Below are 72,089 nucleotides of genomic sequence, written 5' to 3'. Positions count from 1 at the left end.
TCCTGAAGGGGTAGATTTGCGTCGGGCACGCCGTCTGCGGCGTCGGCAGTATACATGCAGGGGTCCGAAAGCATTATGGCATGTGGACTCCTATGACAAACTAAAGCCTTATGGAATTGCAATAAACGGCTGCATCGATGGATTTAGTCGTCACGTAATGTGGATGGAAGCATATACCACCAACGGCGACCTCAAAGTTATTGCTGATTATTACATCAACACAGTGACGCGGGTTGGAGGATGCCCTCAGCGCCTGCGAGCTGATCCTGGGACAGAAAATGCGCATATCAGAGAAATGCAAATGTTCCTCCGCAGACATCATGCGGACCATCACGCCGGACAACAAAGCTTCATTCTATGGTTCCAGCACCGCCAATCAACGAATTGAATCATGGTGGAGGATCCTTCGGAAGCAGTGTGCTCAGTTTTGGATGGACATTTTTCAAACCCTCAAAGATGATGGTCAATTTACGGGCGACCCCTTGGACAAGAATCTGTTGCTGTTCTGCTTCCTCAATTTAATTCAGGTATTAATGAGATATATCTTTAACACCTTTCTCATCTTTCCCTGACAATAACTTGTTTTAGATAACACTTTAGATGAGGAGTAGTTTGAGCTAAAACCAGCAATTTTACAAATGAATTTGGAGTACAAAATATGACATGAAGCTATATCTCCTGTATATGTTTCTACTAGGTTCCTAATATTACATGAAGTCATATTTAAATAAACATTTTTAGCTGAATCTAAAGGTTATTATTATTAATATTTTCAGATTTAACAATGTAAAATGTGTAAATGACTTTGTCTTTTCAGGAAGAATTGGGGGAGGTTGTGAGAACGTGGAATTTGCACCAGCTAATGACCAGGCCTTCACAGAGTTTACTCAGAGGGCGCCCCATCCTTCTCTACTCCATGCCACAACTCTATGGCGCAGAAGACAAGCTCCAGCTGGTGAACACAGATGACATTGCTGTGTGTAAGGAAGAATGCACACCAAAACGACAATACCCTTGTGATGAAACGATCTTTGAACTCTGCATACAACTGGAATGCTCCTGAAGATGCCTACAGTGCTGTGGAACTGTATTCCCACCTAAGAAATGAAATACTTGATCATCTTTAATTAAGTCTTTATGTCAGACATATTTACGTTTCAGATTCTTAAAATATATGACTTAATTCCAACAAAGCAAAGTAATAGTTCCACCAATGCAATTTAATGTTCTGTTTAACGATGTAAAGTTCTGTTTGTCTAAAAAGATTAGTAAATGTTACACTAAGTCCTAAAGCCAACTCTTTTACCTCGAAGATTTTGTTATGAGCCGGGTGACGGTCAAAAAATGTATTTTATATATATATATATTTTTTTTGTTTTTGTATAAAAAATTGTAAGCTTCCCTGTAGCAAGTGAAAGTCTTGAATTTGAATTATTGTGGGGGCTAGAAGGAGCTCAGCAGAATACCCCCAGAGATGACTTAACATACGCTTACAATAAAAGACAAAGCTCTACTGCTGTATGTACAGGCAATTTTATTGTTAAACTTTACAAGAACTTTTTCATGTAAATAAATTACATAACAAAGTAAAATGAAGAACATGTGCTTTTTCTCAAAACTTTAAGACACTTCCCAGGTGACTGTACTTGTCTCCTTCAGGATGCAGAATGAGACCAAAAAATACTCATAACAGTCATGAGTTTTGCAGGCACACAATACATTTTGATTGCAGTAATATTAGATGTTTTGGTTCTCTTAAAATAACAAAAATAAACTTCCTCACATGTTTTGATAAGCTTTCTTTCCTTGTATGAACAGGTAAAGTAAAATTCTATAAAAGTAGAAATGTTTTTAAAATAAACATAAAATTACAAGAGAGCAGTCTGAATTTTTATTTTTTTAACTTCAAGAACAATATTTGAAAACAGTCAAAAATGTTAATTTTACAGCTGCCAGAATACTGAGATGTAACTTTACTTTTGTCAAAGCTATGTGGGATGATTTGTTTGAAACACCAGGTCTGATTACACAATATCCATTATCCAGATGTTGCTCTCGAGAATTCAGTTAAATTCACTCTGAAAGTCAGGAAAATGGTCATAGTTGTCAGAGAGTTCCAGGACCATCCCACAGGTATGTGCAATCGGCCTTCTTGTGTAAGTAGTTTGACTGGTAAAATCAACTTTGATATTGTTTCTACATAACACATCTGAGCCAGTGCAAAATCTTAAGAACATGCCAAGCTTTTCTTCATTCAGCTCTCTGATATATCTTTTCAGGTGTTGTGCCACCTCTGTTTGTTTTTGGTGTCATCACAGAAGCGAAGTTTAAGAGGGCAACAACTTTTTTTGCCGTTGGTTGGAGCTCCTTGTATGTTTTGGTCAACTCCCCAGGGCTTAGGTTCACATGTGCTTTTGTGACCTCTTGCCAGCAGTCTATGACAAACATGGGTTTCTGGACAAGTTCCTTGTGTGAAATTTCATCCAAAATTCCTGCTATATTAATTGCAGTGACCATTTTTCTGCATTCATACGTGCTCAAGACTTCCATTAGTTCATCAGTATCAGCAGATGAAAAATCATGCAATGCATTCCTTAGAATTTCCTGTTCTTGTGTGCTTACAAATTGCAGAAATGTTTTTTTTAAGTCACTGTACACCTCCCCATACAGCATTTGTTCTAAAAATGGTGGGGCAAGTCGGATTGGCAAATACTGACAGTCTCAAAATCCTTTCAGAAAAATTCTTCCGATTGCTTTCCATTTAGCTTCACAGAAGTCATGCCTGAGGAAAGGAACTTTCAGAGTTGTTCCTAGGGTGCACCGTTCATAAAACTCTGTCCAAAAACTACTGTAGACATCCCTGACTACACCTGAGCCAGTTGCTTTTTCAACTGAATTGTCAGGGAGCAAACGTCAGATGTTTAAGTTTTTGTGCAGGATGTTTGTGTCAGTAAAAGCCCCAATCATTTCATTGAAGCTGTTTGCATGGTGTAGAACCAAGGTTACTTCAGGTATTACAGCCTGAGGGTTTTGCAAGATGTCATCTGGATCAAAGATAATTTTGTCACTGAGAGAAGTAAAATCAATCTCTGATGAATGCTGTGCACCTATTATTATTTCAGGGTCAGAAGTCTGAGATTCATTGACTTCAGTGAGATCCACTAGAACTGCAAAGCTTGGTAAAAAATGTGACATTTTGGATTTCATTGTCAAATGTGCTTGATTGTGAATGATCGTGGTTCGAAGAAGAGTGAAAACTGCTTCTTGTAGAAACATTGCGCAAATCTTGCATAGAGGTTCGATGTAGTTCTGCAAAATGTGACTTCTCATCTGTGTTCATGTTTAAATTTCGACTAGAACTTTCCTCTGAAGTAAGTGATTCAACATCACTGGGATCTCCATCACAACTATTTGCATCTTTGCTATTGTCATCAATATCATCATCATTTTCAAGTTCTTTAAATTGAGTTGCAATGTAGAAACGCAAGACTGGTAGCTTCACAGTGTTATATATCTTTTCAATTGACACATCTCTGGGGAAGCAATTTTGTCCAAAATCCCAAACATCAAATTCAAATTCGGATTCCAGCCCTTTGCTAGATTTCCCCCCTGGAAAAAATATTGCCTTTCCTTCTTTTAGTATATCATGAAAACCTGCTTTAATGTTTACTTTCACCTTCCTTGTCCCTCCACCTCGTTTTGTCCTAATCTGCTTTGAAACTCCATTTTCACTGTGAATCCATCCAATTTCAGTGTTTCTCATGACCTGTTTTGATCAACTTACTGACTGGTTGACTGTTTCTGGCATTTCTTGGGACTGGTCCCTTTCCCTTCTAAGTTTCAGGTTTTGTCTTAATTTCTCAAAAAGACCATGTTTTCTTTTTGATGATGTCGTTTGACGCCTGCAAAAGTTAACTAAAGCAACTCGATCTCCATATGATGGTAGATGATCTGCAAGCTGAGCCTCCTCCATGAGCAGCACAACTTCTCTGTCAATCTGTGAAAATAAAAGACAATAATTTAGCAAGGTCAAGATACTAATTTAGGACTTCAAGGCTACTTCAGGATTCCATCAGCACTTGAGTCACTTTCCTTAAATCTGTGATTAGCTTCACCAGTCAACAGCAGTTATCAATCTCCCAAAAAAAAAAAGACACCAGTTTCATGATAGAGGGCTTTTCACCAAAGACTGTGTGTTTAGAGCAGTGTTTTTCAACCTTTTTTGAGCCACGGCACACTTTAACCTTGACAAAAACCCCGCGGCACACTAGCATCTCTGTACCGGCACGGTCTGTATTGATCGACAGCCCCCCCCCCCCCCCCCCCCCCCGCAATCTCACGTGCATTTTGTGATAATTGTGGCCGAAAAAGCAGGAAGTTGCGCTGTTTTTTCTAAGACATGAAATAAAAGTTAAATTAGAAAATTTAGAAACTGTTTGTTTGTTCGTTGAAGTTTCTAGACATTTCACGCGGATTACTCATTGTGCGCTGGGACACTGGCCCTTTAAGCCAATGCATCATGGGAGATGTAGTGTGAAAACTGCCCAAAAAGGGCAGAAAGACTTGCGTCTCTAAGCTTCATAGTTTTGTTCACGGTCTGACACCGGACTCTGTGGAAAGCTACACCGCTAAAGACGAGCTTTAGCTGGTATTTTTGTTGGAACTGAGAGACTTTATGCGCAGAATTAAGAACAAGGAAGTGAAGACTTTAACCACTTCTGATTGGTCAGACTGATGACATGTGATTAAGCCTTCAACAATCATTGGCGGAGACAGTTAAAGGGGCGGGACTTTTCCGCAAACCGCTATAGCTGCAGGTAAATCGTGGTACCGTAATTCTTATCAAAATGTCTTTAATAGAATCAAATAAACACAAAGAAAAAGTTATTTTAAGATCTTTTATATTCGTAACTACTCAGTGTTTTATCAGGGCCTGTTTGGATGAACAAAGAGCTGATTTCCTGGAGATGGAAAATGTTTTTAGATCAGTTAATGATTAATGAGGGCAATTTCCCACGGCACACTTGACCATCTCCCACGGCACACTAGTGTGCCGCGGCACACTGGTTGAAAAACACTGGTTTAGAGAAGACAACTGGCAGCTGGTTACCCTCATTATAATCCACAGGACCTATTGGCAAAGCTGAGGCTTTATGGAAAGATTCTCAAAGGTCTTTCCCAACTTTTGTGTCTTTTCTTCTAATGGAAATATATTTAATTTCAATAGGCATATTTTCTAAACTTAAACATGTTAACTACATAAAACATTCTAAAGATTCGTCTTCATTAAACGTACAATAACTTACCTTTTGTTCTTCAAAGAAAGAAATGGTTTCTTCTGAGACACCTCAAGTTTTCAAAGAATTTAGGAAGTCTGATGATTTGGCTGCCATCATGCATCTAGAGAAAACAGCTATATATTCTGTGGGCCCATATTGTCAGCAATATGGGCCCACAGACACCTTATTCTCAAAATAGGAATTTGAACCTGCGTCCTTACTCAATATGTTATGGCAGATTTAGAATGTATGTTTCAATGTGTGTTCATATATTGTGTTTTACGGTAATCCGATGACAGCGAGGAGCCTGGTGCTGCTGCTGAGCTGTGCATGTGCAATTTTTGTAAACAAATATGGCGGACTCCCTGATCCGAGGAGTAGGCATCGGAATTATTCTGTTATGAAGAAATGTGCCGACTATGCATGCACAAAAGTAAAGTGGCTCTGAATAACTCCATCACGCTAAGAGGACACAGATGTCATGATCTGATCACGTGACGAACCCAGATGCTGAAACCCGGAAGGATGAGGCAGGTTAATAATAATAATAATAATAATGAATTTTATTTATATGGCGCCTTTCTAGACACCCAAGGTCGCCTTACAGATAGAGAACAATAAAATACAGTTAAAAGAAAGACACATTAGTTAAAAACAAACAAGACATTGTAATCATAAAATTAATTAGGGTGGGTATGCTTTTCTGAAGAGGTGGGTTTTCAGATTTTTAGCAAACTGTGGGAGTGAGTTCATGTTCCGCAAACCTGAGGGAAGTGAGTTCCAGAGCTGGGGGGCAGAGCGGCTGAATGCTCTGCCCCCCATAGTGACGAGCCGAGCGGTGGGTGTAGCAAGCTGGAGTGAAGAGGCAGACCTAAGGGAGCGGGTGGGAATGGCAACATGGATAAGGTCAGACAGATATGGGGGGGCGAGGTTATGGAGGGCTTTGTAGGTCAAGGTAAGGATTTTATAGTTAATCCGGAAAGACACTGGTAGCCAGTGAAGTTTGATAGAAGGTAGGTAATCAGTTTTATTTTGTAGGAGCCAGCGGATCTTGCAGCGTGAGATGGCAGGAAGCTTGACAGAGCGGAGCCGGACCGTAATGACAGCAGCGGAGCTGGGATTACTTCGGCGCCAGCGAAAACAGAGATCTTATCTGCAGCGAGGCTGGAGTTCTTGGCTGTTGCGGCGATGAGATGAGTGGTCACAGCTGTGAGTCAGGAGCAGAGCTGGTGGGGGAGGAGTCTGACAGGCCACCCTGACAGTACCCGCCCCTCAACGACCGCCTCCAGGCGGTCCAGGACGCCGATCCCGGTGGGCACGGTAAAAGTCAGTGATGAGGAAGGGGTCGAGGATGAGAGAGCGGGAGACCCACGAGCGCTCCTCAGGACCGTACCCCTGGACTGAGGGTGGTAACCTGAGGACAGGCTCACCGTGGCTCCCAGCGCAGAACAGAAAGCCCTCCACACTTGGGATACAAATTGGGGCCCCCGGTCGGAAACGATGTCTGCGGGGATGCCATGGTGTGGGAACACCTGATTGACGAGAATCTTGGCGGTCTCGGTGGCAGATGTAAGCTGGGGAAGGGGAATGAAATGCACTGCCTTAGAGAATCGATCAATGACCGTGTGGATCACCGTATTGCCTTGGGATGGCGGCAGCCCAGTAACTAAATCCACTGCAAGGTGGGACCAAGGACGGTGCGGAGTAGGCAGGGGGTGGAGCAACCCAGCGGGTGGAGTGTTGCCGGACTTGGAACGAGCACAAACGGAACAAGCAGCAATAAACTCACGAACATCCTTGTCCATGTGAGGCCAGAAAAATAATTTACGGAGGAGGGAAAGAGTCCTGTGAACTCCTCCGTGGCAGGCGATCCGGGAACTGTGCTCCCAGGCGATGACATCGGATCTGAGGGACGTAGGGACAAAGAGAGTTCCATCAGGACAGGGTGTATTACAGGCTTCCTCATCTTGGGCATTCCTGATGCGAGTTTTGATGTTCCAAGTAAGGTTGCCCACGATGCAGGTAGCAGGAATGATGGTGGCCGAAGGTGAAGCGTCATCAGGGCTATATTTTCTGGAGAGGGCATCAGGCTTGGTATTGCGGCTTCCTGGTCTGTAGGTGATAGTAAAGTTGAACCGGTCAAAGAAAAGACACCACCGAGCTTGTCTAGAGTTGAGCCTCTTAGCTGTGCGTAAATAGGCTAGGTTTTTGTGGTCGGTCCAAACTATGAACGGGTGAGTAGCTCCCTCCAGCCAGTCGCGCCACTCCTCAAGAGCCAACTTGATGGCGAGTAGTTCGCGGTTACCAACATCGTAGTTGCGTTCGGCCTGGGATAGCTTGCGAGAATAGTAAGCGCAAGGTTTCATTTTACCGGAGGATTCCTCTCTTTGGGAGAGGACGGCACCGACACCTGTGTCGGAGGCGTCAACTTCGATGATGAATTGTTTCGTGATGTCAGGTTGAATGAGGATGGGGGCAGAGATGAAAAGAGATTTTAGGTGGTCGAAGGCTTCCTGGGCTTTAGGATTCCATGAAAAGGGCTTGGAGATGGAGGTGAGCTGAGTGAGAGGAGCGGCTATGGTGCTATAGTTGCGAATGAACCGTCGGTAGAAGTTAGCGAACCCCAGAAATTGTTGAAGCTTCTTGCGAGAGTTAGAAGGATCCCACTGGGGGACGGCTTCGAGTTTGGCAGGATCAGGACGAATCTCATCGGCCTCGATAATATAACCCAAAAACTGGATGGACGAAGTGTGGAATTGGCATTTTTCAGCCTTGACGTATTATTGATTTTCCAGCAATCTGGATAAAACAAGACGGACATGGTTTTCGTGTTGTATGGGGTCACGAGAAAATATGAGAATGTCGTCAAGGTAAACGAACACGAAACGGTTCAAGAAGTCCCAAAGGACGTTATTGACTAGTCTCTGAAACACCACGGGAGCGTTGGTCAGGCCGAACGGCATAACTAGGTATTCATAGTAACCCAGGGGTGTATTAAAAGCCGTCTTCCACTCATCGCCTTCCTTGATGCGCACAAAGTGGTAAGCGTTGTGCAGGTCTAATTTAGAAAAAAATCTGGGCACCCGAGACAGAGTCAAAGACTGAACTGAGGAGGGGGAGAGAGTACTTGTCTTTTACGGTAATTTGGTTGAGCTCACGATAATCGATACAGGGGCGAACAGACTTATCTTTCTTCTCAACAAAGAAGAAACCGGCGCCAACGGGGGAAGAAGAGGGACGAATGTGACCGGAGGCAAGAGCATCATGGATATAAGTTTCCATGGCTGTTTTTTCAGGGCCCGAGAGATTATATAAGTGACCCTTAGGGAGCGTGGCGCCTGGAAGAAGTTCAATGGCACAGTCATAAGGGCGGTGCTGGGGTAGAGACCCCGCTTTACTCTTACGAAAGACAGCTTTGAACTCATGGTAACAAGGCGGAACGGACGAGATATCGATGTCCTCAAGCATGGGAGTACTAGAAGGTGAGACGGGTGGAATAGCGGACTGCAGACAATTAGCCAAGCAGAACCCACTGCAATTAGTTATACGTTGTTTGGCCCAGTCAAACTGGGGGTTATGGGTTTGGAGCCAAGAATAACCCAGGACCACAGGACTATGGGGTGAAGAGGTGACGTGAAAACGAACGTATTCGTGATGGTTACCTGACGTGATGAGTAACAATGGTTTAGTGTGCTGGGTGATGAATGAGAGATGTTGACCCCCCCAAGCCGGCAGCTTTGATGGGGTTCTCGAGCGATTCTACAGGGAGAGAGAGACGTAGGACCAGGGAACGATCAATGAGACTCTGTTCAGCGCCAGAGTCAACCAGAGCTAGAGGGTCAGAAAATTTAGATTTAAAACATAGTTTGACAAGAACATAACAGAAGTCATAGTGAACAGAGACAACTGACTTACCCACCCGTCGCCTCTCTTCTAACGGGGGGTTCGGGAGTTTAAACGACGAGGACATTGTGAAACTTGATGATCATCATCCCCGCAGTAGAAACAAAGACCTTCCTCTCTACGCTTTTGCGTTCCTCTGCGGAGAGGCGAGAGTGACCTATCTGCATAGGTTCGTCAGGGGTTTTACGTGGGGAAAACTGCGGTGGAATGCCCTGAGACATAGGTCGGGTCACCATGGCTGGGGTGGTCTTCCATGCAGGAAGCGGGCGTTCACGTTGACGTTCTTTGAGTCGGATTTCTGCACGTAAGGCTGCTGCTTCTAGTTCATCAAAAGAGGAGGCTTCGGGTTGTGAGCATAAATGGTCTTTTATAGACTCATTAAGCGATTGATAAAAGACGCCTCGCAGGGGGGGTCCATCCGTCCATCCGGCTTCTACTGCCAGGAAACGAAAGTCTACCACGTGATCGCTGAACGATCGGTTGTTCTGTTTAAGTTTTAGAAGCCGGCGGGTGGCGTCCTCCTGTTTACGAGGTAGATCGAACACAAGTCGGAACTCACCGATGAAACGTTCAAACGGCAAGTGGCTGATGGGGCTGGCAGACAAAAAGGCTTGGGCCCACTGTAGAGCCTTACTTCTCAGAGGGTTAACTGCCATGGTAATTTTGCTATGGTCTGTGTGGTAGTATCTGGGAGCTTGCTGGAATAATAGCCGACATTGAAGGAGAAAACCCCCACAATTTTCCACATCATAAAAAACGGCTCTGGCTGAAGGCGATAGTTTTCGTGATTAGAGGTGGGAATGGGGGGTCCCAGGTCTCCGGAAGGTGGAGGGGAAGCGGGAGATGCGGATCCAGAAAATTGTCCAGTTAGTTCCAATAAAGTCTGTGTCATACCGTCAAGGCGGCGGAAAAGTTCATTCTGAGCAGAAGCCATTTGGGAAAGAGTGTCAGCTTGGCGTCCTAGCATTATGCACTGTTGATTGACAGCAAGGCAGAGCCCTTCCGGGTCAGCTGGGTCGGGGTTTTGGCCAGTCCGTTCTGTCATGATCTGATCACGTGACGAACCCAGAAAGACCTGAGGCACAGCAAAACAAGGTAAGTAGAGACACTTGGGCAAGGATGGCCAGACGTAGCTAGAGGTGAGGTTAAGCACCATCAGTGTTAACGGACTGGCGAAGACTGCTTGCCGTGAGTCTCCTTAAGTAACAGGTGCGGCGATGAGATGAGTGGTCACAGCTGCAAGTCAGGAGCAGAGCTGGGGGGGGGGGAGTCTCACAGGCCACCATGACAACAGACGCCTTACCCTTCTCTCCATCTCTCTTAACCTCAGTCATTCACTACTATTTTAGCTCTGCCACGGCCACTGCTGAGTTCATTTAAATAAATAAAAAAGCCAAATAAATAAATAAAGTGGTAGCATGTACATACTGAGCTGTCGTTTTCGTGTCAACAATGTTTTAGTTTGTCACAGTATCAAAACAAATGTATCGCAGCAACATATCAAAAGTGACGCGAGTGACATGCGTTAGTACCAACCAGTTTCGGCCTGCAGCCCACGGCTTGGAGAGCGCTGGTGAATAGGGTGGGATAAGGGGGGATAAATGCACCTTCCTCTTGCCAAAGCTCTGCAGTTTGTGCTCTAGCAACTGTTAACAGGCATTTAATACATGATCCATGGATCATAATTTGCAGCCACTCATCAATTAATGAAGCATTAATAAACCGTATATCCAACAAAAAAGCTTCAAAATACGTGCAACGTTCTATAAACATTCAGCCTACGTGAGAAGTCGGTCTGCTGCTGCACATGGCGTTCGCATGCTGGACTGTATATTTCTTCGATTTAAATCTCGTAGATTTACGAGAAATTATCTCGTAGATTTACGAGAAATTATCTCGTAGATTTACGAGAAATTATCTCGTAGATTTACGACAAAAAAACTCGTAAATCTACAAGATTTTTACGCGTAAATTTACGACTTAAAATCTCATAATTTAATTTTTTTTTTTTTGGTGGCCCTAGTTAACATCACTCAGTGAGGGTCCTTAGGCAAGGCCCTTAACGCTACCGCCTTCCGAGCGCAGTTCAGTTGCAGCTCACCGCTCCCCCAGGGGATGGGTCAAATGCGGAGAAGAATTTCCCCATTGAGGAGGGGGGGGGGCACTATTGGTACGGGGCAGGGGGGGTTGACGGGTCGGGGTCTCCGCTGAGGCCATCGGCGGTTTCCCCGGCCGGTTGGCTGCCTCGGTCCCGTCGAGGCCTGACCAGAGCTCTTCTAGGGCCGGCGTTTGGGGGTGGGGGCCTGGGCTTGCTCCGCGGGGGGCCGGCGCTTTCTGGCTCCCCTCTCTCTGTGTGGGGGTGGTGGTGCTGGGCCTGGGGTGTCTGCGCCTCCGGGGGTGGGGCCCCGGGGCGGGGTGGGCCTGGCCCCCTTGCTGGGGGGGGGGGGGGGGCCGGGGACGGCTGTTTGACCACCGGGGGACAGTCTATCATCTGTCCCCAACTTACCCCCTTCCTCATATAACCTCATAATAGGGTGAGGGGGTGGGGGGCTTAGCCTGCGATGAGCCTTGGGGGGGGGGGGGGGTTTACTAAGCAGTGGCCCCCCTCCTGTGGTTGCCGTATGGAGTGGGCCCCCCCTCTTTGGGTTTTATTTGCACCTTAGACATGTAGGGCCCTTGGTAAGGGGGGGTGCTTGGACATCACTGCCAGCAAGCAGCGGATGTCCTCCTAGAACCCTACCCGCCAATTTTAACCGCACCTTAGACATTTAGGGCCCCTTGGTGGGGAGGGTGAGGGGACGTCACTGTGAGTAATCAGGAGATCCCCTTAGTGCCCTACCCGCCAATTTTAACCGCACCCCCCTTAGTACACACACCCCTCCCCCCTCAATATATACATCCCAACATAAAAACACACACATGCACACACACACTCTCTCAAACACATACACGCACACACATTTTGCAAGGAAGGTGGGACCTAGGACCATCTGTCCCCTGCCTCTTCCCTGGTGGGGGGTACGGGCCCCTTTGCAACGGCGGCTGTGTCCCCGGGGTGCCGGCTTCCTGGGCCCGGCGGTGCTCTCTCCGCGCGGTGGGGGGGTTCACATTACATCTGAGCCGGAGGTGTTCGTGTCCCTGGGGGGTGGGTTCTGGTCCTTGCTCCTGAGTGCTGGGCCCCGCCAAATTTCCAACTGTGGCCGAGCCTGGTCGGGCCATATTTACAACACCCCTTGTGGGCCCTCTTTTTTCCCCGGGGTTCCCCCCTCCTGGGCGGGGGCGGCGGGCCCCTGCCTCACTCCTCCCTGGACCAACCGTGGGCCGGGCGGATGGCTGCCTGGAGTGCGGAGTGGGTCTCCCTTGGGGGGTCCTGGCTCGTACCTGGGGTTGGGGCGGGGGGATGCCCGGAACTCCTGGGTGGTGGTGGGGTGCTCGTCTGGGGCTGTGGGCGTCCTTCTCCGGTGGGGCCCTGCGTTGGGTTCTCCCGGCGCGGCGGGGGGGCTGCTCTCCTGGTTGGCCTTGCGGTGGCCCTGCTGGCCCTGGCCTGGGTGGCGGGCTTGGTCGCCCGGGCGGCGGTTGTTCCCTGCCGGTTCCCGTGTGGCGTTGGGGGGATTCCGGCTGCTGGTGCGGTGGGGGTCTTGGGGTGGGGATGGCTGGGCACTCTCCCTCCTTCTTTTCACGTTCCACCATCCATTTTAGAAGAACATAAACACTCACCTGAGCACAGGTGTTAGCTCAACAGACTGAATGACTGAAATATTTCACACTAGTTGGTTTTAAGGCATAAGTATGCGTGTGAACACTATCTGTTTTGTGTACATGTCGACAGGTGGACATTTTTGCAACTAACAGGTGTGTTTAAAACATTTGAGTGTGTGTGTGGACAGGCTCCGCCCTTTTTTTTTTTTTTTTACATTTAAACCTTACCATAATGATTAACAACCAGTAAACTTGTTGCTTTATGCTGCTTCATGGTCTTATCCCCCTTCCCCTCCTATTATCACCCCCTACCCCCCCTCTCTCTAACGTCCCTCTCTCTTCTTCCCCTCTTTCCTTTTCCGTCCGGTCCAACACCAAAGATTTTCAGACATGTTTGAAATTAATAAAGTTTGGCCTCAATTACAAAAGGGGTTTATTCAGACATACCTTTGGTTTGTCTGAAGATTAATAACCCCTCTTGTTAAAGTAAAATATGTCCAACCCAAGAGGCCGTCAGCTCTCATCTGACTGCCCAGCTGTTGGACAGGACAAGTTAAAAAAAAAAAAAAAAAAAAGAATTTCCCCATTGAGGGATAAATAAAGTATACGAAAAAAAAAAAAAAAAAATAATAATACTCCGTCGTAGTTAAGAACGGTTTACTGTGTTCAAGTGGCTTTTTCATTTTAGCTTGAGTTGTTTAAGTTGTATCCTATAAAATGGTTATTACCGGCACTGTCATTATGTTTCCTTTTTTTTGTATGGCTCAGTAAATTGCTGGTTCACGTTCGCTACCGTCAACAGCAGAAATATGTAAAGGTGGATGACGCTGAACAGTTTGATTTCATTGCAATTTAATAAATAAAAAAAGGTTTTTAAAATTTTGAGTTTAAGTTTGCCGCTTGTGAACAAAGGTGTCTATTTTTTTATTTTTGGAATTTATTTTTTGTCCTAAACTTTACGGATTGCTCGTTGTACTCTTTATCTAAATGGTCTGACTCTAGCTTTGGTTGTAATTGCATCAACTAAACCTCTAGATCAGTGTTTTTCAACCTTTTTTGAGCCGTGGCACACTTTAACCTTGACAAAAATCCTGCAGCACACCAGCATAAAAAAAAAAAAGGGAGAAACTCATAGTCTGTATGGATCTACAGCCCCTCCACAATCTCAAATGCATTTTTGTGAAAATTGTGGCAGAAAAAGCTGGAAGTTGCAGCTGTTTTTTCTAAAAGATGTAATAACAGTTAAGTTAGAAGATTTAAAAACGGTTTGACGTGTGTTCGTTGTGGTTTCAAGACGTTTAACAACAGATCTCATTGTGCTCTGAGACGCTGTAAATTTAACCCAATGCATCATGGGAGATGTAGTGCGCAAACGGCCGGAGATCGCTTCTCTGAGCTTCATTATTTTGTGCCCTGTTCCACGGTCTGACACCGGATTCTGTGGAAAGCTACACCGCTAATGACGAGCTTTAGCTAGTATTTTTGTTGGAACTGAGAGACTTTACGAGCAGAACAGAACCAGGAAGTGAGGACTTTAACCACATCTGATTGGTCAGACTGATGACATGTGATTAAGCCTACAAGAATAATTGGTGGAGACAGTTAAAGGGGCGGTACTTTTCCAAAAAACAGCTGAAGCTGCAGCTAAATCGTGGTACCGTCATTCTTATCAAAGTGTCTTTAATAAAATAACATAAACACAAAGAAAAAAGTATTTTATGATCTTTCATATTCCAAACTACTCAGTGTTTTATCAGGACCTGTTTGGATGAACACAGAGCTGATATCCGGGAGATGGTAAATGATTTTAGATCAGTTAATGAGGGCAATTTCCCATGGCACACTTGACCATCTCCCACGGCACACTAGTGTGCCGCGGCACACTGGTTGAAAAACACTGCTCTAGATGACATCCCAAAGAAAAAAATCAAGAGTTGAAGGAACAATCAACGCAGTTTCTGCAAAAAAGGTTGCAACAAAGCTCAATTATCTTTAACTGTTAACATTTGTTATTTCCCGCTTAATTACAATTTTTGTTGATCAAAGCCGTACTTGGAACCAGTTCAGGTGGTGAGGAGGTCTTTGAAGAATATCACACATCACAAGCTCTTATAGATGCTACCAGAAGATAGCTGGTCAATATGATAGTGGCCCACATGATTGAAAAACACAGGTAAATTTTCCCAATTTGTGTACACTACAAAAAAAAGAATCGTTGGAATTGTTTAGCTATTACATTGGTAATCCCAATTGAATCTGTTCCCAGACATCTCCCCACCAAAGCTTTTAGAGAAGAATGTTTTTGGGATCGTGACACTGTTTCCATTTCTTAAAGAACCATATTCTGTGAAAGGCTATGTATGTATAATCATTATCGTAATATTTGTTGAGATTGTTGGATTCTGGGTGGACATTTTAATTTCTGAGATTCAGACAATGCATTAAGTGTTAATGTATTTCCATTTCAGGAACACTTCCGTGATGCTGCAAGCAATACAGGATACATTTCTCGGCGTCGTAGGACAATCCAGAGAAAGATTCAACAAGAATCTACACCTTCAAATAGCCTCACTGGCCTTTTTTCAAGGAGGAGGTAATACATCTGCAAACTGGTTACCATAAGAGCTAGTGTAGAAAATGAGAACAAAGAGAGGTTTAGGTTTGGATGCTGTCACCTCTTTCACAAAAGTAGTTTGTATGTCTGACATAAAGAAACAACCTTCCACTGACTAGATTTGTTAAATATTTTATTGGACTTACTGTAATGATATTATTATTTTTCATTTTTCTATCTGATCAGCAACTAGGGCTTAATTTCTTTAAAGTGTGTGTTCTTTTATTTAGGGGGCCCTAAATTCCAGAGATCTGTTGTAGTTGAGGAGCAGCTGGATGGAGATGCTTGTCAGGAGTCAATGTATTTGCTCAACCATGTGTGATGAGTAGGACACGCCCACTAATTATAAGGCTGCATACGACACACCTGAATTAATCGGGAGATGGTGCTTTAAACGCCCTCATACTCCCCTTTTTGATAAGAACTCTTGTTGTTGCCGTACATCGAGTCATCAGGAAGTGGGAATGGGCATTGGCAGGAAAGTAAGCCAGGCTACCTGCCAGGCTTTCATGCGTAGGTAAGCTTTGCAGGTAGCCTGGCTTACCTGGCTGCCAACTGATTGGGACAGGGTTCTTATGAGTAGACTTGTTCACAGTTGCCCGAACACGAGCAGTCGGGTTTTGGCAGATCTGCGGCGTGGCGACTGTAGCCTGCAAGCGTGACGTGGACTTTTGCATCTAGATTCGCCCTTACACTCAGTGACTGGTATGTTGTCAAGGTGGCCTTCCTGCACTTAACAATCAACACTCCTGCAACTTATTAATTTCTTTTCTGCAGAAACGTATTTTGGCTGCACGCTTTCCTTGTCTCCCCAGAAATAGTGGATTAAAGTTGCTGCTTTGCCTTTGCTGTTTTAAATTTGTGATTTCTTTACAGGTCCCCATGAGACCTCTTTTTGCTGGGGCCTCTCAAAGGACTGTGGACGGTCCCCACCAGCTGATCGGCGAGAGTCGGGCGGCTTGTGTGGGTTTTACTCTGTGTTAATTTTACTGCTTCTGTTTCAGGGGGTGGGAGGCTGAGGTGGTCGACTGCTGTCTGGTGGTGGGTTCCAGTGTGCTCTTTGGTTTTCCTCATCTCGTTTGCAGTGCTTCACGACATATGGTGCTGGTTGCTTGTGTTTTCATGTAGATTTAACCACCTCAGTAAGCTCCCACTCCAGAATATTTTAACTGATTTTTTTAAGGATTGTCTTAATGTTGTTTTTTAACTAAGGTCTAATAAATTAATTTTTAAAGCAAACCACAGCCTCTGCCTTGATTCAAAGTAGGACCTACACCTGCCTTCTTCTTATCTTTTCCTGGGGGGGAGATGCCCCAGGTGGCATTGTTGGAACCTCTTTTGTCCATGTTGCCACACATGCCAAAGTCGCTCCGTTAATTTTCGAAAGATGAGAGAGACATTTTAGCATCAGCAAAAACTCATAAAAGACGCAGACAAAAGGCTTGACATCCTGTCGATCTTTCCTAGATTCCTGGATACCAAAGGATTGGTAAGTATGCATAGTTATGTTGAGAATTACTTGAAATATTGTGCTGAATGTGGCGGTAGTATATTTTCTTTCTCCTAGGTGAATCAAGACTTTGTTCTCTTGTTTAATGATGAGGTATCCACTCGGCTGCTTCAGAAATGGGACCCGATTTTCAGATGCAACGTTATCAAAGAGGCCAACCAGCTCACTTCAACACTTGGCTTTAAGTTTGGTATGAATGCTTAAGGTCACCCATTACTAGATAAATAGTAAAATACACATAATTAACATGACCATGGGATCATGTAAATGCAGGTTTATTAAATGTGATTATAGGGGCATATTTAAGTTTCTCAGCCATTTCTTCACTGCCAACTTAATTTAGCTCTTTTGCTTGTCATGCAGTCATCTGGGCAGCTAGCTGAGCGGCTGTCCGAGAGACGAACAGCCGCTGTGGTTTGGGGTGTTGTACTTTAGGGTCAAACAGGAATAAGAATATTCAGGGCGTGCGGAGGTAACTTGTCTTTTGATAACATACTCGTTAGTAGTCTACATTCTACATATCCTATCATGCATCACACATATCCCATAGTGCAGCTTGACCAATCTGCGTGTCCCTGTAACTGAGGTGCATTCAAATTAGGGATGGGTACCGAGCCCCGGTACTGAACAAGCCCCGGGGCAATATTCTTCAAGACCGCAGTATCGTTAAGATCTGACCTCAACGGTTCTGCTATCGGTACTGGAGAAGTCGCATTTTTTTGTGTCCGACAAGATATAAACCTTATCTGCTATATTTAACCCATGTCAGTCAATTAATTAATGATTTTATTAATTATGCTATTCTCGCTGAAGAAGAGAGGTCTGTGTGCATGGGGTTGTTCAGACAGCACGCGGCGCGCGCACACACAGGACAAGACAAGGAAGAGCACGCAGAAACGCTAGCAAAGATATACGATGGTGGAAAGGGCTACACGGTCCAAAATGCTGCGGCTCTCTGTGTTTTTGTAAAATAATTATCATGTTCTAAGATTTTCGTGGTGCCTTTAACACCGCCAGAGCAGGCAGGAGGAAGAGAGCAGCGTTAGTGCACGTGGAGGGGGCCTGTCTGCAGCGTCAACGCCGACCAGTGTGTCATGGGATGGAATGTTTTTCCTGGAAAGACAGTCAGTGGCGGTCTCGTATGGGACACGTGAGCGCCAAAAAAAGAAAAAAGAAAGTTATTTTATCCCTCTAGACAAAAACCACCCATTTCCGCGTAAAATGAATTAAATTTGCGTCAGGTCGCCCCTGCTATCCTAGGCGGTGGCGGGGCTTAGACACACTGCTTATGATTCCAGACCTGCAACAAACTAACACCTGCTTCTTAATAATTAATAATAATTAATAACTAATGATAGTTGTCATCCATAAAATTTATATAATTTATTGGGTCTACTGGATTTAAAGAAAAATAAATAAATAGAAGGGAGTCTGCATCAAAGTGAATTTCTTTCCATCATCTCACTCATCGTAACTCTGAGTGTTTAAAAGGAATATCACGTTCATAAAGAATAAAAATAATTACAATAAATAATTAAATTAATATCCTGAGAACATTTTGAATTAAATGAACTATTGCCATATATCGGCAAAAAAACGTTTTTCTAACAGGCCTAGTCTTGCGGCTCCCTGTGCTTTCATCTCAGTGGGAAACTGATCCCATTGGCTCTTTGAGAGGTTCAGGTTACCGACCCCTGGTCTAGCACATTCACGTGCATTCCAGGTTTGTATTGTAACATTATCATGTATGAAGTAAAAATGTTTCGTCAAAAAAACAACATTGCTGCATAAAGAGGAAAAAAAACACTTTATGTTCTTAATTTGTTATTTATTTATTTATTTTTCATCCTCAAAGTATCGATAAGGTTATCGTTAAAATACCAGGTCGATAAGCAATATCAATAAGAGTAGGAATACCATTAAAACCTTAACAATACCCATCCCTAATTCAAACACAACAGGATAAATGTATATAAGAATATTATTGTGTGGGAAGGAATTAAGTATTTCGTAGGAACAAAATATTATTTCGTGGGAACAAGTTTATTTATTTATTTATTTTTTTTACCCATGTCAGGCCACGGGCTCTGTATTATTATGTGTTTAAAAAAAAAAAGCTCAATTTTTATATCTTTTTCTTCACTGTAAAATAATCAACTGCATTTTCTGTAAATTATTGAACAAAAAGTAGGGATTCTAAACACAGGTGAAATAAGTAGAATGCTACTGAGATACAGGCTGGCGTTTGATCAGGTTTTTGGTATCCAAAAAATGTTATATAATGAGGTTTATTAAAAAAGATATTTATTTCCAAAAGCTTCCTCGGTTCTCCTCTTTTAGATTAATCCATTCTATTGCTCAAAAATGCAAAAATGCTCATTTCTCTTTCTCATAACTTCATAGTGTGACTAATCAGTTTTATTCCTCTGTAGTTTTCTCTACTCTTCATGTCTTTTGTTTAAAAATGGGCACCAGAACACTTCTCCTCTATTCATTAGACATCCTCTCACAGTCAAACATCTTGTTAACCAGTCCAGTCAGAAATTCTGCTCCCACTTTTCTTTATTACTTCCATATCTTTATTGGGATGTTTTTCAAGACCAACTGTATTCCCATTCTTTATCCTCTTCTACCACAAAGGGGCACAATCCAGTGCTTTTTATGTGTCAGTCCCATGCAGAGGGCGGTGTCTGACATTAAACCAAAGCCAAATCTGTTATGTCAATCACAAACCCATTTCTAATTTAATTTTAGGAACAAAAGAGACGTGCAGAACTGTAGAAACGGAGGAAGCTGATGAGTCAAACAATGAAGTTATGGGAAAGAGTAGAAGAAGAGAGGCTGATGTCAGAAATGAGCATTTGGTGGCTGGCTGGCCCCTGTCTCGCTCTCTCCTGGACCAATGATGGGCTGGGTGGGTGGCTGCCTGGAGTGTGGAGCAGGTCTCCGTTGGGGGGCCCCCGTGCCTGGAGTCAGGGTGGGGGGAATGCTCAAAACACCTGGGTGGTGGTGGGCTGCTTGTCTGAGGCTGTGGGTGCTCTCCGGGGGCAGGGCCCCGTGTTGGGCCAGGCGCAGCGGGGGGGTCTGCTCCTCTGGATGGACTAGAGCTTGCACTCTCTGTCCCCCATGCCTCCCTGCTCACTGGCATTAGGGTACCCTGTGGCGGTCCTCCTGGTCTGGCGTGGGTGGCGGATGCGATTTCCCGGCGGGCGGTTGTTCTTTGTCTGCTACCGTGCGAGTGTTGGGGGATCATGGCTGTTGTTGCTGCTGTGGCAGGGGTCTTGCTGAGGGGATGACTGGGCACTCTCCCTCCTTCCTTTTACAGTCCATCATCCACCATAGAAAAACATAAACACCCCCTCGAGCACAGTTGTTAGCTCACCTTTGCACAAATAGTTTGTGTGACTGAATAAAATGTTTCACATGTGTTGGTTTGAAGGCATAAGTATGCGTGTGTGTGAACATGAGTTGTATTGTGTACATGTTGACATGTCTGTATGTGAACATTTTTGGAGCCAACAGCTATGTTTAGAACATTTGAGTGTGTGTGTGTGGACAGCCCCCCACCTCTTCTAGATTTTTATTACTTCTGAACCTGACCGTAATGATTATAAACATGCAGCAAGTTGTTGCTCAATGCTGCTTCATGGTTTTACCCCCCCCCCCCCCCCCCTTCTATTATCACCCTCCTACCCAACCCCACCCCCAACATCCCTCTCTCTCTCTTATTTTCCATCTGGTCCAACACAAAAGTGTTACAAATATAAGTAAGATGAATAAAAGTTTTGCCTAAATTACAAAAGGGGTTAATTCAAATACACATATGGTGTGGTGATTCATAACCCCTGTTGTAAACGTAAAATATGTCTAACGCAAGAGGCTTTCAGCTCTCATTTGTTTGCTCAGCTGTTGGAAAGGACAAGTTAAAAAAAATGAAAAAAAAGAAATGAGCATTTGTGAGCAACAGTATGGATTCATGCAGTGAAGAAATCCATGTTTCACTTTTCATTTCTCCACTAAGAAACCTTCTTAATGCAATGAGAGGGTGGTTGGTGTAAGTGAGAAATACAAAAGATTAGATGGAGGCAAACGATTCACTGTTATGACTCCTAAAGGAAGCAGCTATAAGAACAAAAGGAGAGTTAAATTACCTTTATTTAAAGGTTTTTTTATTTTCATTTTTTTTACATCCTGTGGTGAAATTCAATGGTCTGACAAAAAAACAACAATAAGTAATTTTGATATTTAGTTCAAAATTGTAAAATGATGCAAAATTGTATGTACCGGTAATTCTGATGAAACTTAAAACATTTATACAGTAGTCTTGATGTGAAGTTAAGATTCATTAAAGAGTTAGAGTTAAAGGTCAGAAACAATATTAAATAGCTTAATGGCATATGTCGCAATTTCGCAACATTGCATAAACTCCAGGCCTCCCTTTATCTAACCAATAAGTAAACATTTTAGTTTCAAATTAATATTTATTTACATATTAAGAGGTACAGATTTCTCATTTGTTTTATAATAATACTGTATTTTTCCCTGGTTTGCTAAAGTTCTTTCTTGTATTATCCTTAAAATACACTTTTCAAGTACATATGTTTATTTAAAGGAAGAATTTCCATAAAAAAAAGTAAGTTTCAAATAAGGTATATCATGAAGACAAATTAACCCAAAAGGTTCAAAAAGTCCCATCAGGTTTTGTGGGAAGGTTTTTGTAGGACTGTTTCTCATAGTGTAGACTGATGGGCCACAGTGATAAATGGCAATACAAAAACCTCTTCTGCTTTCAACTGAAGTCTAGAGCCTTTTTAAATTTCTAACAAATATAAAATTAAAAAGTTGTCATCTTTCTGGAACTCCACAGAAATTAAACATTTAACATGAATTAAATGTACAATTTAAAAAAAAAAATTATTTCACTACATTAAAAACATTTAATTTTATAAGAAGGCAAAATTTCACTTTTTCTTACCCTCTTACAAATGGGACAAAAACTTGATACAATAACTTAATTTTCAAAGTCTTTTAATAAAATGTATGTACAGTTATTCACATATGACCTTGTAGACCTCAACTCTGTATAACATAAATAATGTAACAAACAGGAAGACCACAGAAACAGATGTTTCCTCATCCTGTTAAGAAACTGAATTTTTGGACTGAAAGACATGAAGCTTCAAAAGGAATAAGAGAAAATGTTGCGTGCCAAGGCAGATATATAACATTTTTAATTGATTTAACTGATTTTTTTCAGCAAAAAATAGTTATGGTTTAACTTAGTAGCATTTTTTAACACAGATAGATGAATAAATGAAAAAGAACAACACCAGATTAAAAATGCAATAATAATATTAAATTGGATTGATCTGAACTTTTCCAGATGCTTAAAACGCTTCCAATGTATCTCCATTATTCACACTCATTCATACTTGGTGATGGTAAACTACTGATGAAGCCACAGCTGCCCTGGGACAGATTAACAGGAGGGTGGCTGCCATCACGCGCCTATGACCCCTCTTGCCATCACTGGGACATTCATACATATTTACACACCAGTGGAGCAACGCTGGAGGCAGGAGGGTGAAGTGTCTTATTATAAAACACAACAACGCTTGACTGGGAATAGCGAGGATATAACCACTGATCCTTTGATCATTGACCACCCTGCTCAACCACCTGAGCCACTGCCTCCCCCTACTACAAATGTACTAATAGGAACAGCATTGGTGAAGAAAAAAGTATCTATACGTTTTTGTGTGCATTGTGTGCCAAACAAGTTATTGCAGTAACACAAAAAGAGAAAAACATTTGACTTCATATAAAAGTAGACGCTAAGATTTCTAACATAAAATTAAAGCTGTAAAATGTGTTTTTACTCCTAAACAATCTAGTGAATGTATTGCCTGTATATATTCAGAAACACATGCATAGGAATAGCGACATCATTTGACACACATATTTAAACTTAGCTGTTGATAGACCATCTGTCCCCTGCCTCTTCCCTGGTGCGGGGTACGGGCCCCTTTGCAACGGCGGCCGTGTCCCCGGGGTGCCGGCTTCCTGGGCCCGGCGGTGCTCTCTCCGCGCGGTGGGGGGGTTCACATTACATCTGAGCCGGGGGTGTTGGTGTCCCTGGGGGGTGGGTTCTGGTCCTTGCTCCTGAGCGCTGGGCCCCGCCAAATTTCCAACTGTGGCCGAGCCTGGTCGGGCCATATTTACAACACCCCTTGTGGGCCCTCTTTTTTTCCCCGGGCTTCCCCCCTCCTGGGCGGGGGCGGCGGGCCCCTGCCTTGCTCCTCCCTGGACCAACCATGGGCCGGGCGGATGGCTGCCTGGAGTGCGGAGCGGGTCTCCCTTGGGGGGTCCTGGCTCGTACCTGGGGTTGGGGCGGGGGGATGCCCAGAACTCCTGGGTGGTGGTGGGGTGCTCGTCTGGGGCTGTGGGCGTCCTTCTCCGGTGGGGCCCTGCGTTGGGTTCTCCCGGCGCGGCGGGGGGGGCTGTTCTCCTGGTTGGGCTGGGGCGGCCCTCTCTTTCCCTCCGTGCCTCCCTGCTCTCTGGCTCTGGGGGCCTTGCGGCGGTCCTGCTGGCCCTAGCCTGGGTGGCGGGCTTGGTCGCCCGGGGGGCGGTTGTTCCCTGACGGTTTCCGTGTGGCGTTGGGGGGTTTCCGGCTGCCGCTGCTGCTGCGGTGGGGGTCTTGGGGTGGGGATGGCTGGGCGCTCTCCCTCCTTCTTTACACATTCCACCATCCATTTTAGAAGAACATGAGCACTCACCTGAGCACGGGTGTTGGCTCACCTTTGCACTGGCGGTTTGCGTGACTGAATTACTGAAATGTTTCACACTAGTTGGTTTTAAGGCATAAGTATGCGTGTGAGCACTATCTGTTTTGTGTACATGTCGACAGATGGACATTTTTGCAGCTAGCAGGTGTGTTTGACACTTGGGTGTGTGTGTGGACAGGCTCTGCCCTTTTTGTACTGCATTTGAGCCTTATCATGGTGATTAACAACCAGTAAACTTGTTGCTTTATGCTGCTTCATGGTCTTATCCCCCTTCCCCTCCTACTATCACCCTCCTCCCCCCCCTCTCTCTAACGTCCCTCTCTCTTCTTCCCCTCTTTCCTTTTCCGTCCGGTCCAACACCAAAGATCTTCAAACATGTTTGAAATTAATAAAGTTTGGCCTCAATTACAAAAGGGGTTTATTCAGACATACCTTTGGTTTGTCTGAAGATTAATAACCCCTCTTGTTAAAGTAAAATATGTCCAACACAAGAGGCCCTCAGCTCTCATCTGTTTGCCCAGCTGTTGGACAGGACAAGTTTAAAAAAAAAATAAAAATAAATAAATAAACTTAGCTGTTGATGATTTGTGTTGTCATTTCTTGGCTGATAACCAAATTCCTTCTGTTGTTTACCTTCAATGACTAACCTCACCATTGAGCTTATACTAGAGATGTTAGTAAAACATGATTTGGTCAAATTAATTTAACTTTTCACGCAAGACCCATTTTGATCATCAGGCATGGCTCGTTAATCCGGCAGCAGTGTGTTTTGAGCATCACAGAACTTGGGAGTCAGACGCAGCACATCACGAGTTCAAAAAAATGAACTTTGGCAATCTGCAATCTTGCGACACTGGACCCCGGTGGTGGAACTCATTACACTGAGCAGGGGAGCTTGCTACGCCTCTCTTTAATTTTGAGAAAAGGTCTCCTAATTTTGTTCTTGTTTTTATATTTCCACTCGTTATTGTGGGACAGTGAGCCTTTAAACCAGGTCACAGGGAGACGGAAACACAGCAGAACACAACCCCCCCTGCAGGAGTGAACCTCACTCAGACATGGAGACGTGATTCCCAACACTTTTGTAGAACTCTTCAAAAGAAATAAACCTTATCTCTAAATATAATCCATGTCTTTCATGCAATGTGAATAAATCAAACACAGACATCGATCAGGTTGAAAACATTTGACACTAGCTCCTCCCACACGTGTCTGGGGCGTCAAGCTATTATCAGCGTTTTGGTGAGTAGGGAATTTGTCACGCAGTAAAAGAGAGGTGGGTGACGCGAATGTGAACGTAACATTAAAGTATATTTTAGGGCAGAATCCAAATTCTTCCCATACCCCTATGGCTTCTCCTTTGTCATGGCTAGCTATGCTAGGCAGACCCAGATGCTGGAACCCGGAAGGAGGACAGGAGGTGAGTAAAGGTAATTAATGGATTTTATTTGCTCCAGTGACGTAGTAGTTGTGTTGTGGCAGGAATGTGGCGAGACTGAAGAGTCGTCGTGGTTCCGGAGCGAGACTTGAGGTTCGGCCGTGGCTCGTGTCGTAGCTGGAGGTTTGGCAGTGGCTTTTGACGTGGCTGGAGGTTTGGCAGTGGCTCTTGACGTGGATGGAGGTTCGGCAGTGGCTCGAGCTGAGGCGTGAAGTTAGGACGAAGCTTCGTGAAGAGGTAGGTGGCTTCGGATGATTGTCCGCTTGGGTAGTAACTGATTCGGGGCGTCCTGGAGACAAGATAGCGAGCATAAGGCGAGAGCATAAAGATACATAACAAGAAACTGTGATAAGACCAGACTAGCACCATCAGGGGCAACGAACTGGCAATGAATCCTGGTCCTGGAGCTCCTTGTGAAGGTCTGGCGGGGTGATGAGATGAGTGGACGCAGCTGGAGTAAATCAGTGGCCTAGCAGAGAGGGGAGGGGGAGGAGAGCTGACAGAGGCACCATGACATCTTTACCCCTACATTTAGCCCACCAAACAGAGAGTTATAGAAAAATGCTGTCTTTAAATCTGGACGTTACTCCCACTCGATGACGTCATTGATAGTTGCTGGTCAGATATGCTAGCGTGGAGCTGCTTGCGCTCAGAAATACATAACTAAATCAGTTTTATAGCTGTAAAAGGTCATGTTTAAACTGGCCCAAATCATGACTCCACCACCTCCTTGCTGTCTTTGCAGCCTTGTTTGGACATGGTGGCCATCCCCCAACCATCCAGGGTTGCACGGCACTCATCAGTAAAAAAACTGTTTGAAAATCAGTCTTCATGTACGTCTGGGGCCACTTGTGACTGTTGTTTAGGGGGAGTGAATAGAAGTTTTATGTATAACAGCAAGCCTTTGGACGATCCTACACTTTGATGTTGGCCCAGAGACACCAGCAGCTTCAAATATGTGCTTGATGTTTTGTTATGGTATTTTAGCATCTGCTCTCTTAATGTGATGCATTTGTCAGACAGAAACCTTGCTCATTCTTCATTTATCTGCATCAACTTGTATCAAATAGTCCACTTCTTGTGAAAAATGATAGCAAGAAAAAAATAGCAAGATTTAAGAACTAGTATTTGATTTGGCCGTCATGAAGCTGTCACGGTTGAGACGGGACACAAATGCAGGACAGCAAAAGAGCTTCAAAAGCAAACAAGGTTTAATCACAATTTGTACTCGAAATGACTGAAGGGAACTTACAGAACGACCCAGTGACAAGAAACAAACAGACCAGGGTTTAAATACACAAAAGGAAATGACAAACAGGTGAGCAGACAGGTGCCGGTGATGACTGGTGAAGTTACCTAGTGAAACAAGTGGGCGCTGAACGGAAGTAGCAAAATAAAAGCCCAAAACCGGAAGTGAGAAAACACCCACCAAACCTGCCCTGGCTCCTGCTCCTGACAATACCCTTCCCTCAAGGGGCACCTCTGGGCGCACCACCAGGCTTGTCAGGGTGCCGCTTGTGGAAGTCCTTAAGCATGCCCTTATCCAAGATCCTTGACGTAGGCTCCCAGGACCTCTCCTTAGGTCCGTAACCCTTCCAATCCACTAGGTACTGAAGGCCCCGACGTCTGACGTCCATAATGCGCTTGATCGTCCAAGCAGGCAAACCGTCGATGATGCGGGGTGGTGGTGGTTGGGCGGGCGCGGGCTGGAGTGGACTCGTGATGTAGGGCTTGACCTGGGAAACATGAAACACAGGATGCACTCGTATGGTTCGTGGCAGACGTAAGCGGACTGCCACAGGGTTGATGACCTTCTCCACCACAAATGGCCCGATGAACTTGGGCGCGAGTTTCCTTGACTCCGTCCGCAGCTTGATGTTGGAGGTGGATAGGAGAACCGACTGACCCGGCGTGTAGGTGGGTGCCGGTAGCCGGTGCCGATCAGCCAGTCTCTTGTTTGCTGCAAACGAGAGTTGGAGTCCTGCACGAGCCTCCCTCCAGATGCGTCGACAGCGTCGGTAAAGGTGTTGCACCGAGGGCACGGCCACCTCCCTCTCCTGCTCAGGGAATAATGGTGGTTGGTAGCCCAGGGAACCCTCAAACGGGGACATACCCGAAGCTGATGACGTCAAGGCATTATGGGCATACTCCACCCAGGGCAGGAGGGTGCTCCACGACGACTGGTGACGGGAGCAGACGCACCGGAGGGCCACCTCAAGGTCCTGGTTAGTCCTCTCCGCCTGCCCGTTGGTCTGGGGATGGAACCCTGAGGAGAGACTGGCCGAAGGACCAAAGGCCGCACAGAAAGCCTTCCAAACCTGTGACACGAACTGTGGCCCACGCTCAGAAACAATTTCCACTGGTATTCCATGCAGTCTGAAAACATGTATGATAATGAGCCTGGCTGTTTCAGAGGCAGACGGCAGTTTCCTCAGAGGCACGAAGTGGGCTGCCTTAGAGAAACGATCCACCACAGTCATGACCACCGTCTTGCCGGCGGATGGAGGCAGTCCCATAACGAAGTCCAACGCTACATGTGACCAAGGACGACTCGGGACAGGTAAGGGATGTAACAACCCAGGTGGTGGTTGAGTGCTGACCTTATTTTGGGCGCAGATCATACAGGCCGAAACAAATTCCTTGGCATCCCTAGCCAAACCTGGCCACCAGAAACTGCGACGCAGGAAGGTGATAGTCCTGTGCACTCCGGGATGACAGGTGAACCGTGTAGCATGGCCCCACTGGAGGGCCTGGCTCCTCATGGCCCTAGGGACATAAAGTCTGTTAGGAGGGCCCCCTCCAGGGTCTGGCTCGTGGTTCTGAGCGTCCTTAATGTCCTTCTCTAACCGCCAGGAGAGAGCACCTAGAACACAAGCGGTGGGTATCGTCTGAGGGGGCTGCACCTCAACTAAGGGCTCCGACTGTCGGGAAAGGGCATCAGGTTTCACGTTCTTTGAGCCAGGGCGATAGGACACCACAGAATCAAAACGAGCAAAGAAAAGTGACCACCGTGCCTGTCTTGGGTTCAGCCGTTTTGCGGTCCGGATATAAGACAAGTTTTTATGATCCGTCCAGACCACAAAAGGCTGACCCGCCCCCTCTAACCAATGCCGCCACTCCTCCAGCGCCAGTTTAATGGCCAAAAGTTTCTTATCCCCGACATCATAACCCATCTCCGCAGGAGTAAGCCTGCGGGAAAAAAAAGCACAGGGGTGCAGTTTGTTGTCCTCTTTATGTAGCTGGGACAATACCGCACCAACCCCCACGTCCGAGGCGTCGACCTCCACAATAAATTGGATGGAAGGATCCGGCTGAACGAGCACCGGCACCGTAATGAACAGGTGTTTGACAGAGGTCAGGTGAGGGCGGCTGCCCTACCGGGTCGGCGGAGTCAGCCCCTGGATACCGAGCTGAACGCAGACAGACTCCATGACAGTCATCACTCCAACTCACAATACGGTTAGTAGGCCAATCTATATGGGGAAGAAGCCAAGAAAAACCTAATACTACAGGATTATGGGAGGACTCGAAAAGATAGAACTCTGTGTGCTCGTGATGATTTCCAGACAGAATGAGGTGAACGGGCTCCGTAATCTGGTTAACAGTAGCAACTGACTCACCATTAAGGGAAATAACCTTTAATGGATGGGAAAGGGACCTGGTCCTGAGACCGATCTGTCTGGCCAGCTCAGCATCCATAAGGTTCCGTTCAGACCCAGAATCTAATAACGCCAGAATGGAAAACCCCTTACCCCCAAAAGAATTTGACCCTTCAAAATACAGGAAGTGGATGTAGCACTAGTGGGCGCTTGACCCCCGCTCGTCAGTGTGCCCACTCTTAAGGACGAGCAGAGGCCTTTGGGCAATCCTTACAGAAATGACCCCGCCGACCACAGTAAAGACACTCACCCGCCGTCGTCTGCGTTCAGTGGGAGATAACCGACCACGCCCTAGCTGCATGGGCTCCTCCGATGGTGCTGCCGGAACGGCTGTGGAGGTGACAGAAGACAAGTGAGTGGTAATACGACCATGGTCGACTGGGGACACCCTGTACGGGGTAACCCGTGAGACGGTCCTGCAGCCGATTGTCAATACGAATGGCCAAAGCAATGAGCGGCTCCCGAGAAGAGGGCAACTCCAAAGGAGCCAAATGGTCCTTTAACTCCTCCGATAATCCCTCCAAAAACGCGTCTGTTAGCGCTGCGGGGTTCCACCCGCTCTCAGCAGCTAGAGTCCGGAACTCGATGGCATACTCTGCCACCTGGCGGTTCCCCTGAGTCAGCCGCATCAGTGCCCGCGCCGCCTACCTGCCGGGTTTCGTATGTTGAAAAACCAGGGAAAATGCCTCTGGGTTTCAGTAGGGGTGGGATTATATAAGCTTGCTTCTTCCCACTCCTTTTCAAGCAATAAATCAAACTCTACTCTGTAATGAGTTTGATAAATATGTGTAAATTCTTTATTGCTTTGACTACAATGCTTGAAATAAATCAATAAAATCAAAAATCAAAATCAAGACTCGTCAGCATGTTCATGCTACAATCTATATTTTGTGAGAAGTCCATCTTTGTTTTGTTATGTGCAAAATTAAGTGTTGTGTTGTGACCCTTCTTGGCCACTGTACAGACTGGTTTACACCCATTGTTCATATCATAGTTTGGACACTCAATAGTTCTGCACAGAAGTTACAGCATGATATTAACTGCATCAAGTCTATCTGGTGTGAGTCCCCACTGAAGGAAGTGGAGTTGACAATGAGACCCACAAAGAGGAAGTGTGCTCCAACTGTTACCATGGAGATTTAATTTTATGTTACTGAGACAGGAAAGACAGTTCTCAAGGGATTAGGGCAGGGGTCGGGAACCTTTTTGGCCAAGAGAGCCATAAACGCCACATATTTTGAAATGTAATTTCGAAAGAGCCATACAATAATGTAGTGTCCCTTTCCCACACTGAGGCACGGAGACTTAACCTCTTTTAAGGTTCTTAATTCTGGTTACTGCAGACCGCAACAAACGCCGAACAATTAATTCAGCAGCTTCTGAATCTCTCCCGCCGAGACGAGACGAGAGCGCGTCTCCCAACTTTATATTCACCTGCTCCCGCTGCAGCCCTCCCCTTTCCCTTATTCGGCCCATAGCTGAACCCCATTGGTCCAAACTACCTAACAACAGGCTGAGCGACAGAACTGAGGGCCAATCAGATCTCTGCATGATCGATGCGTTCCATGAACTCCAGAACTTTTAAAGCGGCCCAACAGCCACCCAACTCAGTCCGCGACAATATGTTTAAAACTAAAATACAAGTGAATGTGTGCATTTGATGTAATTTCAACATTTTTAAAGTACAATAAGTCTGTGGATTCTTTTTAATAACATTGTTATGCTGTTTCTAATAAATGATGAGTATTTCTCGTGGTAGTTTTGCTGATGGTCTAGTCTGGTTTACGTGGTGAGTTTCTGCTTCATGCAGGCGTTGAGACTTTAAACGTGATCTTAGGTTGGTCTGAATGTTTTGTAGATGTGAGACAGACTGCTCACATGCGGACCTGGAGCCAAACACACACTCACACGCTGCAGTGAGTGACAGGCAGTGGGTTTTACCTATTTACAATCCCTGCGCGATTCACCTGCTGCCGGTCCCCACAACACCTCAGCCCCACCCTCTGCTTTCTCCCTCACACATCCCGTCCCCGCAACTGCGCGCTCTTTCTCAGAGACGGGAGCGCGCAGTTTTAGGCAAGGCAATTCACAGGTTTCCGGGTGGTACAAACTCTGTGAATTAATAGACAATTTTAAACTTGTACTAGTGCTGGCGCAGATTTGTCTCTCTAAGCACCGCTACTACTGCGCGCCTCTGCCATCGCATCGCGCACGAGAAGGACTGGTCTAATGAAGAAAAAAAATTTGAATTAAAGATTTGTCTGCGAGCCACATGTGACCATCAAAAGAGCCATATATGGCTCGCGAGCCATAGGTTCCCGACCCCTGGATTAGGGTATTAAATAGAAGAATGTGGACATTTTTAGCAGTAAACAATTCTATTCTCATTGATGTTAAGAAACTTAATATTTTATCATCCAAATGTAGAATATCACTGTGACAGCTATATTGACTATTGAGGGACACAAGTCACAGTAAGTTCTGGTAAGTCATCATCTAGAATATTTAGTTTTCCAAAATGTCTTTTTTAATAAATGCATGTAGTTGTTTATTTAATTTACTACAATTACATAATTAGGATCTCCAGTTAAATGTTGGTGATGATAATGTATTGATATTGTTTTCTGACAAATTATTATCATTAAATGTTAGACAGAGGTGTGAGAGACATTTTTGTATTGAAGTGCTGTTGAAATTGATCACTGTGAGATCTACGGGTACGGCTACAGCTACAGCTATGGCTACTTTGACTACTGGGGAAAAGGAACAACGGTGACTGTAACTTCAGGTGAAAAACTAAGATTTTGATCCTTATTTTGAATTTGTGAATATTTAATTTTGTATTTTTTTTAACATTTAGAACTCAGAGGGCTCAAGAAAACCTGTAGAGCTCAAGTATTACTGACCACTTCTGATAGAATCTGTCAAAACAGACATAACATTCAATCTGTAAAAGTAACCTTGTAAAAAATTACTTCGTCTGGATAATATTGGTATCATTGATCCATTAGAAGTTTTTGAATGTCAGATATGTTGGGCTGTTACACTGTGACCATGCTTTTGACTACTGGGGTAAAGGCACAACAGTCACAGTTACTTCAGGTATAAAAACAGAAAAAAATATTTTCTACTGATCAGATTGAATTTTAAAAATGTTACTTTCCTCTTTTTTTTAATAGCTGTTATATTTTGTTTTATTAAACTAGTAAATGGTCAGTGACCGACCTGAACAATAATGTGTCTTGGGTCTGTAGAAAGCTGAACAGATTTTAGCATGGAGTAGTTGATCATATTTTTTGTGTGACTACGCTTTTGACTACTGGGGTAAAGGCACTGTCACTTCAGGTAAAACAACTAATTATTTAAAAAAAAAAATGTTTGTCTCCACAAACAGCTGTCAATACGACAAAAATATTTTTTTACTTAAACATATGTGAACATGGATAGTTTTCTTCTGTATCAAAGATGAATATTTAGCAGGTTTGATTTGACTTATATAACAATAAATCAGTAATCATAGTCCGAATGAGTTTTTATACTAAGAGTCCAGTAGATTGAGCACTGTTTAATTGGGATGCTTTTGACTATTAGGGAAAAGATACAATGGTGACTGTTTCTTCAGGTAAGATCTGTTTAATGTGCTCACAGCCCTATTTTACATTTTAAAATTCTGATTTATTTTATTTTGTATATGTTTGTTTCAAAGACTTTAAGAGTTAACACATTATTCATTTTTATAAATTAATTCCTGTTTAAAATGATACACAGTAAAATGTTTAATGCATTTTACAGATGGAGATAGATTTGTCCTTTTTTTTTTTTTTTTTTTAACTTGTCCTGTCCAACAGGACAAGTTATCTGAGATAGATTTTTCCTAAAATAGGATTTTACTGATTGATGAATGCTGCAGTCACCATTAGTAGAGTTGCCTTTTTACTCTGAGAGTCAAGCAGATTGAGCACTTTGTTACTACGATGCTTTTGACTATTGGGGAAAAGGTACAATGGTGACTGTTTCTTCAGGTAAAATCAGTGTTTCATTAATTACAGTCAAACTAACTAATTTAAAATATTTTACATTTATTTTAATCTGTTTTCAGAGTAAAGTGCCATTGTTAACACAACTCAGGAATAATAAAGTAATACATGTCATGAATTGTTGGAGATTTTTTAGGAGGGTGAAATTACATGAAAAAAAAAATGTAGATTGTTTTTTTTTGTGGATTCTTTGTTTAAATTTGATCTGTGTGCTGTGAATACATTTGATTAATAAAAAATATGTTTCTCTGTCTTGATAGATTATGAATTGTATATTTTGTTGTTTTAATTCTTCATTCCTTTGTCTTCTTCAGCCACTCCTCAGGTTCCGAATGTGTTTCCTCTGATGCCATGCGGCCCTCAAAGTGGAGACACGGTCACTCTTGGTTGCCTTGCCACCGGTTTCACCCCCTCTTCATTAACTTTCTCGTGGACTCAGGGCTCCAACAGTTTGGAAAACATCATCCAGTACCCTTCAATACTGAAAAATGACCGATATTTGGGAATCAGTCAGGTTCAAGTCAGCCGACAGGACTGGGATGCCAAAAAGACTTTCCAGTGTGCTGCCACTCATGGAAGAGAGAGAAGAACGGCTTATATTATTAAACCACGTAAGTTTGTTTCTAAGTCCCTTTTAGTTTTTGTTAAATAAAGTTCAAATTGAAAAATACATCTTTTAATTCTTTGTAAAATGTTATGTAAAATTACTGAAAGAAAATTTACAAGTTTTAAAGACATATTTGAAGAATTAAGATTATGAATGTTAAGAAACAACTGAAGGTTTTGGCAACACTTTAAATTGGATTCTTTGCTTTTGGTATAATTTAGAAATAAAAGCTTAAGAAATAAAAGCTTTAGTAAATGACGTATTTATATTTTAGTATTATTTTATCAAACACATTTTTCAAAGTAAATTAGCATTTTAGACATAGTTAGAGATTAATGAACCTAGTCTCTCTTTTAATTAAAGTCTTTTTAACTTTTATAATTTTGTATATTTATTTACTTTAATTACTGCATCATTAATATATTTTATTATATACTAAATTTTCAGGACTTATTTGATCATATTCTTGGCACAAACCATTTTCTGTGAATGTAAAAAATATCATATAACATTAATTAAGGAAAGAGCAAAATGCTTAATTATTTATAGAAAAAACTGTAATGTAATAGAAAAAGAAAAATTTCTTATTCCACAAATATAAAAAATAAAACAGTGGAATTAAAAAAAGACATTCAGTGTCTGTATTTACCTTCACAGATAAGCAGTTTGTTTCTGTGTTTTTATGTCTCTGAATAATCTTCCTCATAACTTTGACCTTTGTTTCTGTTTCACTGTTTGCTGTTAATGAACATTATTAACAATTATTTTAAACATATGTTTGCTTTCCAGTCATTGTCAGTGTATATGCAGAAGTCAGTATCAATGCTCTCCCATGATTTACAAAGCCTCACATTAAAGTCACAACAAAATCATAATAATATAATTTATTTAAGGATCATCATAATTATCAGTTTGCTGAAAGTCTTTATTATCATTTTTAAAAATCATCAATATTATAAAAAACTGATATTTTCTGAGCTTCTGCATATATATTTGCACAAAAAAAGTTGTTTGCTTCTGCAAAAATCTGTTTGTGTATGTGTTTGTTTTTCAGATGTGCTGTTTAGGTCGCCCAATCTCACAACAAGTTTTTCCCTTGATGAGGAAAAGCAACAGGCTTCTTTCTACTGCTTTGCCAAAGATTTTTCTCCTAGGACCCATGAGATCATTTGGCAGAAAGTTGGCAGCGAAAAAGCCAGCATCCTTGATGAGACCAGTGTTTTCTCAGAGGGAAGAAATGACACAAATGGAGCTAAGCTGTATTCTGCAGCAAGTTTGCTCACAGTAAACCCCACTGAGCTGACTTCTGGAGCAACATTTACATGTGTGTTCAAGGGGAAAGGTGTGAACAATACTGACGTGTTGGAAAAGGCTAATGCCACCTACAAGGAAGAATCTTCTGGAGGTAAGTGGAACATCCAGCTGCAATGATTGAACATCTAGGTTCTGATCGATAACTTTTCATTTGTCCTTCATTCAGGAAGTGCAGGATGTACTCAGGCAGCTGTAGACATAAAAATCATTGGCCCTACATACAGGGACATTCTTGTAAAACAAAGTGGCAAAATAACATGCCAAATTCAAGTAAATAACGGTCAGCTTGAAAGGATTTTTTGGGAGAATGAAGATAACGTAGAAATGGCTGGAACTGTAAAGAATGAAGGGTTAAAAAAGAAGGAGGAGCTTGTGCTTGACATCACATATAATGAATGGCATCAGGGAGTCGAACGCTACTGTGTTGTCCAACATAAAGACATTCTTTTCCCATTCAAGATCCAATACAAGAGACAAAACAGTACGATCACTTCTTCTACATTTTGACATTCACATATATTTTGAATCCTTTACAGTCAGAACAAATGATAACAGTTGTGTCAGTCAGTTGTTTATTTCCTCTGTTTTCTGATACTTGCAGGCGAACATGTTCAGCGTCCTTCAGTGTTTATGCTGCCTCCTGTAGAACATGCTAAAAAAAAAGAGGTGACCCTGACTTGCTCTGTGAAGGACTTCTTCCCTGAGGAGGTTTTCGTAGCTTGGCTTGTTGATGATGATGTAGTAGACTCAGAGTACAAGACCAGTACCACCAGTCCAGTAGAGAAAGAAGGATCTTACTTGGTTTACAGCCAGTTAACCCTCACAGATGATCAGTGGAAACAGTCTGGTGTGGTGTACAGCTGTGCTGTTTACCACGAGTCCATTACCAACTCCACCAGATCCATTGTCAGATCCATTGGTTTCAGCACAGCTGATAAAAACAACCTGGTCAACCTCAACCTGAACATCTCTGAAAAGTGCAAGGCGTAGTAGATGTTGTTTGTTGTTGTCTACTTTTTCTTTCTTGTTTGTACTTTGTGATGAGTCATTGTGTTGTGTTTGATTGCAGATTAAAAACTAAAAAAAAAAAAAAACACTGTTCATGTTTGTTGTTTTTCGACAGAGTTTTAGGGCCAGTTTACATACTTTTTTTTTTTATTATGGCTTTTAAGTGGTAAATTTACGAGAATAAGTCATAACTGTTAATCTACGAGATTTTATGTTGTAAATGTTCAAGTTTTTATCTCTTAAATTCACGAAAAAAAAGTAATAGATTAACGAGGAAAAAACACCAAAATTTTCTGTTTATCGGAACCTAGCTTTAAGATGAAATATGTGGAGCCTTTTGTGAAGCTTTTTTTCCAGATAGGTTTAAAAAACAAAGAGATTCCGAACCTTTTGACGACTCAAAATCGGATTATTTTCAGTGTAGCCGGTTTTCCGGGGTTCTGTGTCAGTAAAGCAGAGTTTCATATGTATAATAAGTAGCTCAGAGACTGGCTTGGGTGTAGAGGACTGCCACTTTCTTTACCTTTTCATTAACATACCCTGAAAGTTTATTTGTCTCATAACGTCATGAACCTGTCATCTGAACACCAATGCGGTAGTAAGCAGTATTACATACGCCCCCTCCTCCAGATGAAACGTCCCGTTTCAACTTAAAACAATAAAGATGAATGAAAACAGTCTGTTATATATTAGCATTAGAACGCTGACAATGAGAGGAAGTGCTCCTCCTCAGATGGAAGCGTCACACAGGCGTAGAGATCTTGTCTTTGGTGGAGGAAGAAAGGATTAAAGTGGACAGCTGCAGGGTTACAGATGGCTTCATCAAGGGGCTGCAGAGATCCTGCAAGCCACCAATCAATGAATTAAAAATGAATAAATCATAAATCAAACAAATGAACTTCCAAGCATTTGGAACGTTATTAATAAACATTCAACTCACCTGTTCAATTGTGTTTAGTCGGTCTGCTCTGATGCTGCGCGGCGTTCACTTGCTGCTGCACTGTATGCTCACTTCTATTTTAATCTAGTAAATTTAAGAATTTGTTTCTCGTAATTTTACAATTTAAAATCTTGTAATTTTACTGTTTTTTTTTTTTTGGTGGCCCTAAAGCTCCGTACTGTTCGCTCTCTGTTGTGGTTCAAATTGTATTTTGCTGTGCTGTGATGTGTGAGACTGTTACACTAGTGTACATTTTTAACACACTGATCTTTCAGCATCACACTTTACTCTCCAGAACCCCACAATCATCCTGAATACAACAATATTGTGTTTGTCTTATTTTGTGTGTGTCTGTGTGTCTTCTACTGGGTCTTGCACCCCCAACAAGACAAATCCTCTAACTCTGGTCTCTCAGTTACTGAACAGACTCACTCTGTGAGTTTACTGACTAACAAGCCAAGTCATGCAAACCAAATCAAGAATGATGTTTCTCAAGAACAAGTCAGGATCATTAGCTGACTGAATGAAGGAGAAAACACTGATCAGGATCATGTAAACACATGCAGGACAGTTGAAGATGATGGGACATTCACAGTAGAGACACTAACTGATGCCATTCCAGATTAAAGCCACTTTGCTCTTTGGGACAGGACAGGTTCTAGTATTGACTTAGAAAAGGAGCATTCTAGAAATACTGGGAACAGTCTGTGAAGTGTGGATGATCCCAACAGTTCATTGATTTGTTACCTTGCAGTCCCACCAGAGTTTCTGCATGAAACTGTTTGCTCCTGCAAAGAGGAGATGGAAGCAGAGGAAGACCACATGGCAAACACAGCCCTGACCTTCATCTTCCTCTTCATCATGACTTTGTTGTTCACTGTTGGAACCAAATTTTCAAAGGTAAATGCTTCATTTGTTTACAAAGGGCTCAGATTTCAGCCCAAAGAGGAAAACAATAAAAAATGTATTTAAAGATATTTAAAATAGGTTAAATTGTTACAAAGCCAACATTAAAAGATATTTTTTGGAGTTAAAGTATATTAATTACAACTAAATGTAGATACATGAATGCAAATTTTATGAATTGTAGTTACAACAATTTATTATTAAATGCTCAGCATGATGAGAGTCAGGACTTGGAGGTGAGGACAGAAGCACAGGACGCAAGATATCGTAGTGAAAAACAGTTTAATGCTAGAAGCTGAACAAACCACAAACATCCAAAACGGTCCTGTTATGAGGACAGGGAAGACACAGGCTAAATACTTTCAGCGTGTAGCCACAGGTGAAAATAATGACAGAACATAAAGACCGCGAGAATGAGAAACAGCACGAAAACCGGAAACACCAAAATAAAACCCAGTAACAACCCGGAAGTGAAAAACAAAAGCCTAACCAACCCTGGCCCCAGTACCTGGCAGTACCCCCCCTCAAGGGGCACCCCTGGGCGCACCACCAGGCTTGTCAGGGTGCCGGCGGTGAAACGCCCGGATCATGTCGTTGTCCTGGATCCCGGAGGCCGGCTCCCAAGATCTCTCCTCGGGACCATAACCCCTCCAGTCCATGAGGTATTGAAGACCCCGACCCCGTCGTCGGACATCCATCAGGCGACGGATAATCCAGGCAGGAAGTCCGTCGATGACACGAGGAAGTTGAGCGGTCTGCTGGAGGGGAGTCGTGGCGAGAGGCTTGAGCTGGGACACATGAAAACAGGGTGGACACGCATAGTCCATGGTAGACGCAGTTGGACCACTGAATTGACCACCCTCACCACCTCCAAAGGGCCGATGAACCTAGGCGACAGCTTCCTTGACTCAGTCCGCAACTTGAGGTTCGTTGTGGGCATACTCAACCCACGGCAGTGATGAGCTCCAGGAGGTATGGTGGCGTGAACAGACGCATCAAAGGGCCACCTCCAGGTCCTGGTTAGTCCTTTCGGCCTGACCGTTGGACTGGAGGTGGAATCCTGAGGAGAGGCTGGCAGTGGTGCCAAAAGCAGAGCAGAACGGCTTTCATACCTGTGAAATGAACTGCGGACCCCGGTCGGAAACCATCTCCATCGGGATGCTATGCAGCCTGAACACGTGATCCACGACCAGCGCGACAGTCTCCACGGGAAGGGCAGCTTCTTAAGGGCCACGAAATGGGCTGCCTTGGAGAACCGATCCACCACTGTCATGACCACCGTCCTGCCAACCGTGGAGGGCAACCTGGTCGCAAAGTCCAGCGCGATATAGGACCACGGTCGACTCGGAACTGGTATGGGATGCAAGAGGCCAGCAGGCGGATGGTTACTCACTTTGTTCTGGGCGCAAACCAAACAAGCAGCAACGTAGTCCCTGGGTGTCTTGCGCCAGACTGGGCCACCAGAACCAGCGGCGTAGGAAGGTGATGGTTCTGCGGACTCTGGGGTGGCAGGTAAGGCACGTGGCCTGACCCCACTGGAGGACCTGACTCCGTACAGCCCTGGGAACAAAGAGTCTATTTGGCGGTCTTCCACCAGGATCCGGGTCCCGGGCTTTAGCGTCCCTGATAGTCCTCTCCAGATGCCAGGAAACAGCACCCAAAACACGGTTAGCGGGAATCATAGTTGCAGGCTGCTGATCCCCTACAACCAGTTCCTGCTGCCGAGAGAAAGCATCAGGCTTTACGTTCTTGGAACCAGGGAGGTAAGACACCGTAAAATCAAAACGGGTGAAAAACAAAGACCACCTAGCCTGCCTTGGGATTTAGCCGTTCTGTGGTCCGGATGTACAACAGATTTTTATGATCTGTCAAGACCACAAACGGCCGAATCGCCCCTTCCAGCCAGTGCCTCTATTCCTCAAGAGCCAGCTTAATGGCTAGTAGCTCCTTGTCCCCCACGTTGTACCTCAACTCCGTCGGAGTAAGCCGACGAGAAAAGAAGGCGCAGGGATGGACCTTACCTTGCCGACCGCTGAGACACAACACCGACCCCACCCCTGTGTCAGAAGCGTCAACTTTGACTGTGAACTGGCCGGAGGGATTGGGCTGGATCAAAACAGGTGCAGTGGAAAACAGCAGCTGAAGCCGCCTCAGTCCACTGAAAAGGCAAGGAGGGGGAGGTCAGACCCAAAAGAGGCGCGGCAACCGAGGTGTAGTTGTGAATAAGCCTTCGTAGAAAATTGGCAAACCCCAAAAAACGTTGCAATTGTTTCCGGTTGGTAGGAACAGGCCAATCCACCACCCCGCTCACCTTGGCAGGATCAGGCCGCACCTCCCCCCCAGCGATGACAAAACCAAAAAATGAGACAAAAGGGGTGTGAAACTCACATTTCTTTGCTTTAACGAAAAGCTTATTTTATAACAGTCGCTGGAAGACTAACCGAACATGCTACATATGTTCGCCCAGATCCCGCAAAAAACAAGGATATCGTCCAAATAAACAAACACAAAGCAATGAAGAAAATCACGGAGTACATCATTAATCATCCCCTGGAACACAGCAGGGGCATTTGAAAGGCAGAAAGGCATCTCCAAATATTCGTAGTGGCCTAGCGGGGTGTTAAACGCGGTCTTCCACTCATCACCGGACCTGATACGCACCAAATGATATGTGTTCTGCAGGTCCAACTTTGTGAACACCCTGGCCTCCTTCAGGGACTCAAATGCCGAGTTCATCAGGGGAAGAGGGTGATGGTTCTTAACTGTGATGGCGTTCAACCCTCGATAGTCAATACACGGCCGCAGAGAGCCGTCCTTCTTCTCCACAAAGAAGAACCCCGCCCCCACAGGGGAAGAGGAATGTCTGATGAGACCATATTTCAATGAATCAGCCACGTACAGTTCCATGGCCTCCCTCTCAGGTCTCAACAGTTTGTACAGTGGGCTCTTAGACAGAGGGGCACTGACCCGCAGGTCAATGGCGCAGTCATAAGGCCTGTGAGGCGGTAGAGAGAGAGCCTGGAAATTAGAGAACACCCCCCTCAAGTCATGATAACCCAGCAGTACAGCGGAGAGGTCAGGTGAGGGTGGCACCCAACTGGGACAGCGGGGTCAGCCCGCGGACGTCGAGCCGAGCGCAAACAGGTCCCGTGACAGTGACCACTCCAACTGACAACGCGACTATTGGCCCAGTCATTGACAGGGTTGTGTGTCAATAACCAGGGAAACCCCAACACAACCGGATCATGGGGGGACTTAAATGAGAAAAAACGGATGAACTCATGGTGGTTGCCGGAAATAATAAGGTGAACGGGCTCAATTACCCTAGTAATAGTGGCAACAAACAGACTCACAATTTAGGAAAACAACCCACAAAGGACAAGGCAGCGTCTCAGTCTTAAAACCAGGCTGTTTGGCCAGCTTGGCCTCCAAGAGGTTCTGCTTAGACCCAGAGTCTAACAAAGCAAAACAGGGACCTCCCCATTCCGAAAAATAAGATGTCCCTCCAACAAGTATTGGCACCTGAACCAGTGGGCGTTACTACTCCGCTCCAGTTGGCGTTACTCCTCCGCTCCAGTGGGCGTTACTCCTCCGCTCCAGTGGGCGTTACTCCTCCGCTCGTCAGTCTGCCCACATTTAATGACGAGCGGCGGCTTTTTGGCAGTCCTTACAGAGCTGACCCCGCTTACCGCAGTAAAGGCACTCACCTGCCGCCATCCGTCGTTTGCGTTCGGAGGAGGAGAGATGCCAACAACCCAACCACATAGGTTCATCAGAGGGAGGTGCAGGGGGTTCTGTGGGAACAGGAAAAGCGTCAGAAGATCGTAGCATCTGATCACTGCCGATCCCGCCGGTCCTGCAACCGGTTGTCAATCCAGATCGCCTGGGCAATGAGGGCCTCCAAGGATGACGGCAATCCAGCGGAGCGAGATGGTCTTTTAGCTCCTCCGACAGACCCTCCAGGAGAGCGTTAGTAAGCGCCGCAGGATTCCATGCGCTCTCAGCCAGAAATCGATTGCGTAATCTGCCACCCTGCGCCTCCCGTGGTGCAGCTGCATGAGCGACGGGCAGCCTCCCTGCCTGGCCTCGTATGCTGGAACACCTGGGTGTAGGCCTCCAGAAAGGCCGGGAGTGAAGCGCAGGAAGCGGCACCACGTTGCTACTTCACCGTAGCCCAAGCACCGGCTCTGTTGGTGAGGTGGGAAATGATGAACGCCACCTTGGCACGATCACTATAGGGAAATTGGATACCTGGAGCTCGAATTGAAGTTCACATTGGGTGAACGCCCGACAGAACCGCAGGGGTGAAGGACGTCTGGTCTGGAGCCAAGGAATAGCTGCAATGAATGAGCTGGCGATGGCTGCTGGATCTGTTGCGCCACCTAGGCGATCACCATATCGCAGACAGATGCTGCTCCTGGCGGGCGGACATCTCCAGCATTCCTCCCCGCAGGAAGTTGAGCCGTTCCTCCTGCTGGCGGATGAACCAATCCTGGTCGCCGAGGCCGGAACGCGACTCTTCTGCGCCTGCTGCGTCCATGTTGACGGGACCGTAATGTCAGGACTTGGAAATGAGGACACAAGAGCAGGACGCAGGAGATCGTAGTTGAAAACAATTCAATGCTAGAAGCTGAACAAACCACAAACAAAGCATGCAAAACGGTCCTGTGATGAGGACAGGGGAGACACAGGCTAAATTCTTTCAGCGTGATTGGCCACAGGTGAAAATAATGACAGAACATAAAGACCGCGACAATTAGAAACAGCACGAAAACCGGAAACACCAAAATAAAGCCCAGTAAAAATCCGGAAGTGAAAAACAAAAGCCTAACGAAAACGCCCTGGCCCCAGTACTTGGCAATAAGATTGTTTTCTCTAAAGCATCAGGAAATAAAAATCAGCTTCAGAAGCTTTTATAAATATGTCAACAATGTTCCTTAAGCTGAAAGATTCAATAAAAGCCAAAAGAAATCATCTAAATCTTTATACATTTGTCTAAAAATAAATTCACTTTTTTATTTTGTTTATTTCTGTGATTATTTTTAAAGTAATGGATTTGCTAAATTTTTGACACAACCTGGATAAGAATTGATATTTATAATGTACTTATTTCTCATTTTCGTTTTAAAAATACTTTTATTTAAAATAATCAAAAAAAGCAGCCTTCCATGTTATCCTTTAAAATTGTTGTTGCATTTTTGATACAAAATTTCATAATTTGAGAGATGAAAGATGAAATTCACAGCTTAACATTGTTGAACAAAACTTTTATTATCATCGTTAATTTTTTTTTCTTTTTACAGATCAAATGAAAAAAGGAAGAATCAGAAAGATTATTCTTTACATTTTTCTTTTACATAATTTTCCCTTTTCTTAATTTTTTTCTATTACACTGATTTAATCCTGTTAGTAATAAATTTTTTTCAGAATTTTGTACCTTAATTGTTTTTATCTTTTTCTTATTTAAATAAAAAAGAGAAAATAAGAATTTATTTGCTCCTCCGTCTTTTTCTGGTGTTTCATTTTTGTGAAGTTCTTCATGTTTATGCATTTGTTGATAGATTTATACACAAATGTTGTTAGTGTTTGGTTGATTTCATGTAACATTCATTCATTCATTCATTTTCTAATCAGTTTTTTCCCTTTCGGGGTCATGGGGCTGCCGGAGCCTATCCCGGCCACTTGTGGGCGAAGGCAGGGGACACCCTGGACAGTTCGCCAGTCTGTCGCAGGGTAGAATGTCCACAATCACAAACCCATTCACTCTCACTCTCTCACCTAGGGACAATTTAAATTAACCAATTAACCCAGTGGTTCCCAAACTTGGGGGCGCGCCCCCTAGGGGGGGCGCAGAGGTATTGCAGGGGGGCTACGGCTTCCCGTTTTTTTTTATTTTTTATTGAACAATTGCAACAAACCAAACAAGAAAATGCAACAAATATGTAAATAAAATGTACAATAGAATTCTGAATACAGAACAAACGTGTTACATTCTTAAGAAAATTCTAATTATTAATAACAGTCACAAAAGGGAATAAAAAAATAAAATAAAACAAAAAAAATAAAAAGAGAAAATTTGAGAATAAATTTATGTCAGCAGTCCAAAAGATTTACAAATGTCAATTTTTTTTTGAGTTTTTGTATTTTTTGAGGCTGAAATTTAATTTAAACATTGCTGCAGTTCCAGTTTGAACACAAAGAAATCAGGTTTCTTTTTGGAAAATTTGCTTTTGTGTATATGAAATTTAGCCATAAATAATAACATGTTTGCACAAAAGAAAGCATCACGGTCTTTGACATCAAAGCTATGAAAACCAGAAAGTTCGTTTTTATAAGGAAGTTTTATATCAGCAAAAATAGAATCGGTAATATATTTGTGAATGTTTTTCCAAAATTTGTTTGTGAATTCACAAGACCAGAATAAATGAGAGCAGGTTTCAGGTTGTTTCTGGCAGAAAGTACAGCTGATGTTTATGTCAGCCTTAAATTTAGTTAAGTAATGCTTCGCTGGATAAAATCTGTGTAGGAGTTTAAAAGAGATTTCTTTGACTTTATTTGTTAAGAAGTATTTTTGTGGTAAAAACCAGACTTTTTTCCATTGGCTTCCCGGGTTAGTTACAATGCTAGCATAACAGCATGGACAAGCTTGTGACAGTGCTCCCAGCTAAATGCAAACCAGAAGATGAATCTTCACCAAATATAGCAACTTCAAAAGCAAAGACAAGAAAATATGACGAGGCATATCTCGCACTCGGCTTCACCGGCACAACATTTGACTTGCTTTTCTGCAAACAAGTGACGAGCAGAGCCACTGCAGACGAACTGTTTAAAGTAATTGACACCTACTTGAGAGAGGCCGATCTGAAATGGGAGGACTGTGTGGGGATCTGCACTGACGGGGCTCAGGCAATGGCTGGGAGTAGAGGGGGGCTGCAAGCGCTCATCAGGCGCTTCTCCCCTAACGTGCAGTGGACACACTGTATGATACACCGAGAGGCGTTCAAGGTTCAAGGTTCAAGGTTTATTGCCGTTTGCACATGCAGTACATCGGAATTTTCTTTTGGCATCTCTCACATGTCAGGGTAGATTAAAAGTTAAAAAAATAAATAGAATAAAGTCAAAAGTTAAAAGTTGAAATTAGACAACAAACTTACAGGGCATATAAAATATAACTATGAGTAAAATATGAACATGAATATTGCAGTGACCCAGTCTGTACAGAAGAATTATTGCACATAAAATTATTGCACATATTATTGTTTATTGCACTTAGGGATTTATTCCGGTCTTTCTTTTCTGATGTCCTTTCCCAGCATTCTGATTGCTGTTGGGAAGAAGCTGCTGTGGAAGCGTGTGGTGTGTGCTTGGATGCTTTCAGGCCTGCGACGTCTGAGGTTGTGGCCTGAGTCCACACGCTTGATCAGTGTGTGAGCGGGGTGGTGTCTGTCTCTGATGATCTTAGAGACTCTCCTCCTGCAGCGCTGTTCGTAGATGGTGTCCATGGATGGAAGGTTGCAACCTATAATTTTGCCAGCTGTGTTGATGACCCTCTGCAGCATCTGTCTCTCTTTTATGGTGGTGTTTTTCCGAACCAGGCTGTTAGTCCGCTGGTGAGGATGCTTTCCACAAGCCCCCTGTAGGCTTGGGTGAGGGTCCGGCGCTTGAGACCAGCCTTCTTCAGCAGCCTGATGAAGTACAACCTCTGCTGGGCTTTCTTCACTGTGGCAACAGTATTTCTTTCCCAGCTGAGGCTGCTAGTGATCTGCAGACCCAGGAACCGGTGGCAGTCAGGCCGCTCCACCACAGTCCCGTTGATGTTGAGCGGTTGATGTGGCGGTGCTTTCCTTCTGTAGACCACGATTATTTCTTTTGTTTTATCCACGTTGAGAACAAGGTCGTTGTCCTCTCCGTAGATGGTGATCCTTTGCACCAGGTCTCTGTATGCAGACTCGTCCCCTCCTCTGATGAGGCCGAGGACGGTTGTGTCGTCTGCATACTTAATGATGATGTTGTTTGAGTCGGGGGAGCTGCAGTCGTGGGTGTAAAGTGAGAAGAGCTTTGGACTGAGGCAGCACCCCTGCGGTGTACCGGTGCTGACTGTCAGCTCAGCAGAAACCTTCTTTCCCATCCTCACCACCTGTGGTCGGTTAGTGAGAAAGTCCAGAACCCAGTTTCTGGTGGGTGTTGGTATTCCCAGTTCTGCCAGTTAATCAGTCAGCTTCAGGGGCCTGATGGTGTTGAAGGCAGAGCTGTAGTCCAGGAACAGAATCCGGGCGTACGTGTTCTTGGTGTCCAGATGTTGCAGGGTGGAGTGAAGTGCCAGTGCCACCGCATCTTCTGCTGATCTGTTGTGGCAATAGGCGAACTGGTGGCGGTCTACTGATTCGTCAACCAGGGAGTTGATGTGGGACAGAACCAGCTTTTCCAGACATTTCATTGCTGCAGGGGTGAGAGCCACGGGTCTCAGGTCGTTCAACGTTTCAGCGTGCATTTTCTTCGGGACCGGCACGATCACAGAGGACTTGAAGATACGGGGCACCGTTTCCTGCGACAGCGAGAGGTTGAAGATGTCTGTGTAGACCTCTGCTAGCTGCTCCGCGCAGGCTTTCAGAACCCTTGGTGAGACGTGGTCCGGTCCTGTCGCCTTGTGTGGATTCACCTGCTTCAGGGCCCTGAGGACCTGTGTGTGAGTCACCTGCAGCGCAGCCTCTTCTGGGGCCCAGGAGGTCTTTTGGGGGACCTCTTTGTTGTTCGTTGGCCTCTAAACAGCTGAGTCCCGACCTGCACGATGTTATGACGGATGTCATCACTACAGTGAACTACATTAATACACGACCTGTCAAAGCACGTATTTTCTCTGCACTGTGTGAGGAAATGGGCTCCGACCACACAGCTGTTCTGTTTCACAGCGAGTCTCGATGGCTGTCACGTGGGAAGGTTTTATCCAGGGTCTTTGAACTGCGGGATGAGATCCGCATCTTTTTGGAGGAGGAAAATGAACTTGCCCACAAGTTTAACAACAACAAGTTCCTCATGAAACTTGCGTACCTCAGTGACATGTTTCAAAAACTCAATGAGCTAAATCTGCAGATGCAGGGCAGCAACACACACCTTCCACATCTGGCAGATAAAATCACATCATTCACAAGAAAGCTTGAGATGTGGGAGCAGCGAGTTACAGAGGGAAATATGGACTCATTTGAGAACCTGAAGTCATTCAATGAGGTCAACAAGCTGCAGAACACAGTGATCCCATGCATGAAAGCTCACATCTCTGCCCTCCAAAAGCATTTCCAGTGCAGGATCCTACACAATATGACTGGATCCGAGACCCCTTCAGTGCAGCACCACCTGCCGAATTCAGCACTACATAGAATGAACAGTTCATTGATGTCACCTCTGATTCAACAATGAGGCTGGAGTTTCAGTCTAAGACACTAGCTGCATTTTGGATTGGAGTGGAGAAAGATTTCCCACTGCTAGGTAAAAGAGCTCTGGCCACACTCCTTCCATATGCCACGTCTTACCTATGTGAGATAGGTTTTTCTGCTGTGGCCTCCATCAAGACTAAATACAGATCAAAGCTGGACATTGAAAATGAACTAAGCAGTCTCACAGCTGCAGCCCCGATTTGAGAAGATCTGCAGCATGAAGCAAGCCCACACCAGTCACTGAAAAGATGTGGACATTAAAGGTGCAGTTTTTGCAGAGTTGAATGTTCAGGATTTTGTTATTTTCTTCAGAGAGCTGGTAAAGTGTAAAAGGCCACTTTCATGCAGGAATGGAGTTTATAAGAAGATCTGTTGAAACCCATGAACACCATTACATGGTAAAATTTTATGATACATGATGCAGAGTCACTTTTAATAATTGTAAAGGTGATTTGTCTTTTTTTTTTTAGTTTTGTTCAGGAAGAAGTTGCCATTTTGTATAACTTACAATGTTAAGTAAAGTCCAGTGGAGTTTATAAACAAAGGATTTGTATGTTTGTGTCAGTGTGGGGGGGCTCGATAATATTCTAATCTTCAGAAAGGGGGGCCCCGCAGAAAAAGTTTGGAAACCACTGAATTAACCTATGAAGCATGTTTTTGGACGGTGGGTGGAAGCCGGAGACCCCGGAGAGAACATGCAAACTCCACACAGAAAGGTCCCCCATTGATGTTCTGGTCCACCAGCCAGGACTTGAACCGGGGGCCTTGTTGTAACATGTAACATTTTATGTTTTATCTTTACTGAAGTTTTTATCAAACCACCAACAGCTGAAATCAGCGGTCCATTACTCAGTGTGCAAATTTTACAGTCGGTAACTTTTTCAGTCTAAAATTACTAGAAGGTTGAAGTCAAACCTTTGGCAAAGCTTATGTAAATGAAGATGAGATATTTCCATCTTCTCTGTTTCTGTTCCTGGCATAACCACATCTCACACCTGCAGTCTGCCATGCTCTGCTGCTCTTTCTGTCCTTTCACTTCTGTCTTTCTGGACTTTTTTGGGAGCTGGGTGTTGAACAAAGCTTCCTCTAACTGAATAACCTGATCACTCTGAGATTGAGCCAAACATGGAAAAGTGGACAAGAGGCTCCAATTTTATCTGCAAGTTCATTCACAAGGAGAAGAAATATAAAAAAGACAAGTAATTGTCACAGTAAGTGTGAGGAAACACTTGAATCACTATTTTGATTAGTGTTATCAGAAGGTCATTGATATTTGTGAACAAACTCATGATTCCTGCAGTCTTTGGATCCAATCCTCCTTCCATTCGTGTGGAGATTCCCAGCTTCAAGACATTGATGATGACCAACTCTGATGTGAAAGCTAGATGCTTCATCCACAATGTTGATGCTAAGCTGGTCTGGCTGATGGACGGGGAACAACCATCCACTGACAGAGTGAATGAATTCTCAAACAAAACCACTTTAATCAGTGAACTGACAGTTCCATCCAGCAGCTGGAAAAACCTGAAACTTCTGAAATGTAAAGTTCAGCATCACTGCTTTACTGCTGAGAAGACTGTAGAGATTTCAGGTGAGAAGATCAGCTGTAAAGAAAAACACGCTGCAGTTTATAGTATTACAAATCCTGTATGTTTTTTTGTTGTTTTGTTTTTTTGCATTTTCAGAGTGAATATTTCTAAAAGCTCCATTGGTTTCCTCCAAACGTTTGATTCTGACCTGTTTCCTCAGCCTCAGTGACCCACAGTGAACCATCAGCCGTCCTGCTCCAGGGTTCAAATGAACTTGTGTGTCTGGTCTTTGGCTTCAGCCCTGCATCCATTAACATCACCTGGATTGCTGATGGAAGCACAGAGCTGTGGAACTACAATAATAGTCATCCCCACAGAGGCCCGGATGGAAAGTTCAGCATCCAAAGCTTCCTCCGTCTGTCTCCAGTTGACTCCTTACCCGGGGTGACCATCACCTGCAGGGTGACACATGGAAACACCACTCTGTCTGTGAATGTCTCCAAAACAGGTCACACTGATGCTCTGTCTTCACCTCTATTAAAAACTACATCCGTCACATCACTTTTGTGGTGGAATCTCTTTGTTCCACTGTAAGAATCAAAGCAACAATGAAGTAACAGATGTGCTTCTGCTTCTTTCACAGACACGTTGGAACTCTGTCATTTCTTTGATGACATCCTGCATGCTGATGTGAGCCAAGACACAGTCATGCAAGCTTGGGGCATGGCTATTTTCTTCCTCCTTTTATTCTTCATCTCCATCATCTTTTCTGCTGTCACCACAGCTTTAAAGGTAAAAATCATCAACAGTCATTCTGTTCTTGTCTTGAATTTAACTCTTCTTGTTTTCTAAAGTTTTGTGACTCTAATGCATTTATTAAACAATGAAACATGTATTACATCACAGCCTCCAGATGTTCAAAATATTATCTGTGTTTTTCTTTTCAGATCAAATGAACATGTGAAAGAGACAGATCTCTTTTTCTGCAAGCATCTCCAGATTTTTGATGACATTTGACCTGTTTTCATTCAGTTTTAAAGAGTTTATATCGTATATGTCTATTTTTCTTTGCTTTATTGTTATGATGAAAGATGACTCAATATTACTTGAATTATTTTTTTTAAATTTTCTTTTCAATGTCACTGTATAAATAAAATGAATAAATTCATAAATGAAACATTAAGAGCGTTGTCTCATACGTTTATTTTCTCTTGATATTGTAAATAAAAATACCACCATAATAAGGGTGACAAACATGTTAGAGGGCACATAATACAGTTATTCTTAACAGTCATTAAAAGGCCATATCTTTATTATATAAACAAAGTTTAAGAAAGAGATAAAAGTGCAAATCTCAATATTTTCACAAGAGGGAGACAAAAGTTAGAGAAGCTGTTGAATCTGGTTACAATTTCATGAAAGTTACGTCTATGAATCCCCTTTAATTTTTTAGCCTTTCATGAAACAAAAAAAAACAATCTAATATGGGATTACTCCACAATGTGAACATGTTACCATTCTTTTAGATATCTACTTAATTTAGATTTTATTCTAAAAGTCCTTATTTTCCTACTTAAGGTCCTGAGATAAGACAACAAGATGCTTGTGTTTTTTTAAGATGGTTTTTAAAAAAAACTCATTTTGAAGACATTTTTACACAAAAATCCAATCATGTAAACAATTGTTGCTAATTCTTGAATATATGTCAAACTATCACTTTAGGAATAGTTTATTTATTTTTAAAGAGCAAAGTTTGAATTATTAACAATAAAAAAAAGTTTATAAGAATAAATCCCAAAAGAAACAGTTCAGTCATGAGTAAAATATCCATCCGTCCATTTTGTGAAACCTCCTTTTTTTGGGGGGGGGGGGGGGGGGGTCACTGTGTTGCTGCAGCCAATCAACTGCTGTCGGGTGAAGGTGGGGTACACCCTGGTCCATCACAGAGACACACAGAGATACACAACCAAACATACACACATTCACACTAAGGAACATTTTAGAGATATAGATGAACCAATAAAGCATGTTTTTGGATTATTGGATGAGTTCCTAGAGAAAACCCACACAGACACAAGGAGAACAAACTCTACTCACAAAGGTTCTAACTGGGATTTAAACCAGGTTCTTTTCCCTGTGAGGTGAGAGTGATGACAACTACAGCACAGTCAAGTCTATTTTTAATGCAAATATATATATATATATATATATATATATATATATATATATATATATATATATATATATATATATATATATATTATAAATGAGCTGCACTAGATTAGACAACATGTTGGAAAAAGATCTGAATAAATTGGGACTATTTGGGAGGATACAAGTAAAACTGTTTATGCCAAAGATTTACAAGAATATTTCTATTGTTACGAGACGATAACCAAACCTTCTGACCAGGTTGGTAGTTGGGACTCACCACCCTATGACGGTTGGCTATCTGGCAGTTGCTCTCCTTGGTGCGGAGGAGAGCCGCCCTGGTCTGCAGCCAGATGTCACGACATCGCTGAAGGTGGAGCTGGACCGAGGGCACTGCCAGATCCAATTCCTGGGAAAGAAAAAAAAGGGGGTGAGTAACCCAAGGAGGCCTCAAAAGGTGATATCCCGGTGGCAGTGGATGAATGGGAATTGTGGGCATACTCTACCCACACCAGGTATTTGGACCAGTCCTCCTGATTCTGAGCCGCCAGACACCTGAGAGCCGCCTCCAGCTCCTGGTTAGCCCGTTCAGCTTGTCCATTCGCCTGTGGGTGGTACCCGGAGGTAAGGCTGACTGTGGCTCCGAGGGCGGAGCAGAAAGCCTTCCACACTTGAGATGTAAATTGAGGTCCGCGGTCGGACACGATGTCACTGGGTATCCCATGGTGTCAGAAAACGTGATGGATGAGGGCATCAGCCGTTTCCATGGCAGAAGGCAACTGAGGCAGAGGAATGAATTGAGCGGCTTTTGAAAACCGATGAATGACTGTAAGGATTACCGTATGGCCTTGAGACGGAGGAAGCCCAGTAACAAATTCCATCGCAATATGAGACCAGGGACGGCTAGGCGAGGATAGAGGCAGGAGATGACCTTAGGGGGGCCTGTTGGAAGCCTTGGAACGGGCGCAGATACTCCAGGCTGAGATATATTCCCTGACATCCCGTTCCAGTGATGGCCAGAAAAAACGCAGCTTTAGGAGGCGGATGGTCCTGTAAACTCCCCCGTGGCAGGCGATGCGGGACGTATGTCCCCAGGCAATGACTTCTGACCTGAGGGATTCAGGGACATACAGTGTACCAGAAGGACAGGAGGTGCCGGCAGGAATCTCACCTTGAGCTTGCTGGACTTTGCTCTCGATCTCCCAGGTGAGACTTCCAACGAAACAGGACATGGGGAGAATGGATGAGTCAGAGAAGGAATCCGAGGAGGAGTATTTGCGGGACAAAGCGTCAGGCTTAACATTTCGGCTTCCAAGATGGTAGGAGATCGTAAAGTGAAAACGATCGAAAAACAAACACCACCTGGCCTGGCGGGAGTTTAAGCGTTTAGCGCTGCGGAGATAGGCGAGATTCTTATGATCTGTCCATACTATAAATGGTTTTTCTGCTCCCTCCAGCCAGTGGCGCCATTCTTCCAAGGCTAGTTTTATAGCCAATAACTCACGGTTGCCCACATCATAGTTTTGCTCCGCCGGGCTTAATTTGCGGGAAAAGAAAGCACACGGTTTGAGCTTCCCAGGGGCCTCATTTATAAAACCTTGCGTAGGATTTGCGTCAGAAGTGGCGTACGGATGAAACATAGGACGTGCGTACGCACAGAAATATTCGGATTTATTAAACCGTGCGCACGCACATCCTACGCATCTTTCCCTTTATAAATCACAACCGATTCTAAATGCAGCGCAGCTTTTGCGGCTACATGACACGCCCATAGTTGCCCATAAATAGTCCGTGAAACGCCCACAAATTAATATTCATGGCTTGCTAAATCATGGCAAACACAGAGAGGAAATCAAAAAAAACGTAACTTCACTCAATGTGAAGTAGAAGTTATCGTTGGCGAGGTGGAAAAGAGGATAAAACGTTGTTTGGAAGGCACAGTGTGGGCATTACTAATGCCAAAAAGGCACGTGAGCGGCAAACGGTGGCAGACGCCGTAAATGCTGTAGCCTCACAACCTCGGACCGTGGCCGAAATAAAAAAGAAATGAAAGATATGATCGGACATCAAAGTCGAGGCAAAAAAACGTCTAGCGCTGCATCGGCAGAGTGTGTCCGCCACGTGGGGGGCGGGGGGGGGGCGGAGCTGACCCCTCTTGATGAGAAACTGGCCGCTATTATTGGGGAATCCCTATTAAGTCCCCCTTATCGGCGTCCTCCTCCGCCTCAGTCACCTGACTGAGACGGAGGGGACGCCGACGCGCCAGGGTCAGGGTGACACAGGTAAGAGAAATGATTAAAATGAATGCAGTCAAGTCACATGTATGCAGGCTACACAATTACAGATTATTAATATAGAACAATTTTATTTTAGTTGCTGGGTGTTCCAGCGGGGCCAGTGGTTACGATGCTGCAGCTGAGCAGCCGTCTGGACCCAGCGTCTCCACGGCACGCGGCTCTCAACCCTCCAGCAGTGGACGTTTCCTCACCGATGCAGTCCTTGAAATGCAGAGGGAAGTCAGTAGTTCAATCAGAGAGGTGGTCAAGGAGTTGGGCGAAATCAAAATCGCCCTGACTGAAATAAACTGCACGATGAGAGAATTCTTAAATAAATAATATTTTCCACACCTCTTTTTCTTTATAAGCGACGCATCACTTCCAAACGCTGGCGCACAGCAGCAGCAAATGGCTCAAATGCGTGGGGATGGGGTTCAGGGTCGGGGCCAACACAGCAATCAGCGCCAGGGGGTAGAGGCACGTTTTGAAGCTGTGCCACATTGTGTAGCACAGCACATCCCAGCACGATGTGGCACACACTGTCACTTTCACGTGTTTCTTCCATCTGCCGACGGTGTCGCCGTTTCTCATTTCACCCGTTTTTGTGCGTACGCATGGGTCAGAGCTTGCGTGGAGGACCGCACATTTTCCCGTCAAGTTTGCTTTTTATAAATCTCAACTATTGCGTAGAGAGTGGCGTACGCCTTCTTTTGTGCGTACGCAACCTTTATAAATGAGGCCCCTGAGCTGTCTTCCCGTTGTGACAGAACCGCCCCCACGCCAGAATCAGAGGCGTCCACCTCAATGATAAATTGCTTCGTGACATCAGGTTGAATGAGGATGGGAGCTGAAACAAAAAGGGACTTAAGTTTTTTGAATGCGGAATCGGCAGCAGGGTTCCAGGAGTAAGTTTTATTGATGGAGGTGAGTTGAGTGAGAGGCGCTGCTATACTACTGTAGTTACGGATAAAGCGGCGGTAGAAATTTGCGAAACCCAAAAACTGTTGGAGCTTTTTCCTGGTCTGGGGTATTTCCCACTGGGCAACAGCCTCAATCTTAGCTGGATCCGGACGTATGTTGCCTGCTTCGATGATGTATCCCAAGAATGGGACGGTGGAAACATGGAATTCGCACTTTTCGGCTTTGACAAACAGCTGATTAGCCAATAATCTTTCTAGAACTAGGCGAACATGATGTTTATGCTGGGAGGAATCGGAAGAGTAGATGAGGATGTCATCCAAATATACGAAGACAAATCTGTTAAGGAAATCCCGCAGAACGTCATTTACAAGGCGTTGAAATACTGCGGGGGCGTTAGTGAGGCCGAACGGCATAACAAGATATTCGTAATGACCTAATGGCGTGGTAAATGCGGTCTTCATCCCCCTCACGGATTCGCACGAGGTGGTAAGCATTACGAAGATCTAGTTTTGTAAAGATTTTGGCTTGATGGACAGATTCAAACACGGAATCGATTAAAGGGAGAGAATATTTGTCCTTAACCGTGATCTGATTTAATTCACGGAAATCAATGCAGGGACGTAGAGTCTTGTCTTTCTTTTCCACAAAGAAAAAACCTGCACCGACAGGAGATGATGAGGGGCGAATGTGACCTTGAGACAGAGCTTCCTGAACATAATTCTCCATGGCAATCTTTTCTGGTCCCGAAAGTTTATACAGTTTCCCCTTGGGAAGGGGGGCGCCGTTTAATAGCTCGATGGAGCAATCATAAGGTCGGTGGGGCGGAAGTGAACTAGCTTTAACTTTACTGAAGACCGTACGAAGATCGTGATAACAGGCAGGAACGTTTGACAGGTCGATATCCTCTTGAGCTGAATCAGGTACGTTGGTAATGGGCAAGGCGGAATGGAGACAATTAGCCAAACAGTAGGTGCTCCAATTAGCAATACGGGGCGAGCTCCACTCAATGTGCGGATTATGAATCTGGAGCCAGGAGAACCCCAGGATTATCGGGGTCTGAGGACAGTGAGTAATGAAAAACTGCAGGTATTCCCGGTGATTTCCCGAGGTGAGAAGGAGTACGGGACCAGTGCGCTTAGTGATGCGAGTGAGTTGTTTTCCTCCTAGGCCGGCAGCTTTAACAGGATTAGCGAGAGGTTCAACAGGAAGAGAGAGTTCTTGAACGAGACGTTGATCGATAAGGCTATGTTCAGCCCCAGAGTCTATGAGAGCCTTGAGTTCGAAAACCTGATTCTTGTCACTGAGCTTGACTGGAACACACAAAAACTTGGAACTGTGAATGAGTTCAACAACTTCTCCCCGTGGCCTGTTATCTAACGGGGGGCTCGGGAGTTTTAAACGTGCGCAGCAATCGGAGACCATATGACCGGCTTGGCCACAATAGAAACATAAGCCCTCGTCCCGTCGTTTAACACGTTCCTCGGGGGATAGTTTTGAATGACCGATCTGCATAGGTTCATGGAGGACATTGTCAAGAGTTTCATGGCTAGAAGGTTGAACCGCATGCACAGGGGGAGATGGATTGACCGGAGGTGGCGGAGGCTTACGTTTTTGTTCTGCGAACCGTTCCCGTAACCTGACGTCGGACCTTAAGGCTGCGGTGACTAGGTCTTCAAAAGAGTCCGCCTCTGGCTGAGAACATAAATGATCCTTGATACGTTCGTTAAGTGACTGATAAAAAATCCCTTTTAGAGCAGAGTCAGGCCAACCAGCTTCGACCGCTAGAATGCGGAAGTCAATCAGATGGTCGCTTACCGGGCGGTTACCTTGTTTGAGAGTTAGTAACCGCCGGACTGCTTCTTCCTGCTTTCGGGGCTGATCGAAGACGAGCCGGAATTCTCCAATGAAACTGTCGTATGGGAGATGAGCGATAGGATGCGAAGCTAGAAAAGCTTGGGCCCATTGTAGCGCCTTACTGCGGAGAGAGTTAACAATTAATGAGATGCTGTGGTCGGAATGGTAATACCTTGGAGCCTGCTGGAAAATGAGTTGGCACTGTAGTAGGAACCCTCCAAAGGTATCAACATTGCCGTAGAAAGGTTCCGACTAAAGGCGGACATTTTCCGGGATGTCGGCGGATGCGGAAGTGGCTTGGTTGACGGGATCGGGATCTTGAGCAGCGGCTGCGGGATTAGCATGTTGGCTAGTAGATGCACTGAGGAATTGCGTGATGCTGTCGAGGCGACGAAAAAGATCCCACTGAGCCGAGGACAGGAGAGTTATGGCCTCCGCTTGATGAGTAAGAAGATTTTCTTGTATGGATAAGGCATGTTGGAGCCCTTCCGGGTCAGCTGGGTCAGGAGTTAGGCCAGTTCGTTCTGTCATGGTATGACTATAATTCGGAGTGACCCAGATGCTGCAACCCAGAAGGAGACTCAGACATTAAGGTGAGTTTAGAAGTTTTTATATAGGAAGGTGAGTTTTGGCTTATTTCCAAAAGAGGCGCGGCGGCTGGCTGGAGGAGAGCAGTTGCAGGATTCCAGAGGTGAGACGGCGTGAAACCAGAGGACTGCGACCAGGTGAGATCCAGAGTAGATTATTCCTGAGGCAAAGACGAGAGGAGCAATAAGTAACACAGAACTTGGTAAACAGAACAAGAACATGAGCGAGCCTGACTATGCACCGTGGGAGGTAAACAAACTGGCGTCGAGTGGAGGTCCAGGAACTCCTTAAGAGGCCATGGTGGTGATGAGGGTAAGTGGAGACAGCTGGTCGCATCCGGAGCAGAGCAGGCAGGGGAGGGGGAGAGCAGCTGGCAGAGGCACCATGTCATCAAAAAATTTACTCGTATGTCTTTCTTTAGGTACAGTCACCAGGCAATATCCTAATCTAAGAACTTCTGCTCTTTGATGACACAAGGCAAGGACTAGTAAAGTAAATATATTTTAATATTTACAGTAAACTTGATAGTACATTTGTTAGTGAAAACAAACATGTCAGATGTTTCTGTTACTCATCACAAACAAGGAATCTTCCCACTAAAACATGAAATAATAGTATAATAACAGCTCATCATTCAACAGTATCTTACTAATTAACTAATAAGTTATTTTTTTTTATTTCTGTCACTGAAAAAACAATAATCAGAGAGCAGACAGCAGATCTGTAGCTAAACCAAAATTCAGCTGTTTGTTCTTCTGCCCCACATGTAAATGTTGGTCTGATCTGTCATTTTATTAAACTATCATATATTGACAGTTATTTTATATACAATTTTTAATCTATATGAATAAATTTCTAATCTCTATTAGTACAGATTTATGACTGAACATAGAAAACGATGATGAAAAATGATTGATTTAACAGATCAAGTTTAGCTTCACATATTCGGGTAAAGACAAAAAAAAAACAACTGTGATGACTTTCTGTCAAACATAATACAATATAACTTGACCAAATTCTCAATAATTGCTATTGAAGAAAATGGTCATTTTTACACAACATAACAGAAGTGTATTTGATTGTTTTGAATCATAATTCAACCTTTTTCCAGTCATACTGAATATCATTTCTTTGAACAATGATCAAAAACTAATTGAAAGGCTGATCTGCAGCTATGGGTTGTCAATGTCATTTATTGCCTCCATTTAGCTTCACATAGCTTCCGGCTCTCGGAGAAGACGCCACGCAGGCATAGAGCAGCTGCAGTTCTCAACTCTATTTACCGCATAAAAGCGTAAATATTGAGAAAAGCAATTCCTAAACATGCCGAGAAGATACCCAGTGTCTGAGGAATATGAGGACTTGAGGAAGACACTTGATTTTGTGCTGGAAGAGATCAAAGCTATAAAGATTGTTCACGGACAAATTCTGGAGGCTATTGGAGAGGTGAAGCAGGTCCGGGCTCTGCAGGAGCAGTGCTTCAACAGGATGGATATAATCGAGAAACGAATGGATGACCAAGAGCAGATTTCCAGATCTAACGACGTGATAATCACCGGATTGAAAATCAAACCCCGGTCATACGCGCATGCAGTGACCGCTGGGAACGGTGAGGAATCCGACGAGCAGGAGACGAGCTCTGTGGAAAAACAAGTGGAGGACTTCCTTAAGTCCAATGGAATTTCTCTGGACACCAACAATGTGGAGATCTGCAGACCGCTTCCCAGGAGAAGAGACACCGACAAACAAGCAATCCTCTTAAAGTTTGTCAATCGGAAACACAAAGCAGCTTTATTGAAGCAAGGAAGAAATCTGAGGGGAACCAACGTTTTCATGAATGACAACCTCACGAAAAGGAATGCCGACATCGCCAGAAGAGCACGTTACTTGAAAAAGCAGGGGAAAATTCAAGGAACCTGGGTAAAAGACTGTAAAATGTATGCCAAACTCTGTGGCTCCCCTGAGCAGTCCAAGGTTGTTCTTATCAGGAGCCTGCAATATTTGGAAAAATATTTACCCACTACAGTCTAAACAACAGATACGTGAAGATGCTGGTCTTACGAGATGAGGAGACAAACTCTACTATCCATGGCTTCTAAAAAAAACAACACTTCTTCCACAACAACCACCCGCAATCACAACTCTCAGAGAGATCTGGATGGTGAGCAAACCGACCTTCAAATATTCAGTGATAATGACAACGACCTTCAAGACATCGACCCTGATCAATTCTTTTCCACTGTTAATATGGACTGCAAATACTACAGCATAGATGACTTTAAAAACTCTGTTAACCCAGAAGAAAAACTGTCAATCATTCACTTTAACAGCAGAAGCATGTATACCAACTTTGAAGACATCAAGGGCTATTTACAGAACATCGGGCATTCCTTTGATATCATAACCATATCTGAGACTTGGTTCAGCTGCGACAAAGACGCTGACTTTGAATTGGAAAACTATGAACTTAACTATGTGAACAGAGTAAACAAAAAAGGTGGAGGAGTCGCAATATATGTGGAAAAAAATACAAAGTTTACAGTAATTGATAAATTGTCTGTCGCAGTGGATGGAATACTGGAATGTCTTACAATTGAAATATGTAACAATTCAGGGAAAAATGTCATTATAAGCTGTGTTTATAGGTCGCCAGGGTCAAGCTTAGAAGCGTTCAGTGACTGGATGGAAAAGATGTTTACCTCTCTAAATAACAAAATATTATACATCTGTGGAGACTTCAATATCGATCTGATAAACCCCAGCAAACATAAAGCAACCGACGACTTTATCAGCAGAATGTATGCTATGAGTTTATATCCAACCATAACAAGACCTAGCAGAATCACTACTCAAAGTGCTACTCTTATTGATAATATTTTTACAAATAATATAGAATACACTCATATGAGTGGACTAATGATATGTGACATAACTGATCATTTACCAGCTTTTGCACTATTTGACATCAATGTGAAGACAAAGAAAATTATAAAAGAACCAGTCTACAAAAGGCTAAGAAATGAAAAAACCATGAATGCTCTGAATAATGACTTATCCAGACAAAACTGGAACTCTGTGTACAGAGAGAAAGATGTCGATATTGCTTATAAATGTTTTTTTAGAAATATTTAGGTCACTTTACAATAAGAACTGTCCAATTTATAAATTCAAGAACAAATATGCCAAATGCCCTTGGTTACCAGCGGTCTACAAAATGCTTGTAAAAAGAAAAATAACCTCTATAAAAAATTCTTAAAACAGAGGACAAGAGAAAGTTAAAAAAGATATAAGTCATATAAAAATAAACTAACTGAAATAACACGTTACAGTAAAAAAGTGTACTTCAATAATCTACTGAATGAAAATAAATACAACGTAAAGCGAGTTTGGGAAATATTAAATAACATCATTAAAAATGGGACGAAAAAGCGAACTTATCCAGATTACTTTACAGATGAGAAGGGTCAAAGCTATGACATCAATGAAGCAGCAAACGGTCTCAATAACTACTTTGTAAACGTGGGTCCAGAGTTGTCAGCGGAAATTCCAAACTGCAAAACTAGCAAAGACAATAACCCACCCATCGAAAGGATCCCACACTCAATCTTTCTCTCTGATGTGAACGAAAATGAACTGATATCAATTGTGAATAATTTCAAGAGTAAAAACTCAAAAGATTGTGAGGATATAGATACGAAGGTGGTGCAAAAAGTCATTCATAGTGTAGCTAAGCCTCTAACATACATATGTAACTTATCATTACAAACTGGGAGATTCCCAAACCAAATGAAAATAGCCAAAGTGATTCCCATCTATAAGAGTGGAGACAAACACCAATTTACAAACTATAGACCTGTTTCTCTTCTTCCACAATTCTCAAAAATTTTAGTAAAAATATTCAATGATAAATTAGCTTTATTAATTGAAAAATATAACATTATAAATGAAAACCAATATGGTTTTAGAGAAAATAGATCTACCTCATTGGCTATCATTGATGCTGTGGAGGAAATCACAAATGCTCTGGACAAAAAGAAATATGCAGCTGGAGTTTTCATTGACTTAAAAAAAGCATTTGACACTCTCAATCATGACATCCTACTTGACAAACTGGAAGTGTATGGGATAAGAGGACTAGCGCTAACTTGGGTCAAAAGCTATTTAACGGGAAGAAAACAATTTGTCAAGATTGATGAATATACATCAGAAACCAAAGAGATAAGTTGTGGTGTCCCACAAGGATCAATTCTGGGCCCGCTGCTATTCAATATTTACATAAATGACATATTCAATGTTTCAAAGCCTATGAAACTCATATTATTTGCTGATGACACAAATATATTCTATTCTACAGACAATCAAAGGGAACTTATAAAGGTGGTGAACACAGAGTTAAATAATATAAAACTATGGATGGATTACAACAAATTGTCTTTGAACCTAAATAAAACCAAAGTGATGTTTTTTGGAAACTACAACACAAATAAAGAGCCCTCAATTGTAATAAATAATGTCTTAATTGAACGTGTTACAGAAATCAAATTCTTAGGGGTTTTTATCGATGATAAACTAAGTTGGAAGCCACACATCAAACACATACAAACTAAAGTCTCAAAAAGTATTTCAATCGTAAATAAATCTAAACATATATTAGGATACAACAGTAGATATTTATTGTACTGTTCTTTAATATTACCATATTTCACCTACTGTATAGAACTTTGGGGGAATAATTACAAGAGCTCACTACATCCTCTCTTTCTACTTCAAAAACGAGCCGTCAGAGTTGTACATAAAGCCGGATATCTTGATCATACGAACAATCTATTTTATCAATCAAGACTTTTAAAACTGTATGACCTTGTTGATTTTTACACTGCGCAACTTTTATACAGAGCCAGCTGGAAATTGTTACCATCCAACATCCAAAAACAGTTCTTAGAAAATGAAGGAGGCTACAGACTGAGGGGATGTAGGAACTTCAAGATCAAATTGATAAGAACCACAAAGAAAGGTTTCTGTGTGTCGGTGTGTGGCACAAAACTTTGGAACAGTTTAAGTAATGAGCTCAAACAATGTTCAAATATTCAAGAAAATGTATAAAGAAACTCTTATTTCAGGATATGAAGATAAGAGGATTCAAGGATCAACAGGTGCTTGAATAATTCCAAATACATGTGTGAACTTGATTGTGGTGAAATAATCAAAGCTCTTTTAATTACAACCAATGAGTGTTACATTGTAATGTGCAATAATGATTACTGAAATGTTTAAATTACAATCAATAAGCTATTGATTTTATTTACTTGATCTGCAATGTGTAGCAATAATTTCTGGTTTAATCTTATCATGTGTTCTAATGATAATCAATTATTATTACATATCGGTATCGTTACTGTTTACTGAAATCATGAATGAATGTTTTCTGAAGATCATCAATCATTTCTAGGCACTGGATTTTGTTACTTGAAGAGAATTTATCTGATTAGAACCGGATTTAAAACTCTGTAAAACTATCAAATGAATGAACTCAGTAGGGGTGGGATTATATAAGCTTGCTTCTTCCCACTCCTTTTCAAGCAATAAATCAAACTCTACTTATACTTCAGTTAATGATCACTGTATTTAATTAAGCAAATGTGATTTAAGTGACATTTTTGTTTTGTTTTCTGTCTTTTTAATCTATGCATTTCATCATTTCTGTAATGAGTTTGATAAATATGTGTATTTTTTTTTTATTGCTTTGACTACAATGCTTGAAATAAATCAATAAATCAAATCAAATCAAATCAAAATCAAATCATTTCTGTGTGTTTTTCATTAACTTGTCATAATTAGGATATTCTGGATTTTAGTTGTCAATCCTTTTCTGTCTGTTCTTTTACAGTTGCTAATGTCAACACGATCAGTTTCTCTTCAGTGTTTCTCTACTTTAATTTAAAACAAGGTTATTATATTAAAACAAATCAAAAGATTTTAAGGGTAAAATAATTGAAAACAGAAAAATACACCAACATCCAAGACTAAACATATCATGAATACAGAGTTTTTAATGACTCAACAAAGTTTTTGTTTGAGAGGAAGAGGAGGAGCTGAGGCAAACACAATCTGCCTCCATGTTTCCTTGTGTATTAAAGAGGGTAAGATACTGAAAATCACTGACAGACTCTCTAGACTGGACACAGAGAAATGAGTGCAGCTACAATGAACAAACTTGACTTTGTGGTTACTTTTCTTATCCTGGTCTTAAACTGGACAGGTAGGAAAAATATTTTATAAACTGATGGAAAGAGAAATGATTAGACTGCAATAAGTAATGAGTTTTGTGTCTGCAGGTACTGAAGGTCAAACACTGACTGAATCTGAATCAGTGGTTAGAAGACCTGGAGAATCCCACAAACTGACTTGTACATATTCAGGGTTTAGTAATGATTACTGGAACGCATGGATCAGACAAGCAGCTGGAAAAGGACTAGAATGGGTTGCTACTATCAGTCATAGCAGCAGCTACATCTCCTACTCAGAGTCAGTGAAAAACCGCTTCACCATCTCCAGAGACAACAGCAGAAAGCAGGTGTATCTGCAGATGAACAGTCTGAGAGCTGAGGATTCTGCTGTTTATTACTGCGCTAGAGACACACAGTGACTCAAGAGACAGAAGCTCTGTACAAAAACACCACATGAAGAAAATAGTAGATAACATTTTCTTAAAAGACTAATTAATTAGTAAATAAATAAATGTTACCATAGATGGTACTGCAGCTCATTCAGTAGTAAAAGAATGAAAATGTAAATAAAAAAACCATTTAAATAATCTCAAATATTTACTTTTAGATAATCATCTGAGACTTTTATTTTGTAGGATGGAGGCCCCAACATGCATTTATGCAAAATGAATACAATTTCCACACAACTATCTATAAACATTTGATGTGATGCTGTCAGCTGCATGTAAAAACATCAAATCATCATTTTCATCGTGTTGTCTGTAGTTTTGTTGCTGTTTGATCATGTGAGTCTCACTGAAAAAAAGATAACTGCTGTATTTTACATCTACTCTGACTTTTAATGCTTGATAAATTTATCTTAAAAATATATTTTCATCTTCTTCAGGTGCAAAGTGTGAACAGCTGCCAGTCTCTGAGAGTCTGCAGCCAGGTGAGAGGCTGACCATCACCTGTCAGGTCTCTTATTCTGTGGGCAGCTACCACACAGCTTGGATCAGACAGCCTGCAGGGAAAGGACTGGAGTGGATTGGGATGAAATACACTGGAGGCTCTTACTACAAAGATTCACTGAAGAACAAGTTCAGCATTGATTTGGACTCTTCCAACAACAGAGTGACTCTAAATGGACAGAACATGCAGCCTGAAGACTCTGCTGTGTATTTCTGTGCCAGAAGGACACAGTGACACAAACCATCAATGGACCTGAACAAAAACACTGCAAATGTCAAAGACCAACTCAAAGAAAAATGTAATTTTTTTATCTAGGTAGGGCTGAATATAGAATGATTAAAAAATTTCCAACTATTCTTTAATGTTTGGTCAATCAAAGGGGGTGATAACGAACGTTCCTCCTCGTTTACATCAGCTCGTATTCTTGGATTGGGAGGGGCTGGTGCTCAGAGCGCAGGTTTTTAGAGTAATACTCAGAAATGCTTGAATTGGTCAAAATACCACTTTGGGGTTTGTTTTTGTTAGGAATGAACATTATAATACACTTAAAAACTCAAAAAAATGATTTTGCATTATATGCATTAAAGCTGGTTTAATGTGTTCCCACTATCTGATACTCATCAGAACTTATGTCGCAGAATTCTGCAAGAGTTCTTATAAATCACTGATAATGATTTGCTGTCACTAATAATAATCATCCATCCGTACGTACATCTGTCCGTCCGTCCGTCCATCTTTTTAACTCATTGAATCATTTAGAGCCAGAGGGTTTTTATAAACATGCCTGTAGACCTAAATGTGTTTAGTAATTCAGATTTTTTTTTGGGGGGGGGGGGGATTTTTACAAAACAGTCATGTTTAATTGTTTGAGCAAAAGTAGATGAACTGAAACTTGTCCATTTCATTTTCTTATATGTAGAGCGAAGCTGAAGGTTCAAGTTTTTCTTTTCCAGATTTCCTATTACTATATTACTTATTAATGTGATGTTTTTTTTTGTGTTTTTGCTGAGATCAAACTAATGCCATCATCCTCTTTTGAAGAAACACCTGGAGATCTCATGAGGGACATGCGGTCAAACTATGGCACGTTGGAGAATCGACTGGATGAATCAGAAAAAATTAAATCTGCAGTGAATTAGATAAATAAACAAACAAAATAATTATCCCCAAAATGATTTTTATTCATCTATATCTATATTTATATCTATTTTCAGATTTCTTCCTAAATATAAGTGTGATTATTTTTCCATATTAGAGTTTTAGATAAAAATGAAGAGAAACCTGATTGAGATGCTTTGGACTCATTCAGAGAAGTGACAGTGGACTTTATATATGTAGTTGTAGATTTAGATAAGTTAATTCTTCTCTAAGAGTTCTGGTAAATCGCCTGTCCGTCCTGGGGGAGAATCCCTCCTTCATGTGGGCACCCCTGAGGTTTCTTCGTTTTTTCCGGAATCCGTTTTTTTAGGAGTTTTTCCTTACCGCAAAGGGGGGTCTAAGGGCAGGGATGCCAGTATAGCTTAGTCAGTTTGTTAGTTCATTTTAGTATTTTCCTATTGAACTCTTTGTATTCATGATCCTTTTGAGTTCATGTTTTACTTCGAAGCCCATCGAGACGACTGTTGTGATTTTGGGCTATACAAATAAAATTGAATTGAACAGTGATTGATGATGAAAGGAGGCTGAGGTTGGAGCTAGAGGAAAATCAAAGAAAAGGATCATGAATGGATTGAAGGAAGACATGATGATGGTTAATGTGAAAGAGGAGGATATTTAGAATAGATTTAGATGAAGGCTGATGATTTGCTGTGATGGCTCCTAAAAAATTAGCTGAACCACAAAAAAGAAAGAGAAATTCCATTCAGACTTTACTCTTTTGCATAATTTCCAGTTTGTTAACCAAAAACATTTTTAATCCTGATATTTCTGTAGAAATATAAAATAATGAACAAGTTCCTGTAGGTCTTCCTCAAACCACTAGAGAGCAGTAAAGCTGTATCATGTCTTACTGCACAGCTTTTGTTATATTATGGTGTGTTACGTCCCACCCCATGGGGAGAGAGAAAATAGGCAACATGAAGAATAAATGAAAGCCAGTAGGGTTTAAACTGACAGGGCAGCCATTTATAAGATGGACAGGAGCGGGAGTGAACATAATGGGGTTAAAGATGATAATTATTCATCCACTAATTTCATTTTCTAATCCGTTTTGTCCCTTTCGGGGTCACGGGGCTGCTGGAGCCTATCCCGGCCACTTGCTGGCGAAGGCAGGGGACATCCTGGACAGGTCGCCAGCCGGGGGTCAGTGTAGTCTATCACACAATTGACCATTTGACCAATTTACCTATGAAGCATGTTTTTTGTCAGTGGGAGGAAACCAGAGTCCCCCATCCCCACTGGGAGAACATGCAAACTCCACACCGAAAGGTCCCCCATTGCTGTTGTGTTTTAGGTCCCCCAGCTGGGACATGAACTAGGGGCCTTCTTGCTGTGGGGCACAAGCGCTAACCACTGCACCACCGTGCAGCAATCTATAAATTTATAAATAATAATTTAATGTCCACAATCACTCACCCCTTCACACCTATGGACAGTTTAAAGTTGCCAATAAACCTAGCAAGCAGGTTTTTGGACCATGGGAGGATGCCAGAGATCCCAGAGAGAACCCACGCATGCACGGGGAGAACATGCAAATTCCACACAGAGAGGTCCCCCATTGATTTTCATGTCTCCCAGGCGGGACTTGAACCAGGGGCCTTCTTCCTGTGCCACCGTGCGGCCCAAGATGATAATTAGTGAAGGGAAAAAACTTCAATTGACTGGCACTACATAGTAATGTAGTAGAACTTACAGTGGAACATTACTAAGACAAAACTAAAAATGAATAGAAGACCAGAACAAAGAAGGACAACCAGGCCTGTTCCACAGGCTCCTAAAATGCAAGTCCAACGGCAGTGTCTGAATTAGGATCATGCTTGATGTTACCTCTACATAGGATGATAGTTTTTCCCATGATATAGAATTTAAGCTTGATTAGAATACTTACTTTAAACATTCTGAAAGTTAAAGTTTTTTAACAGAGGATTTTAAAAAGTTTCTGTCATTTTACATCATCCTTAATCTATCTTAATTTATTCCTGAGCATTATCGTCACTTTAGGAAAAATCAAAAGTGGAATCAAACAAATTAAATGTAAAAGTTTAGCTTTTTATCTATAAAGTCACTAATAATGATGGTTAATCAGTTCCTGCAAATGAATTATAATGTAATGTTTTCTATAATAGAAAATAGGAAATTAATACCAAGAACTCAACTTTAAACTTTAAATTTGTTTAAAGACATTTAAAATAAAATAAAAAACTTTGTATGATGATGAATAGAAAACTAGTGATCCAAAGGCTACATTGATAACAACATAGGAATACATTATGACATGCAGACAAAATCCTTTTATTACTTTGAAAATGAGACACAACGTTACAAGTCTTTCATCAATGTAATACATTAAATAAACTTATATCAGCTTTATAGAGTTGCAACATTTGTTTTAATTACACCCAATACAAAATAAATTCATTATACTTATAAACAAGTCTCTTCTGTTTCCCAGATATCCCAAAAAAAACCTAAAATATTGAGAAATGCATTATTAAGTTTATGTAAGGATAAAATGACAGAAATTGAGCTGCTATGTGTATTAATTTAAAGATTAAAGTCAATGAATAAGTTTTAAATAAAGAGTTTTTTCCAGCAAATTACTGCACACATACACTATAAAGGTTTTTTGTTTTTTTTTACAAATGAACTGATGTATTTTTATGAAACAAAGTATGCTCCGAAGAATTAAAAACCATTTTTCTTAAGTGTAAGTCCATATACAAGAAAATGTATATATTAATACATCACCTTTAACCTTTATAAATCATTTGATCCTTTTAAATATATTTTTCTGTTAAGTTTAAAGGAAATGTTGAGGATGATGGTGGAGATTTTGTGGGAGGAGATTAGAAAACAACACATTTGCCTTTTTTTCATTAGATATTTGCAATCATGACTTTTGCATTAGGAGGTCTTTGCAAAGCTCCTTCTTCATAAACAGACCAAAGAAACAAGAACAGGTTCTGACACAACACTGAAACACTTTTCTTCATGTTTGTAACTTTACTTTGAAAAACTGAAGGACAGTAACTTAAAATGGAAATTACACAAACCTGGAGTTTAGTATTTTTATTTTTCCTACAAGGTAAGAAAATTAAATATATAATTATTATTAGAAACGTTCATCATTGGATTTATGATGATTTGTTTTTCTTACAGGAGTCTTGAGTCAGATCAAACTGGATCAGAGTCCAAATGTGGTGAAAAGACCTGGAGAAACTGTGAAGATGTCATGTGTCTGTTCTGGTTTTGATATGACAGACTACAACATCCACTGGATCAGACAGAAACCAGGAAGGGCTCTGGAGTGGATTGGATTCATGGACGCAGGAAACAACGATCCCACATATTCCAGTTCTTTTCAGAATCGTTTCCTCATGACTGAAGTTGTGTCCAGCAGCTCTCAGTACCTCGAGATCAGCAGCCTGACAGCAGAAGATTCTGCTGAATACTTCTGTGCACGACAAAGCACAGTGACTGAAGACAGTGAAGCAGCGGCACAAAAACCTCCACAAACAACAAACATCAGATCATAGAGTCATTCCCGTTCACTCAAGTTTGGAAAAATATGCTGATGAACAAAAACAAAGCACAAAAAATACATTTATTGTTTTTTATGCTAAATATTATCTCTAAATGGCTCTTTATAAATGTTTTTATTTAATGATAAAATATTTATTTTTAAGGAGACAAGAAACAAAAATATGATAATAATCCTAATTTCTCAAAATTTGTTGTTTTAGGAGTCAAAGTACATCTCAACAATAAAAAAATAACTAATAAAAAGAATTTCTTCAACTATCGTACATTTTAAACCTTCTTTTTTTCTATTTTAATCTGGAAAAAAGCCAACAAACATAGAACAATGTTTTTTGTTGGTTGATATGGAACAAATAATTTTATTAAAAATAACTAAGTTCCATTCAAAGAGTTTTTTTAACAGTGAAAAGATTGTACAAATTCCCTAAAAGGAAAAAGAAGGAGAGGAAAAAAAAACATTGGCTTTTTCCTTCTTTCATTCATTTTCTATACTGTTTAATCCCTTTCAGGGTCACCGGAGCCTATCCTGGCCACTTGTGGGGACACCCTGAACAAGTCACCAGTTTGCTGCAGGGTAGAATATCCTCCATCTCACACCCATTCACTCCCACACTCACACCTATGGTCAATTAACCTATGAAGCATGCTTTTGGACAGTGGGAGGAAGCCGGAGACCCCAGAGAGAACCCATGCATGCACAGGGAGAACATGCAAACTCCACACAGAAAGGTCCCCCATTGATGTTGTTTTTCAGGTCCCCCAGCTGGGACTTGAACCAGGGGCCTTCTTGCTTTGAGGCAAGAGCACTAACCACTGCGCCACCGCCTATCTTTTTTCTTGCAACCCAAAAATGTCCATAATGTGGAGATATAACATTTTAATCAATATTTCTGCATGAAAGATAAGAAAATGTTTGAAGGTGAATAAAAAAACAATATTTTGTGAGTGTGACCAGAATATGGATAATCCTATAATCCTAAACTTTACTCATCTTACTTACATTTGTAACATTTTTGTGTTGGACTGAACAGAAAAGAGAAGGAGGGAAGAAGAGAGAGGGATGTTAGAGAGGTGGAGTAGGAGGGTGATTATAGAAGGGGGTAAAACCACGAAGCAGCATAAAGCAACAAGTTCCAGGATGTTTACAATCATTACAGTCTGGTTCAGAAGTAATACAAATCTAGAAACGGTGGGGCCTGTCCACACACTCAAATGTTTTAAACATACCAGTTGGCTCCAAAAATGTTCACATACAGACATGTCAACATGTACACAATACAACTCATGTTCACACACTCACATACTTATGCCTTCTGACCAACACATGTGAAACGTTTCATTCAGTCAAGTAAAGTATTTGTCCAAAGGTGAGATAGCACCTGTGCTTGAGTGAGTGTTTATGTTCTTCTAGAAATGGATGATGGAATGTAAAAAGAAGGAGGGAGAGTGCCCAGTCATCCCCACACCAAGACCCCGCCACTGCAGCAGCGGCAGCCAGGATCCCCCCCACCCACACCCCAAACACCAGCACGGTGGCAGAAAGAGAGCAACCGCCTGCCGGGCAATCGCATCCATCACCCTGGCCAGGGCCAGCATGACCAACCCCGGGGGACCCTAATGACAGAGGGCAGGGAGGCACAGGGGGACAGAGAGTGCAAGCTCCAGCCCAACCAGTGGAGCAGCCCCCCGCCGTGCCGGGAGGGCCCAACACGGGTCCCACCACCCCACCACCACCAAGGAGTTCTGAGCATCCCCCCACCCCAACTCCAGGCACAGGAAAGGGCTCCCAAAGGGAGACCCGCTCCACAGTAGGCAGCCACCCACCCAGCCCACGGTTTGTCTAGGAGAGAGCTAGACAGGGGCCAGCCACCTCTGCACAGGTGGAGGACGCCCAAGACCGGTGGGGGTCCACAAGGAGTGTTTTACTCAGAACTATTTGAGAACTGGATTTTTTTTCTTATGATTTGACCTAGATCATTTAGGTATTGCAGGTTATTATTTGAGCTGTATTTTAAGATATTGTATAAGATTTTTAACAATCTTTATATTTTGTGTGTGATTTTATCTATGTAAGGATTCTGTGGTTTAGTTTGGTGTTGTTGTTCTTGTTCATGTTTTTGGTTTCCTGACTCCTGACTTAATTAAACAAAAATAAAAACGCTTTATTTTCACAGTTTTCAAACCTAATACAATTCTAAACCTGGTGTGTTTGGACATAAAAATGCTGAATTAGAGAAAAGAAAAAAAAAGCACTTTTTTTCAAAATTGATGTTTTTCTACACTGATATAAATCAAATGCATTTTTAGTTACCTCTTGAAACAAAAGGCAGCAATTCTAAACCCATTTGAAATCAGCAAAGTTCCATCTCTGTTCATTTTCAAAACATCTCAACATCTCAAGTTTCAAAGTAAAGTTCATGTGAAGGCGGCAGAGACAAGATGACTGACTGGAAAGAGAACAGTGGGGGCTGTAAGATGCTGCTTGGATACAGACTGGGGTCTGATCAGCCTCTGTTTACTATAAAGCTGAACATGTCTCACCTAAAACCTTCAATGTTCAATGACCTGCATGCTCATCAATTTATTTCGAATCACGATGGTACTGTAGCCAGATGGACGTTTATCTTTGAAATTCTTGATTATTGTTTTCTTTCAAAAGTCTTTTTTCTTCATCAAAGCAAAAGACTCAAAGTTTACCAGAATGACATTCAAATGTAATTTTGATTCAACAGTATGCAAATGAAAAACAGCGTTCATTTATAAGGAAGTGAAGTGTGAGTGTGTGAGTCAGAAAGACCTCAGTGAGTTCATCTTCAGCATCAACCATGTTCTCTGCAGCTCTGATGCTGCTGCTGACAGCTGGATCCTGTGAGGAGATTTCAGTGGATTCACAGCAATAATCAGATCAGAAACATTTCAGATTCAGATGAATGATGGAGATGATGTTGGTTTGTGTTTCCACAGGTGTGGACAGTATTGATCTCATCCAGCCAGACTCAAAGGTTGTTCAGCCTGGACAGTCTTTGACCATCAGCTGTCAGGTTTCTGGATATTCACTGACTGATAACAGCTATGCAACAGGCTGGATCAGACAGCGAGAAGGAAAACCAATGGACTGGATTTCTCATCAGTGGGGAGGTGGGAACTTCTACCAAAATGATGCTCTGAAAAACAAGTTCAGCTACAGCAGAGACACTTCTGCAGGAACAGTGACAATAACAGGACAGAATCTGCAGCCTGAAGACACAGCTGTGTATTACTGTGTGAGACGCCCCACAGTGATACAAACAAACACAAACCTGGACAAAAACTCAGCAGCTATAAAAACCAAACAAGTTGTGTTTGTAAACAATAATTTAATAGATATTTGCAATTGCTTTAAAAAAATACAGATATAATTAAAAAATGTAAATGTTCAATAAAAAAGCTGAGTATTTTGAACAAAAAAAATGTAATAAAAAAAAACATTATATAAAAATAATTTTTATCTTTTTAACAGAATAAATGTCTCTGCTTGGCTCCTGATTAGACACAGCTGCTTCCACTCACCTCATCTTCCGCTGGCCTTCATAAGGAGATCCAGGACCTGGATTCATCGCCGTTTATGGAAAACAGCTGCCATCAAATATGCCATGAGAACTACAAACATATAAATAAATGCAAATGAAAACATTCTCACAGAGAACAAGTTTTTCACTACACATTACACACGATATAAACTAATATAACCCCTGCTCAAGGTTAACACGTTAGAGAATTAGCTT

General features: G+C 42.7%; 2 gene segments (V, D, J or C); both read left to right on the top strand.

The window, feature by feature from the left end:
* Positions 1-31,487: 31,487 nt before the first annotated feature.
* Positions 31,488-43,026, top strand: LOC144994178 (Ig mu chain C region membrane-bound form-like). The segment is given in 8 exon segments: positions 31,488-31,495; positions 31,572-31,675; positions 33,239-33,535; positions 34,586-34,936; positions 35,012-35,326; positions 35,447-35,834; positions 37,525-37,693; positions 43,003-43,026. Coding segments are annotated over 8 exon segments (1,641 nt in total).
* A 5,243-nt stretch (positions 43,027-48,269) lies between these two features.
* Positions 48,270-49,764, top strand: LOC111947801 (immunoglobulin heavy constant gamma 2B-like). The segment is given in 4 exon segments: positions 48,270-48,721; positions 48,880-49,167; positions 49,303-49,451; positions 49,607-49,764. Coding segments are annotated over 4 exon segments (750 nt in total).
* Positions 49,765-72,089: the final 22,325 nt, after the last annotated feature.

This window comes from Oryzias latipes, chromosome 8 (genome assembly GCF_053564925.1).
Source record: "Oryzias latipes strain Hd-rR chromosome 8, Olatipes_Hd-rR_3.1".
In the NCBI taxonomy this organism is placed as follows: domain Eukaryota; kingdom Metazoa; phylum Chordata; class Actinopteri; order Beloniformes; family Adrianichthyidae; genus Oryzias; species Oryzias latipes.
Note: the sequence above shows the minus strand (reverse complement) of the source record. Positions and strands in the feature narration are given on the sequence as shown.